We start from the raw sequence: 69,071 nt of genomic DNA, 5'->3' as shown, positions 1-69,071 counted from the left end.
TATCATGTCAATTCAGTCAATGTAGCACCTTGTTTTTAGACTACACACAATATGCCTATTACGCCACAGTATTTGTCTTTTTAATGAAAAAAAACCCCCTCTATTTTTAGAGATTACAAGTGTGTATAAGTTGTTTTGAAATGTTGTCACTTCTTAAAAAAACTGTTGATAAATTCATACATAAATATGTTTGCATTTAAAATGGTTATTGTTTCACTTGTGGGAATTCTGCTGTATGTTCAGTGTACAGTTGCTGTTATCGGTCTCCAGAGAGTTTTCTGAATGGGCTGAAAAGCCCACTCACAGGAAGTGGTGTATTGGCATTCTGCATCGGGATTGGTGGGTATTTGAGGCACACACTCCAGGGGCACCCACTCTTTAGCATAGAGGAATTTTCAGAAACCAGCTATGAAAAGCATTTTTAAAAATCTAATATTTAAATTATGTTATCTCTTGTGCTGTTCAGTCTTTATCTAATGATCACAAGGGAAAAAAAGGCCTTTCAGAAGCAATTAAACCCCCACTACACCATAAATTAACTTTAACAATAATGAATGTCTCAACCATAGAACATAGGAAGTATAACAATGGCCAGCTCTACAACACCCCTTTCCTGAACCTTTGGATCACAATCCCAAGTCCCCACTACTCTTTGTGTTGGTGCATGTTGACATTGAAATGAGCTGGGAGTGAGAAGGGCGTAAATATTTATAAAGGACAGACTGTATTTGATCATAGTCCTCCGACGCTAAGTATGGAAGGAGGGGGGCCTTGCCATACGGACGTTATAGAGCTGGTGGGCAGGGCGATAGCAGCTGAGGGCTCTTATCTTCTCCTCCCATACCAAGACTCCTTACCAGCGAAATGTGGTGGCAAGAGTTACACAGTTGTACACTGGTGCATACGCATAGCCTTAGGTCTGACCCCCTGCTGTAATCGCGATGACCCAATTGAGGCACTTTAACCTTGAACGTTTGCGAAATTCTTGTACAGAAACTTTCCTTGCGCTACTCAATGTATAGCAGATTGCTTGAAAAAGAAATGGATCAAAATAAAGTTGACCTTGAAGAGTTCTGACAAAGGTAAGATGATACATTTTTTTTATCATTTTATAATTTCTGAATATTTTTAAATATATTGTTGGCACACTATCATCATAGGGTTTACTCATGACTCCAGACTCCATCTTTTTAAAAAAAAAAATGAATTGTAGCCTACCATAGAAATGGCTGTAGATTTAATTTGTTACCACATATTCCAAAATAGATATGAGACGTATGTGCTAAAAATAGGCTGCTATCGTCGTAACAGCTCTTGGACTGTAATGGCACATTCCTCTCTGCACGTTTTGATATGACAAGAATACACACCCCATACTCCAGATGCGCAACTGAAATATGCCAGAAGAACTGACAATGATAGACATTCCCCTGAAACCACTAACAGCAACATGTCCCTCAAACCCCCCTCTGTGGAGACCCTATAAGCATATAGGGTCCCCCACACCAGTCATCTGCTTCAGCTAGTCTCTATATGAACACCACGCAGGTCACTGTCTAATGTCGGGAGTGCAAGTAACATGGATGTATGATTGACAGAATCCTAAGATTAAAGAAGCATGGCATTGATGGGGACAGTGATCATGGCGTTTCTTCTGCATAGCACACCAAGTATTCTTAAAGGTAAGGTCCATACACCTATATGTACTGTATGGGATTGTGTATCTTACATACGTGTATGTATATCCCAGTTCCTGGTCGGAGGGGTGTTATTTGCTGTATATGTGATAGCTCTGTTTTATATTTTAGACACAGAAGTGGCAGGTAATGTTTTTGATGTGTGTGCGACATGCCATCCCAACGCCACCTGTGAACTGAAGACAGATGGAAGTGGGGGATATGCCTGTAACTGCATGTATGGCTTTGTCGGCAATGGAAGAACTCATTGTGAAGGTAATGTAGGTTCTTGAATACGTATGTGTATAGCGATTTTGAGTGATTCGCATTTTTGAATGAAACATGGCACTTTGCCAGATCACTGTATTTGTCGATTGGTAGTACAAAACAACTCGTGTTTTTAGAAAAGAAAGGGAGTTGTGAAACATCAGGGTGTGTCTACTTCACTTTTTTTCTCTTTAACCTCAACTGTCGACAAAAGTGTTTCATCTCAGAGCATTAGGATACCAAGAACAGGAAACTGACTTCCCACACCCTCTACCCGCCACTTGTGAAAACATAGTATTGTGAAAAATGAAGCAAGATTGCCAGCACGTGATGAAAGATTTTGTCACAGTTCCCATAATGAAACATCTTGTCATGTTTTATCTTTTAAATTCAGAGCCTCCCTCCTAAAAAATCGCAATAACATTGACTTTACAAATGACAATATTTAGATCTGCTAATATGTACTGTTCTTTATTGCACTTTACTGCTCAGGGGCTTTGTGCTTGAAATGATTCTTAGTGTTTCCATATACTGTACATTTAATAGACAAGGACGAATGCCAGATTGGTGCAAACTTCATCTGTGGGGATCACACAGCCTGTCACAACACCCATGGAAGCTACTATTGCACCTGTCTGTCAGGATACACTCCCACCAACAAGATGCCCGTTTTCATTCCCAACGATGGCACATATTGTCAAGGTACTCTATGGTCAATGGGCTCCTTGCCAGGCTATTAAGTAATCTTTAATAATCATAATGTGTCTGATACACACCAACAAAAGCCCTGCAAATACATGATATACTGTATACTGTTTCTTTTGATCAGATATTGACGAATGTCAGGTTCAAGGTGTCTGTGGTGAGGGTGGTCTGTGTAGAAACACTGACGGAAATTTCGAGTGTGAATGTCAGATCGGGTACCGTGTGAAGGATGGAACTGTTCCGTTTCACCCTAACCGAGAAAAGGCCTTTTGTGAAGGTACTGTAATGTCAGTTTAAATCTGTAAAGTAAAAAAACTAAGTCTTTTCACGATATCGCCTATCTGTTTATAAGGAAGCTACTGATGAATCATGAAGCAGCTACTGTATGTGTTTCAATTGCAGCTGTTGACTGTGGACCTCCACCTTCAGTCCCGCATGCTGTCCGGCTCTCAGTGCCGCACACTCGTTATAGGAGCGTCGTCACCTATGGCTGTCAGACGGGCTTCCTATGGCAAAGAGGGGACAACTCATCCCTTTGCACGTCACAAGGGAGATGGAAAGGCCCGAGTCTTATTTGTGAAGGTACAATAATGTCAGATTGTTTCCTCAAGGTTGTTCTTCTTTGTGCTTATTTATCTTATCTTGTCATATTTGTGAAACAGTCACTGAGTGATACTCAAATGAACCAATGAACCAAAAAACTAAACACTATTTTTCATTGATATCAAGTGATTTTTTCGCAAATATGTACACAATCTCATCAGTGAAGGAGCAGTTGATGGTTAATAACAGGCATAATCGCCTTATTGTCCTGTTGTAGAGGTCGACTGTGGTGAGCCCCCTGCTTTACCGCACTCTAGTTTTATCTGGAAACAGCAGGCTAGAAACACCAGGATGGGAGCTGAGGGGCATTATGAGTGTGAGGTGGGCTTTCGTCATGTTGGACCTGCATGCATAACGGTTTGCACAGCTGGTGGGTTCTGGAGCCACCCCAGCCCACCCCAGTGTGAAGGTATATATCGTATACAGCATCACACTGGCAACAGTCTTGTAAGGGTTCCGCTGCATCGCTGTACTGATTTTGTGATGTTGGTTGAGGTGGAAAATTCTAGCTTCAGAAAGTAAAAATCCAACCATGTATTGGTTCTACCTGTGCACTTAACACAGGTGATCTCACTAATTAGCTGCTCTACCTACAGTAGCTGAAAAGTTATGTTAATTAGAATCAGCTGGTTTAAATGAATGGTTGGACTTTTCCACCTCTGGAAGTTGGATATTTGAGAGATGGTGTAATATTGTTTCACTCATTTGCCCTATTGTCTCGTATCAGCAGTGGCAGTGCTTAATATTTCTTAATGATTTTCTTTCAGAAATAGTGTGTGACAAGCCTCCTGCTGTACCTAATTCACATATCTTGTGGAACAGAAACACCAGTGTTGGTACTAGCGTGTTTTATGAATGTGCGGAGGGATATCACAAAACGGGTACTGGCAACATGTCAGTCTGTACTGAAAACGGATTATGGAGTAAAGTAACATTCACGTGTGAAGGTATATTTTCCCTCTATCTTTTAGAGAGCCCTCTCCCTCTATTTTTTCCCATCTGTGTGGTGGAAATATCAATGTTCGAAATTCTCTTAGAACTAAGAGATGTTAACAGTCTGTAGATGGCTGTGGAAAGAAATGGAAACCCTGAACTAAAAGGCACTGTGAGACTCCCTGGAACGTTTTTGGTTAATCAAAGGTGAACTGACATTTTTGGTCCTGATACTGTATGTTTCTCCGCAGTAATGACCTGTGGAGATCCACCTGTGCTGCCACACACTGGACAGGTGTGGAATGGCACCACAACTGTTGGCAGCAGTGTTCTATATTACTGTAATGGAGCGTTTTATTATGTGACAGGAACTAATGTTTCTGAATGCAATGCTGACGGTAACTGGACAAAAGCAACTGTAACTTGTAAAGGTAACAGTTTTAAGTTGATCTAGTTCATCTCATTTTTCTTTCTCAGACATTTTTGATATGGCCTAAAAGATGCCACTACCAGGCTGCATCAGGCTATAATAGTCTTACTGAATTTCAGAGGCATTAGTCTCTTTTGTTCTTTATCTATCGTGAAAGGAATACATACCAGTCTTTGCATTTGTACATACAGTAATTTCCCCCATATAAGCCGCATTGTGTGTAAGCCGCAGGGCAGTGTTTTATGCAAGTTAAAAGAGACAAAACCATATTAACACCATATTAACTGCCCCCCTGAATTAACCGCATAGCAGAAGAAATTTAGCAAAATCAATGTATAAGCCGCGGCTAATAGTCGGGATATTACGGTATGTACTGTATCATGTCTATTTCCCCCACAGAGATTGACTGTGGTGTTCCTCCTGTCTGGCCACACTCACACATGTTGTGGACTAAAGCCAGCCAGATGGGAGCTAAAGTGTTTTATGAGTGTGATGTAGGATATTATAATGCAGGACCTGGAAATGTCTCAGCTTGTACGGTTGATGGTGTATGGAGCCCACCATACATAGTCTGTCAAGGTATTGATGCAGGAGCTTTGTTTATTTTTCATTCTTTCCTGTTGACATATTCGCTCTGTTACAAACACCTACAGTAATTTCCCGCATATAAGCCGCATTGTGTATAAGCCGCAGGACAGTGTTTTATGCAAGTTTAAAGAAACAAAACCATATTAACACCATATTAACTGCCCCCATGTATTAACCTCATAGCGGAAGAAATTTCGCAAAATCAATGTATAAGCCGCGGCTAATAGTCGGGAAATTACGGGTACTGTAAAATATTTCTCTTTTAAACGTAATATAACTAATAGGCATAATGCATGATGTAGCATTGCTATATTGCCTTTATCTTGAAAGAGATACCATGTGGAAATCCTCCTACAGTACTTACCCTAACTCAAAGATAGTATGGGATCAAAACACCCCATTTGGTGCTAACGTGTTTTATCAGTGTGAAACTGGATACAGAAATGTGGGTCTAGGAAATGTTTTGGTTTGCTCCACAAATGGACTGTGGTTGGAACCATCTTTTAAATGTGAAGGTGACACAGCACAAGCTTGTTTTGAGCATCCTATTGTGCTTTCTTACCAATTTAATCAAATGTATCTAATTGAATTATCAAAAATATATACAGATACCCTCAATTCACCAAGACACTTCCATAACCCCTTTCCTGGTTTCACCAAGCAGAAATCAGTTGCGGCCCACCCCCAGGCATAGCTCACGCTGACATGCAATGGGACAACACAAGCGGATTGGGGAGTGTAGTTCAGTATACATGTAAACATGGCTTTTACCAGGAAGGGTCGCAAAGCTTTTCGACTTGTACCTCTAGTGGAGAGTGGGAAAATGCCGCCATTCAATGCAAAGGTACAAACTAACACATTATATGTATCAGTATTCTTAGGTCTTGACACTGTGATGCATGGCTATTCACAAAAGGAAGCAATAGCATTTTAGGTTAATTGTATTATCTTTTATTTCCCCCCTACAGAGATTAATTGTGGTGTCCCTCCTAAATGGCCACACACTCATGTGCCGTGGACTAAAGACACTCGTATGGGAGCTAAAGTATTTTATGAGTGTGATGTAGGATATTATAATGCAGGACCTGGAAATATCTCCGTTTGTACGGTTGATGCTGTATGGAGCCCACCTAATGTAGTTTGCAAAGGTACTGTACTGGTATATGACCTCAGCTGTGACCTTAAGCACTTTTATTGTTGTTGTTGTTGTTGTTGTTGCTGTTGTTGTTGTTGTTGTTGTTATCATTTTACCATATAGGGTAATATACAGCTGTCTACTTATTGATTGAGTGTCCAAACATCATATGCTTAGTGCATAGTTCCCATAAGATATTAATGTTTAATCGTTGCCAATTTTGTTCATTTCCTCTTCAACAGGTTGTGGTGGTGAAGAGAGTCCCTGTCATTGTGTCAAATAGTATTCGATGATATTCCATTTTGCTGTAAAAACCCTTTCTGTGCCCTGCTGCAGCGCGGTGTGGGCATGTGCCTGAGCTGGCCCATGCAGAGCTGGTGTGGGATAATGAGAGCATGGCCATTCACCGCTGTGCCGATGGATACTACGCCCACGGCGGACTCAACGTATCTACGTGTGGGGCCGACGGGAGCTGGCAGGCTGCAACCCTGCAGTGCAGAGGTGGGATTTCAGCTTCTCGTGCGAGGAATGGACAAACACGGGCATGAATGTGTGGGCCACTAGCAGAGATGTGTTTTTCCATTGCTTGTTGAGAGATAATTTTAAGCATGTTTACCATTAACTGATGTGATTACTAGGGTAAGGGTATTAAAGAATGTATTGTAGTCTTCCTCTTGGCTCAAGATTACAAATCAAGATTACAAATAAAACATCTTTTTACTTACATGAAATTATTCTTTGACAGAAATCAGGTATGGAATCCGTCAGTTGAAAGTTTTTAATGAAAGATGTCTGCGCTGGCTCTCTGATGGCAAAAAGGAGGATTACAGGGTAAGTTTTTGCAATATGTAGGTATATTATCAAAGTGTCTTCAAAATAAACTGTGTGTAAAGGACTGGAGTGTGCCGACAGTTCATTTTGAAGATTCTCAGTTTTTGTTTGTCTTCTTATGTGAGTGCAGTGTAACTCCTCCAAAATATTATCAAAGTGTGAAATGGATCAAGCACAAGGATATATTTCTTTGTCATAAACCAAAATCCTCACATTATCCATTTCTGCATTATAATTTCATATTTTTGCACAGGTTATATTTGTCGGCCATAGAGACTATCAAAAGTCATTTGTTGATAAAAGGAGGACTGCCTTCAGCTCTCCAGATCTTAGGCCTGATGTCTGCTTGAAACTGCTGCCAGCTACAAACTACACCATCAACATCATGGCTGTACTAGCCAATTCCTCCACTGTTATCACAGCCAACACCACAATCCCAGGTAACCTAAACCATAGCCTGAGGAATACCTGATTGTTTATTTGGTGCTCCTGTGGTGTGTTGCTGCAATAAGGCAATAAGATCAAGGGCTGGACATCTAGAGCATGAGTATCTATCCATTACTGATTTACAATTTACTTACATTTACCATGATGTAGGCCTTGTACAGTATACTTGTCCATCTAGTCTCTATGTGATTTTTTACATTTTGCTTTTCCTCTCAAAGCTGCCCCAGTACCAGAGGTCATGTTTAGGGATGTTGAGGGACCACTGCCAACTCTTTGGGTGTATCGGTCCCACCACACTCTGGATCCAATCTGGTAAGAATTCAATCATATCTTCAAATCAATTCAATCAACTCTAAATGTGTAAAATTAGCTTATTTTGATGATAACAAATAGGTGTTGCATCCTTCTTAAAGGGTTGTGTTTCCTTTTGTATTTAACAACACATGAAACTAACAACTGTTTTTTTTTTTTACAGTCTGTACGAGGTGTTTGTGCTACCAGTAGAGGGCACTCTGGTGTTTGACTGCAACTCCCCCAAAAGTCCACATTTCCTCAAAGACCGCAGTTGCCATGGTGAATATGTGGCAGCCCAGATCCGAGTCAGAGATGTTGTAAATGTGCTGAACTTCACTGTGGGGGATGAACAACACTATGGAGAGTTTTACAATGCTCCGCTAGAGAATGGTAGAGATTACTACATCATATTGAGGACTACATGTCGGTGGGGACAGGTAAGAGATAAAGCCTGAAGTAATCCCTTACACTCAGCCTGTGAGTTATGCAATACCAATTATGGACAGAATTTAGACAGTATAACCAACAATACAGTTCACAATCACAAAGTAGGGCTACATGTGTAATTGTTTAAGTACTGTAAATGGGGAATTCACACCATGATTATAATGAATTTGTCTTTGAGTCAGGATGCTCAGGATAGGCCTAGGGTTTCATGTCAATATGTTTAAATGTTTGCTTGGTTTTAATAGCAGTACTCACTTTCTTTTTTGTGACATTTTCAGAGCAGTAAACACTCATGTGTCTTATGGGCAAAGGCAAGGGGTGAGTGGTTTAAAGCGCTACTCCATTTCTGTTTAATACGCTCTATAGGTCTTTATTATTTTACCCCAAAATATTTTAAGCTGCATTTTAAAGGAATAATAATACCACAGTATATACTTAGGTCTATAGTAACCTAAGTTTAAATTGTTGTTGTTTGTTGTTGTTAAACGTCTTTTTCTCAATGGAATTATTTTCAGGGACATCCTACAGGATGAGGATGTCAGCTCTTGTGGCTGGCGGAACCATTGCATTCTTTGGCTTTGCTGTTCTTATAGGATATTTCTTTACTGGGTAAGATGCACAGTAGCCTGGTCATACTAAACCCTTTACGGAGGGCTATGCCAGGCTAGATGCACAGTAGGCTGTATTATTTTACCCAGTTGGTATCACAGTGGATCAAGGCCAAATACAAAGTAATCTTTTTCATTTTTATTATTTTTGTCTTTCAGATATTTAAAAAAATGATTGCCAGTCCCATGAATGAAGACTGTACCTCATGTTTTTAGATGTTCCGGTTGAAATGTTTTTTTATTATTTTTTTAATGCATTTTTAAATAAATAAAGAAACAAACAAATGTTCGTGTTGTCTTCAGTACTGTAAATACGTTGCATTCCTCCAGTTTTGTTTTACTTACATTTTACTGTAGCAGGTTTAAGTCATTTTCATCAGCCTGCATATCTTGTCTTTTATCTGAAGTAGTCTCATCTTGTTTAGAGAAACGGATAGGAAACAACACTGGCAGAGTTCTGATTCGACTTTGGTGATGGGAGACTTCCAGAGACTGCTCATCATCACGAGCGCACTCAGGGAGGCGCTACTTCAGTTCAATGTGATAATGCAGAGGCAGAACTATATTTAAATTAACATAGTTAAATGAACTACAATTTAAATCTAGGATTTGACATTCACTAGGTTGGTACTGTTATGGGTAATTATTTTGTATTCGTAGCTTTGTAACTATACAGACAGGCAGAGGACGAGGACCGGTTGATCTGAGTAACTTTGATAACAACAGCTAGCATGGCTAGCTTGCGCTAGCCAACTAGCTGTGTTCTCTGATAGCTAACACATTAACACTGGGATGACAAACTGCACACAAGCCAACTGGAAGCTATATTTACTTAAAACTAAAGTGGTTCGTTCAGCCATCTTAGAAACGGATCATCCCTTGTGCTAGGTAAGTAAAACAATGAAACGTCAAGTTCAGACGACATGCAAGTTCAGAGTGATTTAGTGTAGAATTATTTACATAAATGCTAGCTGCTAACCCCGCGTTTATCCTTGACAGAAAAGTGAGAATAATTTACCATCAAATGACCTGCCCACAAAACAAGATGTTTTCAGTCGTGAAGTACAAGTCAATAGACTATGTGTTTGAGGTATATGGTAATCCAGTCTTTGATCTCAAATAATTGTTTTTTCAAAACCATAAATACCAAAACCAAAATTCAACTGTACTGCATTCCTTCTCAATTTAAACAGGCTACAGCCAGGCGTAAATTAACATTAAATTGCCTGGTTCTACCAATGCCTTACAACATCAACACTCAAGAAATGTATCTTCACGGTGGTACTCTACCTGATGATGCCTATCGAAATCCATGGATTCGAGGTTAGATTCAGGGGGTTTAACACCAGCTTCTAAAGATTTCTTCTACTACTACAGTACGTGTCACATGTAGTCTAGTCTCCCAGAACTGAATAAATTGGTTGCACTTCTCCATGACAGGAAGAACAATTTCCTCCAGAAGCCTGAACACGAAGGGATCGATAGTGGAAGAACTAAGCTCTAAAACACTACCTATGGATTCTGTGGAAAAGTATGATGACATTTAGATATTTGGCACATTTCTTAAATATAATATGTATTTATTTATACTTCATATATTTTTCTATTTTCCCTATAAATTGATGGTGCAAAATTAGAATGAGTGCTCCTCACACGCTGAGTGAAGCGGAGGCTTTGGACATAGTCCCCAGCTCCAATCCTGCTTCCCAGGCCTGTCCTGAGGCAGAGGAGATCTTTTGGCAGGTCACCCACAAAAAGAGCGAGACTGATGTATCTTTAGTAGATGACTTCACCAAAGCCGCAGGAAGTGACATGAGTGTGGGCCACGAAGGTAGGCATTTATATATTTGTAAGTGTGTTACACTAGTGTAATATCAAACTATTTGAGAAAGGGCGAGTCACAGCTCGAGGAAGCAAATAAATACCAGGGTATTGACAGTTCATATCAATATATCCAAGGTGACTAACAGTTATCTTTTAATAAATAAGGGACAGCCTGTTATAAATGCATCCTTTATGTTGTGTCAAATATACAGTATATATTTTTGACACAACATAATCTAACATTTTGTTTTAGAGCTCCTGCTGGAGGAATTGCTGGCAAGCTCTCCCCTGCCCCAGTTCAAGAAACACATGCCGACTTTACGAGTCAAACTGAGCCGATTGAAAGCTGTGTTGGTGTTGGACCCACTACAAACTCCAATGGGAGGTTCCCTGTCTGAGGATATGATTTTTGGGTATAGAGGAGATGTGTATTTGTATATGTATTTAATTGTAACCAAATGTTTTTTTCCCCCTCTGATGGTGAAAATATGTATCATTTTCAAAGGAGATGTGTGCCCTATGATATCAGTTCATGTGGTGATACAAACAGCTCTCAGATGAGGTCAAGTGATACAGAGGAGTTTAGCAAAGTGTCACCTCGGGATGAAGAGGTAGTGTTATATGAATAAACATATAGCCTACTGTATTTTTTTACTGTAAATATAATATATTTAGTTCCTATCGATGGACATCATCCACTTGGTGTATCTTAACACAATTTCATGACAAAATCATAACAACACCTTAAAAAACATATTCCTTGATTGTCTGGTTTTGCATGTGTTTAACAGTCCTTAATGTTGCTTGAAGTGGAATCCTGCAGCATGCACAAAGAATCCTTCAACACATCTCTAGCTCACCTTTCTAGCATTCTACAAGTAAGAGAAGAACCTGTGGGAGACCAGGTGTCTTCAGTGGATATGCTTAAAAAAGGTGAGCTACCTAGAAATGAAACTGAAATGCATTTATCCACTTCTGTCAGAACTCTGCTAGCATTGATCCTCTCCTTACAGTGACCCCAGCAGATCTACAGGAAATGCATCATTTTAGAACCCTTGACGCTCCTAGTAACAGCTTGGACACTCTCAACCCATTAGACCCAAAGAGCCCAGGTATGTACTCTTCCCGTCTCTTTTCAGCAAGCACCGTAGTTGTTGTCACACATTGTCAGCTGTTGATACAACACACAGCTTTGTTCCATGCTAAATCGTCACCATTTACAGTAGTTGATGTTAAATGTCACAGGCAGTTTTAAAGGAGTTCACAGTGGTGTTACTGTACATTTCATTACCTCACTGCTTCAAGTTTCCGCAGGGAAAATTCATGTGACTATTTATTGAATAAATAAACAACACATGTACACGATGGGATTTCACTATGCTCTAAAACCATACTCTAACTGTAACCATTCACAATGATGCTTCGGTCACACCGGTATTGTATACTGACACTCTCTTGGTGACTATACATCTCTGTCGTCTCCTCTCTCAGTTCCTCTTAGGCTGTACCCAGAGCTGGAGCTCGATGTACCCTTCTTCCCAGTTCCTGGCCCTCAGAGGCCCGAGCTGCGGTTGCCGAACAGTCATCTTCAACCGGAGCCTTTGCCCCCCATCTACAGACAGTAAGTCATCACCATGGATCTCCAGACAGAAAACATTACAACATTGTGACATAAGTCAAATGTGTGAATTCACAAATAATTTTTTCTGATAAATGTGTGTTAAATGAAGAAATACCCTGTCAGTCCTTGTGAAATAGGAAATGCATCATGCACCATACATCTATCTATAAATGCTGTGTGTCACCCTGTCTGTCTGTCTGTTCCACGCATAACTCTCGAACCACTCATCCGACTGCTCTCAAATTTGGTGGGTGTCATCCTAATGGCACGAGTGTGTGCAGAGCCACACATTTCATGTTATATGAACAAAAAATGGCACTTACAGGCTCTGCACTAGTATTAACTATGTCAGTATTGAAACCAGTCAAAGTGTTGTCCCAAAGGCTCACTGTTATTTGCCAACAGTTGTCTACCTCATTAGTTAAAAGACTGTTACAGGAGGAAGGCCACATACAGTACTAATGATATTCTTGTGTGTCAGTTGGCTAGTGTCAGATGAAGAACGAGAGGAGTCAGAGCAGGTTCTGTGGTCCTCAGAGAAACAGCATAACGCCATAGGAGGTTTTCTTCTGGCTGGTACGTACTGACACGAGGACCCAACACAATATGAATATGATATTATGATAATATGACCCATCATGAAATGAAAACTGCATACCCTTTTATTTTCAGAGCCTTCTAGTCTTGAACGTTTTGAGAAGAACCAACCACTGACTGATGCCTTAAAACTCTTGGGCATCTCAGCACCAAAACAGGAGGTTGGACTCACTGGATTGCCTGAACAGCTCCAGTCTCTGGTTAAAGGCTGCGTTGAATTTCCAGAGGATATGACAGCTGAGCCACTCAGTATTGAGAAAAGGGATTTAGTTAAGCCAGAGGACTTCACAGTGCTGTCAGGCTCAGAGATTGATGGTGAGTCTCCTCCAGGACCTCATGGCCTCTGTGCACACTTAGTACGTTGTGGAAAACAGATTTGAGACTGATATTTGTTTTTCAAAGCAAGTGGAAAATATATTGAACGGAAATTCTCAGATGATCAAAACTGTGTGTGATATAAAATATACTGTGTATATGATAAGAGCTGGACTGCATGCTTTAAAGATGTTATATGACTTCATTTCAGATGTTCTGAGAGAAGCCTCCGGAGATGCGGGTTAGTGTTTCTCCTCTGCCTCTCCTTACTTACATGAAGAGATGTACAGTTGTTCTCCCACCTGCTCAAGCCAGGGGCAAGTGGAGGGGTAACGTTTTATTTAATATTCTCTAAAGTAAAGAAGTATACTGTACCTCAGGGAAGAGCAGCGCAAATTAACTACTGTACACATCCTCTTAAAAGATCCCCTCCCAGTTGCAAGTTGTGTATTTCTCATGTTGTAAAGTGTCAGTGTGATGATTATGTGCTTATGCTGAGGTGTTTTTGTTCCTGCTCCCACACTGTACTCTTCACTGGAGCATAGTCTGAGGGTTGCCTTTTTTTCTCCTCCCTCTCCTCATGTTAAGCTGTATTTTTCTTCCACAGTATTTCGTTGTACTTGTGCAATGACAATAAAGGCTACTATTACTAATATGCTGATACTAAAGGTTCTCTCTCTCTTTCTCTACCCATCCTTTGTCTGCATTCTATTAGGTAAATGCCCATTTCCTAATAATTCAGCAAAACCCACCCAGCCTCCCGCCACCTCTGTCCAGGGAGACCTGAAGCGGCAAGCGGTACCCTCTCAGCAGGAGGATGGGGCCGCCGTGAAGAAGCTCATCATGGAGAGGATGGCTTGGCCCGCTGAGATCTCAACGCCTGCCTGGGAGCATGCCCCCTCAATCAAGACACAGGAGAGAGTGGCCAACTTCGCTCCGGCGAGTCACCCTCCAAAGGAGCTTCCCAGCAGAACTTCAGAGCACAAGCCAGTGACGCACTCTGACCTCTTGAGCTCGTTCATGATGCTCAGACAACAGCAGCGTGTGCTGGAGTCTTCGGAGAAGACCAGCTCCACTCTGACAGGTGCAGCAGGAGACAAAAGTAAGATCAAACTCGAAGAGTAGGTCCAAGCTCTACTCTACTACTGTTTTCGTTTGGCCTCCGTCATACTAGACTGAAGTCTTTGTTTGATTCAGTATACAAAGGCCAAAAACAACTACCATTTTCCATTATGCTGCAAGTCCCTTCTGTCTCCACATAAATGGCAGTAAACTGCTTTTTTTTTTTTGCTGTTGAAGATAATGGTTATCGGAGTATATTGTGTTCAGATGTACAGGTAAAGAGGTTCACCAACCAGAGACCCACGGAGCAGAGGCCAGGTGAGGGCAGTCGGCCTCTGGTGACGGGGACGGCGTCCTCCTCAGGCCCTCCAGAGAGAGGCAGCTCCTCCGCCGTCCAGGGAACCCACAGTATCACAGCCTCTACAGGTCAGGCTAGCAGAGCAAGCACTCCTGTTGGTCAGACCGACAGAGCCAGTACTCCCATCGCGTCAGATAGCAGAGATGGCAAGGCTGAGGCTCAGGTACCCGCTGAGAGGGACAATAAAAACTGCAGGGTCATACCTGTTCAGGCCACAGGTAAGTCACTCTGTTAAAATCAAACGTCCCATCCAGCATACAAGTATTATTGTGGGGATTCAATTTAGGAAATGTCTTTTGACACCTTGTATAGGGGATTTTTATTAGTGATGCAACTGCGTATCTGTTTGGTGTGTGTGTGTGCTTGTGTGTGTGTGTTTGTGTGTGCGCGTGCGTGCGTGCGTGCATGTGTGTGTGCTTGTGTGTGTGTGTTCGTGTGTGCGCGTGCGTGCGTGCGTGCATGTGTGTGTGCGTGTGTGTGTGTGTGTGTGTGTAGAGAGCCAGCTGCTGGCCCTGCGGGCGGTGCAGGCGGTGGGAGAGCCGTGCTTCTCCAGGGCGCTGGAGCTGGGCCTGAGTGCCACCGGCGGCTGCAGGGACTTCAGCAGCCTGGACACGGAACGCAGCCTCTTCCTGCTCAAACAGCAGCAGAAGCAGCTCTCCGTCATGCCAGGTCAGCACTTAGGCAGTTATTTAAAGAGACCCTATGCAACTTTCTACAAGAGACGATCGCTCCTTGTTTACATCTGGAAGTCTGAGACGAAGAACCACGCTTGCAATTTATATATTTAAATGTAGCCTATACATGTATAAATATACACGCTAAAGCTGTCGGGGAAGCATAAAACGAGCGAAAACGAAAAACGAAACCGAAACCAGAGATGAAATCGCCAATCCTGCATAGTTCCTCTTTAATATTCAGGTAACTTTTTTAGGAACTTTCCCTTTCAAGTGAGAATGAGAAACCATATGTTGGGCGACATATGTGACAGTGTCCACAGATGTTGCTCGTTGTCAACTGTTTCCCTGCATCTGCAGCGCTTACAGAGGAGCTACACCAGGCGCGTACCTGAAACTTTCCGAATGTACAGTACACGCTACTGCCGCGTCTGGTGTAGCTACTTCCATTGATAATGATTATTAACTGCTGCAGCATACGCGTCGTGAATGGAACGTTTCAGTTACACACCTGGTGTAACTCCCCTGTTAGGCCGTTATTTAGCATATTTAGCATTTAGCATTTACCTCAGTATTTAGCAACTTTCCCTGATGGTATGCTGGGCGACAGCTTCCAGTGTCTACAGCTGTTGCTCAGTGTCAACTGTTTCCTTGCTAAGAGTAGTGTCACTGTCAACGACCAGCTCTCTTTAGAGATGTTCTGTGGTGTTTCCCATCTGTTGTCTGAAGGCCTCTTTAGACTGAATGTGATAATGAGAGCAGTCTAACCTGTGTAGAGGTCACGTGATATATCTCACTATTGGATGGATGGTCCCTACTCCTCTTCAGGTCTGGAGCAGCTGTATGTGGAGGTGGCTTTGCTGCACACCCTCGCCACTGTGAAGGAGCTGGTGCTTCAGTGCGGAGTCGGCAGAGCTTGTGGTAAGTACACATGTGACATTCAATACAATAAGGACAGTTCTACTTTGTGTTTTCATCCTCACTATTTTCTCAAACATATCTATAAGCGACTTGTGTCTGTTTGAAGGTGGTGGACATGTTTTAAAAATGTTCTTAGTGTGTTCAGTTGGAACGATGTTAAATAGGATCTTATGCTCTCTCACTGTCACCTGTTACTCAACATTGCTCAACATCATTACCTGTTCCTGCTGTGCCAGATTACCTGGCTAAGGCCAAAACCGCCCACGAGACAGATGCCTTGGAGCACCTGCACAAAAAGTACCTGATCTGGCAGTTCCACAGCCAGAAGAACTTGGAGCCGGACCCCAAACTCCTGGAGCTCCAGGATGTGATGAGATCATGGCTGCAGTCTGTTGCCACCCAGCAGCCCCTCTCAAAAGTGACCTTCCCTCCCAACCCTCTCATAAATGAACAAACTATTTAATTTCATATAGCATGTAGTAGTTCAAAAGCATTTTCTGTCGCTTATATGATGGGCAGCTATTGACATTATTATTTGTATAATTATGAATTAATAATAATTATATGAATTGATAAAATTACAGAATATTAAACATTTTAAAATAGTTTTCTTTTGTTGTTATGAGCAGGTGCTCTTACTGATTTCTAGCAACTCTGACTCTGTGAGGACGCTGCTAATCGGAAGTCTTAGTGAGATATCAGGTGAGCCAGTCATACCACAGGGACTAAAGGACACACCTGTTGTACACCTGCCAGTGCAAGGCAGTGAGGTGATGGGGATGAGTTGTTATCTCCTACAGGAGAGGGTGTGGTGGATGCAGTTGTGTCTGAAGAAAACTGCTGGCAGGTAGATGGCAAGAAGGTGTTGAACAGGTGAGTCTTCAGCTGCACCATCTTATGAGTCCACCTAACACGGTTACGTTGCGACAATGTTGTTGGCATTTACCATGTACAGTGTTGGATAATGTTGTAGCCATGCACATTTGTGAATCACATGGACGTTGTGGCTACAATAAGTCTTACTGGTCCATTCCCGTCTGAATGTCTTCTCCACAAACATTTCCACATGATGCCAAGTTTTATGCGAGTGAACCCCGACGTCTCTGTGTGTTCCCCTGTCTCCCCCAGCCTGAGGCGCAGCAGCTGGGTGGTGGTGTGCAGCCTGCACCTGGGCCCGGACTTCCCCTGGCACGCCTTCTCCGTGGTGGTGGAGTACGACAGCCTGGGCCACACGCCCTGGCCCTCCATCTGCAGCGAGAGGAGCATCAGCTACGTGACCTTCGCCACTGTCACCCCAGCCTCGGGTCAGGGTCAAAAGCTGATCTCCACCAGATCAGACCAGATTGGTATTGTTGTTGTCGTCAGTGCCTTGTGGATAGGATAGGATAGGTCGTGGTGTGACAAGAAGCAGCATTTGAGCCCTGGGTCGATCTTTGGTTCTGGAGTGTCAGAAGGACTCAAAGGACCTGTGTGAAAAATCAGTGCTAAAATGTCTTTGTGTCTTCCTGTTTTGTGTTTGGCTGATTTTGTCAGTGAATGGAAAGCAGCTATCAATCTAACTCAAATCAATCTAACAATCAGTATTTTTCTGGAGTTTATTCCACAGTATTCCATGATTGCATATTAATAAGCTTAGCTACACTATTGTACAGAGATGTTTGAGATTTTGGTGTGTGTTTTTGTTTATGTTTCATGGGACAGACACGACAGCCCCACCATCTCCATCAACTGATCTGGAGAGAATCCCTTTCACGCTGTTTGTGACTGAGGGTCTGCTGGATCGCTCATCTTTACTGCAGACGCTGGAGTCCGTGTGAGTGTCAGCCCTATTTCTACAGTTCTGTGGTGTCTATTCCACTATACATTTGCATTCAGCTCAGTCTCCCCTATCCAAATACAAAAGCGATAAAGCTGAAGGACACCTAAATGTCAGCCTTGTGCCCGATATCTACATTATTACATGAACCAGTACGCCTAAAACGTTTAATTAGCCAACAGAAACGAAACCCACAGTCCAAGTAGCCACCCCTATTGGTTGTTTTTGTCATTTCCTCAGATTGACCCGTGTGTGTTTTTTGTTTTTTTGATCGCCCCGAATTCCCGCAGGTATAACCTGACCATGATAGAAAGGAGCCAGTCTCCCTCGCTGAAGATGCTCGGGGGAGCTCATCAATATGCTGTGATTACAGTCGACGAGAGCACGGCGGTGCTCCTGCAGGTCATTGAGATTAATGACTTTCTGTTGCCGCTCGGCTCAGGGCGCTCGCCAGAGAGGGGGTGTCACGTTAATGAAGTTTATCGACCCCTCTGCCCGGCGGATTTGCTTTCCTCTTGTAGTTTAGTTTGGGCTCTTCCCTCAGCGTTAAATGAACCTGTGCCTGTTTGACTGTTGATTTAGTTTTGTGTGTTTGTGTGTGTGCGTATGTGTGTGTATGTGTGTCTGTAATGTGTCTTAGTGTAAGACAGTGCAGTATTCTCATATCTTGTCTGTGTATTTGCCTGTGTGTTTGTGTTGTCAATTACTTACTTGTGTGGGTGTGTGTGTGTCTCTCTCTCTCTCTCTCTCTCTCTCTCTCTCTCTCTCTCTCTCTCTCTCTCTCTCTGTGTGTGTGTGTGTGATCAGGAGGTGGACGAGCTGGCGACGGAGCGAGCGAGTGAGCGGGTGGTGATGCGTCTGATCGCTCTCTCCCTGCAATACAGCAGCTGTTGGTTCCTCCTGCATCTCCCCAGCGCTCGCTACTCATGGTGTGACACACACACACACACACACACACGCACACACACACACACACACACACACACACACACACACACACACACATACACACACAGGCACGTTCACCATCTTATCACTGCAAGCTCACACTCATCATCACTTATTTTCACTCCGTACGGATTTCTGCCTGTAAAATAAGCGACACACTGAGCCATTCTCTAATGTGAATTATTACCATTCATAGTATTTCCTGAATGTGTATGGAGTCCCAGTGAGCTTGTTTTATTTTGAGATTTCATTCAGTACTGATGATGTAAATGCTTACGTGTCATGTTCAATGTGCCCTGGCCATTTGGGGATGGAGCTCATGATGTGGGCATGTACAGTACAGTATCTAGGTTTTAGGAGCTGGCTTCTATGTATTCTGCCTGTAGCTTCCGCTGACACAATGCTGTGCTGTCTCCCCCAGTCAGTGGTTGCACTCTTCTTCTGTTTCATTAGCGTCTCTGTGCAAATCTTGACCAACTTGGCGTTAATCTACTCAGCTGTGGTACTCTTTGGATTGAAGTCTGAAGAATTCAGCGTCAAGGTGCTACAACTGAGCTGATAGACACTGTTCTCTAAAATCTGAAAGAAAGAAAATCATGGTTGATTCCATGTGATTCACCTTTTTTTAAAAAAAATGTATAAATAAAAATGTCTACGTTCTCTAAGGTTTTGGTTGTATCAGAGGAGGAGGATATTGCCAGATGGATTTACCAGATAGCCCATCACAGCATGATGTCATCAGAGGGCGACCCTCAGCGTTATCTGGACAGAGAGTGGTTATCGGTGCTGCCCTCACAGGTACACGGGGCTGTCAGCACTGCTCTCCTTATCACCGAGGCCATCTGCTACAAAGCCAGGGTTAAATGGACATTCTTCACACACACACACACACACACACACACACACACACACACACACACACAGGCATTAGAGGCAGAGTTAAACAGCTGTTAGTCCTGGGAGAAGTCGCCAGTTAAAGGTACCAGCAGAGATTCTAAGCAATGTCTAACCTGTAACACGTTCAGCAAATATATCTTCACAATCTGTTCGCTCTCCATTTTGTGAGCATCCATAGATGTCATCCAGAATCGCTGATAGTATTTTTAAAGTATTATTTAGGCTTGGTGACTACAATGTCATTGGTATATCGTCTAAAGCTGACCACACTAGTAAAGCTCACTTCTCTTTTATAGTAAGTTACAGTTCCTTTCATTCACAATTAGTCAAGAATTAAATGCGTCTGTTCAAGAATTGGAACTATGCATTGTATTAAGTCATTAAATAAATGCTCCAGTTCAGAGACCATTGGAGCAATCAATGCAATTACTGTAGGCCTGTATACTGTAGAAGCTAGGTATAACTCGGCCAAGAGAAAGCATAACCGCCTCCTGGATCCAGACGGTGATACGGATCACTCCCTCAAAAGCAATAATGAATTGTGTGGTATGCTGCTGGTTATAGGATGAGGACTCGCCACTGTTTGCCAAATTTGAATGCGCCTCTGTACTGTATAGCCACGAGGCATAATAATGTATTGTGCCGTGTGCTGCTGGTTGCAGGATGAGGACAGTCTGATGCGCTTCCCCAGTGTGAATCCGCTGGTGGCCCAGATCATGCTGAAGAGGGCCCCCTCCCTGCGCTGGCTCCTGGGAGCCTCCCTCACAGAGCTGCAGCAGCTGCTGCCGGAGGTCCCTCACAAAGTTATCAAGGTGCCTACCACATCCGTACCATACTGTATAGACAACTGCACTTACTGTACTGTACATCCTAATGACATGTAAACAAGGATTTCTATCAAGGAATCCATAGTTTTCTTTAGATAGATAGATAGATAGATAGATAGATACTTTATGGAAAATTCAAGGTCCCGGCAGCACCACACACACCACACACAACATGCTAGTCTAGTATGAACACACATAATTGTCCTAGTTTTTGTTTTCAGCTCTTCACAGACACCACAGGTCTGTATCCTCTGGGCTCCCCTGCTCCCCAGCCTAACCCCGTGCCTGACCCCGAGCCCCAGCCCCAGCCCCAGCTCCCTCAGATGGGGCGGACCAGCGCACAGGACCCCTGGGCTTCAGCTGTCCAACCACAGGCGTCCCACTACAGCCACAGTCCCCAGGAAGAAGCCCTCTTCCACAAGACTTCCAGTGCTGGTCAGAGCGATGCCCGCTTCCATAAGAAAGAGGAATGGGGGCGAGCAGGGAATTCTACAGCTGGTCTGAGCGATGCTTTCTTCCAGAAGACCTCCAGTGCTGGTCAGAACAGTGCCCTCTTCCATAAGACTTCCAGTGCTGGTTCCAGTGCTGGTCAGAACGATGTCCTCTTCCACAAGACTTCCAGTGCTGGTCAGAACGATGTCCTCTTCCACAAGACTTCCAGTGCTGCTTCCAGTGCTGGTCAGAGCGATGCCCTCTTCCACAAGACTTCCAGTGCTGGTCAGAGCGATGCCCTCTTCCATAAGAAAGAGGAATGGAGACACACAGGGAATTCTACAGCTGGCCAGAGTCATGCCTTCTCCCACAGCACACAGGATTGGGGGCAAGAAGGGAATTCCTGTACTGGTCAGAATGATGCCATCTTCCACCGGAAAAAAGACTGGGGACACTCAGGAGCAGGTCAGACCAATGCTGCCTTCCACAGGAATGAGGATTGGGAGCAAACAAGGAATCCCACTGCTGGTCAGACTGATGCCTATTTCCACAGGAACGAGGATTGGGGACAAGCAAGGAGTTCATCAGAAGTTCAGACTGGTGCCTATTTCCACAACAAAGAGGATTGGGAGCAAAAAGAAGCCGGTCAGGCCGATGCCTTTTTTCACCGGACACAGGATTGGGGGCAGACAGGGAATTCCACTGCACGACAGAGTGATGTCTTTTCCCACAAGACACAGCATTGGGGGAAAACTGGGAATTCCGATCAGACTGATGCCTTTTTCCAGTGGAAAAATGATTGGGGGCAGACAATGAATGCCAGCGCTGGTCAAAGGGATGATGTCTTTCGCAAGACAGATGATTGGGAGCAACCAGGGTATTCCGATGCAAGTCAGGCTGATCCATTTTTCCAAAGGAAAGGCGATTTTGGGCAAAGAGAAACAGCTAAGACTGAAGGCGTTTTCCGCAGGAGAGACGATTGGGGGATAACAGAGAATTCCTGTGCTGTTCCGAGCAATGATGCCTTCCGTATTGAAGTCGATTGGGGCCAAACAGAGAGCCCTTTCAGTCCCACTCCTGCAGCAACAGCAACACCTCCAATGCCACAGGGCTTCCAGCGTAAGCACTGGCACATGGGGGTCAAAGAGGACAAGTTCATCCCACGCACAAACCAAGCACGCGATTGGACACCGAGGATTTCACCAAAGGACACTGCGTATTATTCGATAAGGGAAACACAAACCACGAGCCCGTTCGAGAGGAGCTTTTCCAGTGGGCCCCAACCTTCGCCGTACTTCCAGAGTCAGATGCCTGCTGCCATACCCTGCGGCCCGGCCCACAGCATCGCCTCCTCCCCGGTGTCGCGGTGGACGGGCCGACTGATCTCCGAGGCCTACCGCTTCACACCGGGCGGCGGCAGCAGCAGGCCAGCGGGCATGAGGGATGAGCAGGACAGGAAGAGGAGAGCGGAGCTATCGCCAGCCTCAGGTGAGACCGCTGGCACCCCCCCCCCCCCCACGGGGGAGTAACAGCTCACAGGTTTTGGGTGTGCCGCCGTTGATAAGAGTCGAGAGAGGTCTTACAGAGGGTGGTAAGCTGACTTGGCGAAACTTACAGGATGACAGTGGAATTTGATAATGTTTATGAACGGGATGGTCTGAGCTTGCAAGCGGGAGCTTTAGTGTGTCATCTGCATACAGAGAAGCAAAAGTGCTTCCTGGTGCAATATGTACAGTAGGTTTAATTATATTGGATTGAAGAGGATTCTGTTCATTCTGTGCATGGGGATTTTGTGCATGTTTCAGGCCTATTATGACAAGTATAAAGGATTAAATAGGATATTATGGATTAAAAAAATGAACACTGGGAAGTGTTATGGTCAGAGTTACATAAATATAATTCTTTAGAGACTTTAGTTTGGGGTGGCAAAAACTTCAAATTGCTACTTGAAAATGTATTGGCTAACTTTCTCATTGATGTTTTTTATCTAATGTTTTGTAAGTTGCTTTGGACAGAAGTGTCTGGCAAATACTGTAACTTTATAAAATAGTGCCCTTGGATGCTAATTTGATTGAAATGATACATTTAGAATTATCAGTGGAATACATGCCAAACAGGACACCCTGTGGTCCTCTCCTAGTGGTGTTTGATCATTTCAGTATTGGTTGGGGTCGTCTGAGTCCTAGAGAGAAACTTTGCCACTGTTTGGCCGCTCTGCAGTTTCGCTTACTGAGACAGTTGCTTCATTTTCTTATTTCAGGATACCCAGACACCAAGAAAGCAAAGCTGTTATATGAGAAGGTTCCTGGCAGAAGTGATGGACAGACAAGACTGAGGTTTTTCTGACTTTATTTTCCATCTGATTTTTATCCTTTATCCTGTTATCTAACATATACTGCACATACAATTTTATTCACAAAGTTGGTGGACCCTCATTGAAACTTTTTTCTCCAGCCACAGTGAAATAGTATTTATTATACAGTAAATTCTAATACAGTGTATTCTAATAGATGTTTATCCGTAATCCCTTAACAGAATAATCTTTAGATAAACATGTAACTTATTGAATTCATTAATAGTTTATGTGTACCTGTTTTTGTTTATTTAATTGTCATGTGGTTGAATATAAGATGTGTGGGTGGATATTTCATATTTTAATTTGTACAGCGCCAAAACCAAAATATTCATGATGTTCATTGTGAGAGTATACTGTATACATGTTTTTGAAATATATTTATGATGTTTATCGGCAGAGTATATGTGTATATGTTTTTGATAAATATTTATTCAAAATAGATACACCTCTTCTGACTTGGTCAAAACGCTTAAAATAAATTATAATATATAATGTTGTGTGGTCAACACAGGCACCTCTGTCCAGATCTCCTTTTTGAACTGCTTTCTGTGGTTACTTTCCCTGCTTGTTTTTTTCACCTTTTTTACTCCAGCAAGTAAAACGGCATGTTGTTCTGTTTACAATTGCCACTGTCAGCGGCATGCGTCAGCCCTGGACAAACAGCGTTTTATTGGGCTGTATCCTCCTGACTGGCTGACCCCTGACCTTTTCTCCTGGGCTGCCGTGTTCCCCTCACACGTCTATACGTCCAGTGTACGTAGGGGCCAAGCAGGTGGCTGCACTGCGCAGTGTGTATGTAAGGAGCAGGGTCAGTACAATAGAAGCACCATTGTGTTTACAAACAATGATGGACTTTCCTTTCTCTCTCTCTCTCTCTCCTTCAGCAAACTGCAAATAGCTCACCGTTTTGTGAGGTAGGGATCGTGTGGTGGCCACACATTTAAATTTGAATGAGAGCTGGGGGGTAACTATTCTGCACAGAAAAATGAGAATTCGTATTCGTATTTAAGAAAGCTGTTAAAATTAGAATTGAATATGAGCAGTTGTGAAAAGCTGCAGACTGATTTATTTTCTAATCCCAGATGATTATGCTTCCACTCCCAGAGGTAATAAGACCAAAGTTATATGTATTTTTTTCAATAATTAACATTTTTGATAGAGAACAATATGGTAATACCCATGGAATTATGCAATTACACAAATCTTGAAGACCTATAGGTCATGGGAAATAAAACGCTGTGGCACTGTTAGAAAGGGAAACTCAAACCTCATGGACTATATTTTCAATGTGTGTTTTTTTTCTTTTTTTCTGTGACCTCTCAATGACTTGGTCTAATTTAGTTTTATTTAGCACCCTATTAATGATACGTTTTTTTTTTCCAAGGTTGACATTATTTCATATTTTTTGTCATTTCCATTGGAGGTGATAACCTCATCCCCCACTCCCATCCCATAACCGCCCCCCCAACCCCTTCCCTTTTCTGCAGTCGGTCTCGCAACGCTGGAAAGGTAATCATTCATTAACACGGCAATCCCCTTATCGCCCTCGCTCAGAGTGCTGGGAAGGCTTATCTTCACGAGCCAGCGCACCACAGCCAGCCCCTCGCTGGAATGAAGCCCGAGACAAAGGGAACCCCGGGGCATTGATTCCTGCCTCCTCCTCCTCCTCCTCCTCCACCACTGCCTCCATCACCACCACTGCTACTGCTGCTGCTACTGCTGCTGCTGCTAACACCCACCCTCCGTCACTCTCTCCACCCTCCGCCTCTGTCTCTGCAGCCTGCCAGCTCCATCAATAAGTCCCCCCCCCTCCACCCCCCATCCCCATGCTCCCACTCTTTAGCGTCGCTAACCGCAGTGCTTTACAGCAGGGCAACCTGGACACAAGCACGTTACGGAGAGAGGGAGAGGGCGGGAGGAGAGAGGGAGGGAGGGAGAAAGAAAGAAAGAGAGGGAGGGAAAGAGAATGAGAGAGAGAGAGAGGGGGAGGGAGGGAGGGAGAGAGAAAAACAAAAAGGCAGGGAGTGAAATATTGAGGCGCTTCTAGACAATTTCGCGAGCCACTAAATCAACATTGGTGTAATGGTCCAGTAATGGCCACTGTGTCCGTCTGGTGGTAATGAAAGGGACAGTGTGTGAGCGTGAACAGCCGGGTCAGGCGTAACCTTTAAGATGTCCTTTTCTTCCACATGATACGGGCGGGTCATAGTCGTCAGCTCACGTCTTTAGACCACCATTGTGCCAGGAGGCCGTAAAAATGGCCAAAGCAGAACAAACTACGCTTTAATGACCATTCTTTAATGACCATTTAAACCTGTGTTAATGGCACCTGTCAAATTTACCCAAAGAATCCCCGGATCTCAATAGAATGCATTTGCAGCTTTACTTTTTGTTAGAACAGCACAACTTTATCTTTTTATATCTTTATACTGGATACGTGATGTCTTGGGTCTCATTCAGACTAGAGGGGAGTAGTGAGAGTGATGAGAGACCATGGAATGTTAATGTAATTCACTGATTACAGATGAAATAACTGTTGGCAACACAAAAGTTCCACAACAAAGTTATAATAAAATGAAAATAATTTCATCTTTTGAGGCAACAAGTGAATAACTGGCAGTTTTGCATATACAGTAATTTCCCGTATATAAGCCGCATCGTGTATAAGCCGCGGGACAGTGTTTTATGCAAGTTAAAAGAAGCAAAACCACATTGATACCATATTAACTGTCTGTGTATTAACCTCATAGCTGAAGAAATTTAGCAAAATCAATGTATAAGCCGCGGCTAACAGACAGGAAATTATGGTATAGTACTTGTATGTACAGTATTTGTATACTTTATTGGCATATATTGGAGTATATATACAGTTTTAATGTTGGGAAAATGAAGCCTCAGTCGTGGTTGCCTATGAGCCCTGCAGGAGTGCGGGTGCTATGGGAGTCCTCCTGGAGCTCTGCTGAAGGGTGCTGTTGAATGCAGAGGAGCCCCTCTCGGCTCTGGAGAGGCACTGGGCCCTTCAGGGAGCTAAGATGGGGATGGAGAGTTACTTCTCAACTACCAGCTTGTTGTGTTGTGGGGTTAGTGTGTAGTGTTTGTGTGTGTGTGTGTGTGTGTGTGTGTGTGTGTGTGTGTGTGTGTGTGTGTGTGTGTCAGGCTGAAAGCGCCGGGCCGAGCGTGCAGCAGCTCTGCAGGTGCAGGGCCCTCAGAGCTGCAGCCGGGGCTCGTGAATGGGGCGCGCGCGAGGCAAGGGGGGGGCCGGGGACCCCACCAATTCAGGGCCGCGGCCCCCGACGAGGTCCCCGGTGCTGTGGGGACCCGCCGGATAATCCCTCCGCGGCCCTAATCGGATTATGTAAATGCTCACTCTCGGCACGGAGAGGCGATTCATGCCAGGCCGCGTCCCTGAAACAACACTTGAAGGGTGGACGAGAACGGCTCACAAAACGCTCAACTGGACCACGGAGGCGACGACGCCGGGTGTGTGTGTGTGTGTGTGTGTGTGCAGTTTGATCTGAGGGTTCCTGGGCTGCTGCTGAGACAGAGTGAGGAGAGGAGTGAAAGAGAGAGCGAGAGGGGGAGAGAGAATGAGGGGGAGGGAGAGAGAAAGAATGAGGAGTGGAGGGGGCGTGTAGGGAGACTTTGCGGAATGGAAGAGAGGGTGTGACTGTGGAGAAGTTGCTGACCCATGCTCCTGGGGATGCGGCCCCTGATTCCCCATGATTCCCTGATTTCCCATACTCCCCTTTAATTTATGGCTGGCCCTTGGAATCGCCCAACAAGATTACCCTGCATGCAACAAAACCGGCATTGTAGAACTGTCAATCTGGATACGAGGGGGGGCTTACTATTTTTTGTGTCCTAACTCATATCGGTCAATGGATATTACCATTGATGGTGATATGTAGCTGTGTTTTTTCATACGCTAACTCTCAGGCCAGATTAATATTTCCAGCAGGTGGGGAGTGGGAGTGTGTTTTGGGGGTGGTGGTGGAGGCATTAAGTGGCGCTCATGATATTTCAATGAGCACTGCAGCAGTTAGTGTGAGGTTTAATATCACAAATGTTTAACGTGAAACACTCCTGTGACATGAATGCCGTGAAGACAAACAACAACAACAACAAAAAAGGATCTTCGCGTCCTATATATGCTGCAGCCCCACCTCCCACCTGGCTGAAGAGCCACTCATACAAGTCTACAAAATTGACATGGCGTTTTGTGAAGCGTCGCTCTCTTAAAAACGTCCCTGACACATTGTTTTAGCCGTGTGTGTTTGTGCCGCGGGCTGTTTGTCATTAACACATCAGCCGGTGTGACACGGAGCGATTCGCCACGGGGTTTTTACACGAGCTTCTCATAGCCCCGGCGCCGAGCCCCCCGGGCAGGGTGCTTAGCAGAACGCCGAAGTGTTTAACAGGATGTCGCCGTTCCACTCGACAGCTGGAAACATCCTCCTGCATTCAGGCTCTTTTACACAAAGAATGTGTGTGTGTGTGTGTGTGTGTGTGTGTGTGTGGATGAGGATGGGGCTTGTGTTTGTGTGTGTGTGTATTGGGAAGAGGGGGGTGTAAGGGGTTTTTGTGTGTGTTTGTGTAGTGTGTGTGTGTTTAGGGGGTATGTTTTGTGTATGTGTGTGTGTGTGTGTGTGTGTGTGTGTGTAGGGGGGTGGGGATGCTGATGGTGGAGTGGCAGCACACGTCACTGGTGAAGGTGCCTATAAATCATAAGGGGGAGACAAGACCCAGTCCTCTCCTCCCCTCCCCTCTCTGCTCCTCTCGTCAACCAAGAGTCCGCTTGCCCCCGCCAACACAGAGCATGAGGAGCTCTGAGTGACTGCACACTCTCTCTCTCTCACACACTCACACACACTCACACACACTCACACACACTCGCACTCTCTCACACACGCTGGGATACGGACTGTCCCTGATACTGGAGCTACTACTGCTGCTACTCTCTGTTGTCCAGTTTCACAGCTGATGACCTGAGGAGAACCGCGCTTCAAATCCACAGCTTCTGCAAGCAACGCCGCCCGCAAGGTGAGGCTGCATGTATACATTTATACAGTCAGATACATTCTACAGTCTTGTTCATTTGTTTATTTTTTGGTGAGATGCATTGGAATTTGTGTCTCATGAGGAATGAGAAAGAATGCTGCCCGTTGCTTTGCTTCTGCAGTGGAAAATATCGATTTTTTTGTTTAGATCAAATCATATGTGCTCCTCATTTCAGGATAAATTATTAGATTTAAATCATCTGAGCAAAAATGTATTAATTGGTTTATTTGACTCCTTAAATACACTAATAATAGAACAAAGTGCTCCTTTGATCTTTGACTGAATTTAACTGACAGTATTTAGTGAAATTTGTTAAGCATCTTTCTTAATATAAATATGCACTAATATAGCATAAGATAGAATTAAGCTAATAATGAAATTAATATGTTTAGTATGTCATGTAATTTTTGTTTTTAGGAGAAATGCATTTGGTTTTGTTGACATTGCGTCAATTTCTTTTGGTGCATTTTTTAAAAAGAAAATGGCCATCAATTTACCAATAAAAGAGCGATGTAGTCACTAAGCACTGTAGTGTGAAAGCCAACCATTGGCTCTTTGATAGTGGTATCTCCTAATTTATTAGCTCACTTGGGTGTTTGCTTGCATACTTAACGCGCTCGTTGTTTTTCCAGATCGCCAGGTCTCCGTCTCGTCCAGCATGACCAGGAAAGTGTTCACCAACACGCGGGAGCGCTGGCGACAGCACAACGTCAACACGGCCTTCGCCGAGCTGCGCAAGCTCATCCCCACGCACCCGCCCGAGAAGAAGCTGAGCAAGAACGAGATCCTGCGCCTGGCCATGCGCTACATCAACTTCCTGGTGCAGCTGCTGGACGTCCAGGGCGGAGGAGGGGGTGGAGGCGGCACGGGGGACGGAGGCGACGGCATCCAGACCACGGGCCAGTCCCCGGCCGCGCTGCTCAGCTTCCTGCGGGGCAACATGGAGAGCCTCCAGGCCGCCCGGCCCTGGACCCTGACCAGCGACACGGACGCCCCCTCGCCCAGCTCCAGCTGTGACAGCTCCGAGGCTTGGTAGGCCTCACTGGAGAGAGAGAGAGAGAGAGAGAGAAAGAGAGGGAGGAGACAGAGACACACACAGAGAGAGAGCGACCGAGACAGAGAGAGAGAAGTCCTCATAAACCCACAAAAGTCCTTCTCTAATGGAGGTCGACTGTCAAGGTGACCCGTCTTTGACTGATAGAGTGAGGAGCAGTTGTGCAGTTGTGCGGTCTTTTGTGCAGAACGTGGGACGATACGCTGTGTGCTTTTCTTTTTTTCACGCACTTGACTTGAAACATCAACTCTACACATTTGTATTTGCTGTATTTTATGGACATTCTCATCCAAAGGGACGTAAGGGACGAGAGGATCGAAAGGGAAGGTGTACACGTTCATCACTCCCTGGAACAGAGCAACCACTACTTTGGTGCAACCCTGATGCATTGGTCGAGTGAGAAAAAGCTGGAAGCATTTTGTTAATGATTGGAGACGTTGAAAACATCAATAAATGATGTACTCAATTAGTATTTTTAAAGTAAAAAGGTGTATAGAAGGCATTGAGAAATAAGAGATTAATTGATTATCTTATAAACTAGAGAGTTTAATCCAGTATTTGAATTATTCAATTCTCATTTTCACTTTACACACTTGTGATGCTTGAGTTTTATGATGGTACTGTTGCAGTTCATTTCATAACTAATTTGACAATCTTACTAAATTATGAATTTATTTGACACAAGGATGTTACATATTTTTTGTACAAGTATTTATGCTCTTTTGTACAAATGTCATGGCCAAAGACTATTATTTGTCCTTTGTTATTGTTGTTGAATTGTATTTTATTGTGGATTTTATTTTATGGATGTGTGCAAATGTGTATTATTTGATTTGTTTTTTTAAATATAATTTATTATTTATTAACTATTAACTATTTATTTGAAACATGATTTTAAAATAAAGAAAGTCCTAAAACATGCAAACAAATCAATGTGCTCTCAGTTTTTGAAAGCATTCTCTGTAGATCTACACAGAGGATACCGAAGGGATGAGATCTAGATGTGGGTTTAGTTTATCTTTTTATTTACGATTTATTAAATGTTCTGTCTTTCTTCCTGTATATTTCTGTAGCTCTTCATCATCACACACACTTTTACTTACATAAACAGGAATCAGTCTGTGTGTGTGTGTGTGTGTGTGAGAGAGAGAGAGAGAGCCCAAGTGTCGGTCAGCGATAGGCCACTGACCATCTGAATGTCCGGCACAGCCTGTCCCGGACTGTGACCATAGCGATGACCTCTGGGGACAGTCTGAGGGGAGGTGAATTGGCCAGAGTGAAAGGACAGCTTAACTTGTGCCCCTGTGTCACAGGGTCGTCCAGCAGTCACCGCGGGGACACTCTTTTCAACTAGACATGGTCATTTCACTCTGAAGTGGGGCTGGACCAAAGGAGTTTGGATGGAGGGAGACCTTTGGCCTGATGCTTTCAGTCTTGTGACCTGTAAATAAACAAATCTTTTATAAAAATCAAAGGCATTTTTTTCATCCTCTCCTTCTGAACTATTGACAGAGTAGCATGGTGAAAGTGTTATTTTTCACCCTCTGACAAAACAGTCAAGAAATAAGCTATGTTGTGTTTCTTTTTTTGCGACACCAACCTTAGGGCAAAAAAAAAGGTGGCTTAGGACACAACACAGCCTTGGTGAAGTGTGAACCAACAGTTAACAGTCCCCAACCTGCCTGTCAAGTCTCAAAACATCAGCTCTCTAGATGTCCTTCCTAGTAAAAACACTGTCATGCACAGAGCAGGTCTCCAAATCCTGCCAACCACTCAACTAGTTTTAAATGCAAAGCTGCCCACAGTCCCCCCCAGTGCCTCCCCCTCCCCCTCCTCAGCTTCTCTCCTGTCTTTAAAAGCTGTGACATTTGCAGGCCAGAGTAAACACGGTGATGGTTTAATCTTTTCCCCCCACAGTTAAATCCTCTAGTGGTGCGAGAAAAACCCGAGCGGCACACCGCAGCTGAACATACGCTCCGGGGACAGCGCTGCTGGGAATTAACAGGTGACCGTTTAGTGACTCGTCACCGAAACACACAGCGGCCATTTGTACTGATACACAGGCGTACACAAGCCTTAAATGCTGTGCAAACACCCCTTTTCCAAAACATTTTTCAATTAAAAAAAAGGCTAGAGGGACAGATTTTGAACTATCTACAATAGTTCACCTTGTCTCACAAAGTCATTTCACATTAACATGGGCAGTTGAAATGGATGGAGAAAGATTGTTTACTTTTGAAACTTTATCCACCATATCTGATGATAACAGCTTGGTGGTAATTACTGTTATCATCTTGTGTTGACAATATCACAACAAATATTTGAAACAGTCTTTACGAGTGCCCGGTTTTGCTTATAATGTCACTTTGAGTCATTTTTGCATGAAAATATTAGAACACTCAAGGTCATATTATCATAAATTAGCTTTCCTAAAAATCAGATCATAATTCATGCTGTTGGTGGAAAAGCATACCCTTTCTGTTATTAATAGGTATACACTATACATTTGTCCCCCACTCCTTTATTGGCAGCTTTGTATAATAATAATAATAATAATAATCATCATAATCATAATGCATAAAGATAACACATCACTTCTTTGATAATTCATATGCAAAATGAGTTTATAATAATCACATTTATCATATTGCCTGTTAATAGATGCCAACATGTTTATGTGTTTTAAGATTATGCTAAACAGAAGTGTTTTTCATCCCTGCTGCTTTGAAGGCTCTTCTTTATAATCCTTTTTCGAAACTTTCTATAAGCTCACACTGTTCGCCGTGATTCCAAGCTGGCATCTTTCTACTGTGTCTGAGAGAGAGAGAGAGAGAGAGAGAGAGAGAGAGAGAGAGAGAGAAAAAACTGCTGTCTCACCATGAAGAACTAGTCTTTAAATGTACACAACATAGCACTCACAGAATTGAAACAGTAGTAGCCATGTTCACATTTGTCAGAAATAAATGTCCTCTCATTTCCATCAAATAGATGTGGAATCAGTTGCAACACACAATGTTTTAACACAGGGCTTTCTGGAGTTTGGTGTTGCATACCTATTAAAAGAGGTGGAATATTTTCACCTTCTATAATAGGTATGCAACATCAAAATCCCAATTTGTATTCAATACCTTTTTTGCCCCAGTATATCTTTCTCATTGACTGTTCTCTGCCAAGTATAAGGGCAATCATCTATTGAGAGCACATTTCCTTATCTGTGTCTAGCACACTGTCTGAATCTGTTATCACAATGGACCAGATCAGTGGCAGAAGCCTTTCTCTCTCATGCTCTCTCTCCCTCTCTCTCTCTCTCCCTCTCTCGCTCACTCCCTCTCTCTCTCTCCCTCTCTCACGCTCTCTCTTTCCCATTCCCTCTGAAAAAAAATTAAAAAAAATCAGCAACTGGGTGCCAACCAATGGGCCCTGAGCTCTTTATCCCCCCTCCCCTCTTCCCCCTTTAAACCAATTCACGCTGTGCATGTTAAAATATTCCCACTGCTCTCGTGATACCCCCAGCCCCTCTTTCTCTCTCTCTCTCTCTCTCTCTCTCTCCCCCTCTCCCCACCCCCCTGCCCCCCCCCCTCCCCCTAGTTCTCACCCCTCTCTCTGCCGCTCAAGTTTTATCTGGCCTGAGCAGAAGAGGCCATCTCTGTCTGGGCTGCAGGTGCGGACTCCTCGGGAGTGGGGTGCACCCCCCCCCCACCCCCCACCCCATTGTTGGCTGGACAGCACCCTCTCCTCTGAAGCACTGGTGTTTTTATGGGGCGCCGTGCTGACAATCACACATTCTAATCAGATTAGGCAAATATATACTTCAAAAAGCAATGCGCTGTGACATCGGAGGGGGCGGGGTGTGGAGTGGGGTGTGGGGTGGAGCACGGGCAGGCAGCCATGAAGTGGACACAAAGACTGAGAGAAAAAAAAACAACAACTGAGACTTTTGAGACCTGAGCAGTGATTCAGACGTGATGCGCATGGTGGAATACTCGTCCCATCCCCTCTCCTTTGGAGTGAGAAAAGGGACAGAAAAGCACGTCACATACTGTACACATACAGGGAAACGTATTATGAAACATGGTCATGGTCATGTGGATTTATGATTTTTTTTGTTGTTGTTGTCTGTTTTGGGGCATTTTAGGCTCACCTAGGAAGAGCCTGTAACTCAAACCTAGATGTTTTTATTCACAGAACCATGCTCAGTTAAAAAAAATAAACTCTATACTGCCATACAGTTCTTCCTTCAGTCAGATTAAGCCTTTGATATGGTCCTGCCCAGTACTTCCAGATCCTAGTCCATGTTTTCCCTACATGTGCTCGGTTTCTTGTTTGTCCACTCCATGGTTAAACCAAGAGCCTTTGCTTCCTGGTTCCTGACAGAGTGACGGATGCCTGAACCTATCCCAAGCACTCCTACCTGCACGACCGGCTGGCTCTCCCTTTAGCAGCCAGTTTTGAAGCCCTGTTGGCATCTCAACTCGTGCTGCTCTGAAGCCATGCTCAGGTGGTTACGCATTCAGCCATGCTAGGTTTATGTTAGTGTTGTTTGTGGATGTCATTAGTTTACCTGTTTTGTGGACGTGTGAATTTGCCTGCCGATGCTCTCCTCTTATGTTTTGGATCTCTGGATCTGCCTCACCTGTGAGTCTCTCAAATCTCTTGTTGCTCTGCTTTCTGAAATCTGACCAATTACATGCTTTCGTTTTGGATCATGCCTGCTATCTTGCACATATGTCGCAATGGATTATTAATTTGTATCTGTTTTGATCTTGTGATTTGCTTATCAACTTGTACTTTGCTAAAACAACTTCATCTCCACAGCTCTTGAATTTGGAGTCCGCCGCAACTCCACCACACCCCTTTGCCTCACCGGCTTTGACAACCCCTGCTCAAAGTTCATGCTACTCACTAAGTAAATAAATGATTCCACTGAACGGATCACGCCCTACAGTTCAACATCATTGTTTTCAACCAGTTGGATTTGTCACCATGAGAGGACAGTGTGTTTTTCTTGTGCTTTTTGCACTATGCATTGTCCCTACAGTAAATGGTGGGAATATCTTGGTCTGGCACACTGAAGGAAGTCACTGGATTAACGTGAAGCCTGTGCTGGACACACTGATTGACAGGGGCCACAATGTCACCATGCTGTTTCACAACGCCTCAATATTCATCGATCCCAAGGAACACGCACAGTACAACTACCACCTTTTTAATGTCTCGATGTCAATGTCTGAAATGAAGGACTGTTTTGAAGACTTCTTGCATTTTTTTATGTATGAAGTTCACAGCGGGAACTATGTGAAGTTGTATTGGAGGCTCTATGAACTCATGGAGCGAAATACGGCTGTTGGCCTTAAATTGTGTGATGGCGTTCTGCGGTCAGAAGCTCTCATGGAGAAACTGAAGAAGGGCAAATATGACCTTGTGTTCGCAGATCCTATTTATCCCTGCAGTGAGCTGGTAGCTGAGATTCTGCACATACCATTCGTGTACTCCCTGCGTTTCTCAATAGCCAACACCATGGAGAGACTCTGTGGAATGCTGCCTGCTCCACCATCATATGTTCCCGGCACTATGGTCAAACTGACCGACAAGATGACCCTCCTTGAAAGAGTCATTAATGTAGTCTTCTATCTGGTGCAGGACACAACACTGGGCCTCACGTGGAGACGTTATGATCAATATTACACTGAAATTTTGGGTAAGAGTCACGATTGACCTCAAAGGTGCTCCAAATGTGAGCACAGAGCTTGTGCCATGTAGTGGTCGAATATAGAACTGCACAAGATAGCACAGAGGGAACACAGCCTTCCCCATCTGACCCCACCCGTACCAATGTTCACCCTCCTCTGCCCCACAGGGAATGCCACCTCTTTCTGTAAGCTAATGGGCAAAGCTGACCTCTGGTTGATGCGGACTTACTGGGACTTTAATTATCCCCACCCCATCCTTCCTAACTTCAAATATGTTGGAGGAATTCACTGTAAACCTGCCAAACCCCTACCAAAGGTGAGTCTCTTTGTAAGCCTGTTTAATGTGTGTGTTAAGTGTGTGTGTGTGTGTTTTTTATGAGTGGTCATTGCATTTTTTTGACAAAGTTTCCATAAATACCATATCATCAGGTTCTCTTATCTATTCCACTTTCATGTAAATGTATAAATTACCTGATATTTTCACTTCACAAGGACATGGAGGAGTTTGTTCAGAGCTCTGGGGGTAATGGCATTGTGGTGTTCACTTTGGGATCAATGATCGCCAACCTCACCAAAGAGAAGAGCAACATCATTGCCTCTGCCTTGGGGCAAATCCCACAGAAGGTTGGTTAGCATCAGTATCCATGACAGGTCTGACTGTTTCTATTTCTAGAAGGTTACGAAATGTGCTAAAGCAACATATACAGTAACATTTTACCTTAAAATCATTATTTTTTTTTTCAGATATAATGATAAACTGACTTATAACTGAGAGAGTGGCATCACTTTTTGACACATGGGTACCCCATTAGCATCACTATGCAATGTGCAGGGCAGTCTTTAATGGAATCCTGCACTGTGAAAGTGATGCTAAAGGGATATCCAGTGCAATGAAAGGGTCAAATACAAATGCTAACAAAATGGGGCTTTAATGCTTTGAAGGAGCATCACTATAGTGCAGTCCACATAGAGTAGATATACTGTACACTCTTTATTAACAGTTTTCTTGGGGTGCTATATACTGTAGAACCATGCAGGCTTTAAAGAACCCTTAGGGGTGACGTATCCTTCAAAATGGTTTAAAGAACCATTTAGGCGTGCCATATATACGAAGCATGCAAATAGAACTGTTTTGGGTTCTTTATAGCCCCTTTTTGTTGTGTAGTGACATGCATAAGGAATGATTGTCTGTTGTTCATTTATGGTGCTGTGCTGGTCCTTACTTAACAGGTGTTGTGGAGGTACAAAGGAGAGAAACCAGAGACTCTGGCTCCAAACACCAGACTCTATGAATGGATCCCACAGAACGACCTGCTGGGTGGGTGTCCTACAGTGCTGGTGTGCTACTTATGTGTCCCATGTGATAGACCAAACACTGAACCGTCATGGCATCAAGTCACCGATACAGCACAGCTTAGGAGCTGATTAAATGTTTAAATGGTACAATACAGCAACATTACTTTATGTATGTTTGTGTTTGGTTGTTTTTGGTAGGGCACCCCAAAACCAGGGCTTTTGTCACCCACGGTGGGACCAATGGGTTGTATGAGGCCATATATCATGGTGTTCCCATGGTGGGCATTCCACTGTTTGGTGACCAACCAGACAACATGGTGCACATGAAAGCCAAAGGAGCCGCTGTCATCATGGACTACAACACCATGCAGACCAGAGACCTTGTGGACGGACTGAAGACTGTCATCAATGATCCATCGTAAGGCTTCAATCATCCTCTCCTTGTTGTAGATCTTCTCTCTCTTTTTGAATAAAATGAATTGAAAATGAATTCAGTGAAATTATTGTTTAGGGGTGCAGTCCACAGTTAATTAAGTTTTTAGACTAACAGCAACTATTAGAGCTGCAACTGACGATTATTTTGTGTTGTAGATTATTCAGTCAATTATTTTCTCTGTTCCACAGGTATAAGGCGAGTGCCATGAAACTGTCCAAAATCCACCATGACAGACCAGAGTCTCCAAGAGATGAGGCCGTGTTTTGGATAGAACATGTGATGCGGCAAAAGGGGGCGGGGCACCTAAGAGTAGAAGCCCATAACCTCACTTGGTACGAGTACCACTGTCTTGATGCATTCGCGATTCTGATTGGAATAGTCCTACTGATTCTCTTTATGGTTTACAAAACTTGCAAGGTTTGTTTCAGGAGGTGCTGTTCAAGGTCAAATAAAAAAAACAAACAAGAGTGAATACATTTGATTTGCATTTGGTTTGCATTTTCTCAGGGTATTTGGGGAGTTTTAAAACCAGAATAGCAGCTGCACTGTTCGTACCTTTTGTTTACTTAACCTTTTATTTACTCAAGCTTTTATTTACTTAAGTTTTCTTGAGCTGTTATTAAGGGCTGTTTTTCTCTTGTCATCTAAATTATTGTTTTTTTTTTTTAAGCCATTCCATCAGCTTCCCTCCCGAAATACCTTTGACATTGATCACTTCCCTTGAAGTTGTCCTCCATTCTCCTCAAAGACAGGCAGCCTAAATTGACATAGAAATAGAGGAAAACCACATGCACATATTTTAATGCCTTTACTAAGACCTTAACACAAGAATTTTCAGATCCAAACATTTATTGATGTATGCTACACGTTTAGCGAGGTCTGATCAAACACAGAATACTTTGTGTTAATCATCTCATCAGCAACTTTAACACCACAATAATGCACATTGCAAACAAGAGCTTGGTCACTTGGTCACACCAATGCTGCAACGGTTACTTCCCTGTGCTTTCTGCAGCAGTCACGATGGGTGCGGCTGTGTTAGAGTGGTGTTGTAGCCTGGCTAATGGCAGACCTCATCTCATTTAGATTTAGATGAGGTCTGGGAACCAGATATTACTTTTCTCGTATTTGAGACGTGGTTTACGAATGCCCAGAGCCATCTATTGGGTGCTATGAATGTCTCTTAAATACGTCTGTATGTAGCTCATAGGCAGTCGTATCAATCGTAATCGCGGCGCATCTATGTCGTCACCATCTTGCTGTCCCCCCCATTCTGTGATTGGTTCCTTCGCTGAAGTGAGAATCGGGTCCATATTATCCAGCGCAAAAGAAATCACGCACAAGGCATCATGGGTATACTCAGGCTAGTGGTGTGGTAGCTTTTGGTCCTGCTGCTATGTCGCGCACGCACGCACGCACGCACACACGCATGAATGGTATTTGCACTGCATATGTTTGCTTTTTAAATTTGTTTTAAATGTATTTTGTATCTCTAATAGTATAATAAAAATATATGTATTATACTTACTTCGAATGATCAAGTTTATGAATCACAACCACTCATTTCACAACCCTTTATGTCCTGAGTTTATATTATTGAGGGATGGAGGGATGAAAGTGCTTTATTAGATATCTTTTCCTGTATTCAGTTGGAGCCCTGTATTGTCCACATGTACCTGGAGGGAGCAGTTTGTGTTCTGAATGATGACATGGTGATCATTTTTTGTCTACAGCCCTCTCAAGACACATTTAGTAGGAAGGATTCCCCCCCACACAACCCCTCAGCCCCATCACTTTACAGCTGTGTCAACCAGGCTATTTATTTGTGGCTAAACTTAACTGATATGCTGCACAACAATTATTTTTTGGAGTGTGATGGAGTAAGTACTGGAGGACCCTTCTTGGTAACACTTTACGGTAAGGGTACATGAATCATCATGAATTCATACATGAATTCATGATTAATTTATGCATTACTTAATGCCTTAATATATCATGAATCATCAGGAATTGACATGAGTTCACTATATATCATTCATGACCTCATGCATGAACAACACATCAACTAAAGCATTAAGTATAGTGGCTACATCATTATAAACTATGGTTTTTTAAGCATGATCATGATGATTTATTTTTCTGTACATGAATCATAATGAATTCATGCATGTAAACCTCCCTGAATTATTAGGAGATTAACTAAGCATTAGTTACTATGACTGTTGGGCTTAATTTGTACAAACTCTCTAAACACACTTTCTTAAACTCTTTCTCTAAACACACGTCATTATTCACCACTTTAGTTGAGGGGCCACAAACATGATGAACTCATGAGTAACTAATACTTAGTTTAATCCCCTGATATTTCAAGAAGGCTTACATGCATGAATTCATGATAAATTATGTAAAGATAAAAAAATCATCATGATCATGCTTAATAAACCATAGTTCATAATGATGTAGTCACCATACTTAATGCTTTAGTTGATGTGTTGTTCATGCATGAGGTCATGAATGATATATGGTGAACTCATGTCAATTCCTGATGATTCATGATATATTAAGGCATTAAGTAATGCATAAATTAATCATGAATTCATGTATGAATTCATGATGATTCATGTACCCTTACCGTAAAGTGTTACCCTAACCTTCAAACTGTAGCTAAAAATATCCGTCCGTGTCCATTAGTTAAAAGATAGCAATTTCAGAGAATTTAATAATATAAATACTTAGATGCTAGATGGTTCATCATTGAAACCAATGTCCAGGTGACATTAAATGACCCCAATGTCAGTTTCTAATCTAGACTTAAAGACTAACCTAAGATTACTGTAGATATAAGATGAATCATTAATGATCAATGAAGCATGCTCATTAGATGAACTCTGTGTTTTTATTCCTTTTAATTATTCTATTTTATGTAGCCTACTTTTAGCCTATTTTTAAGCTTTTGCCCTTTTATGCTTTTATTTGCTGTTCTTTGTGTTTGTTTTTAGCCTACATTGAACTGACCCTGTGTATGAAATGTATACTTACCTTGCTTGTACAATCATCCTCATACATCTCTGTGGAACACCTTTGTTTATGCCTTTATTACATTCATACTTAATATGAAATATGATATCTGGTTCTTATGGGCCCGCTAGTTTATGATGTCTGAAATAACATCCGTAACATCCATAAAATCTGCATTTTCCCTTTAAAATAATCAATATTTAAACAAAGTTTACATGCAAATTACAAAACCTAAATACACTAAGACTTGTCACATACTCAAACACGGTATGCCTTTAAGTCTGACTGACCCCTGTAAATGTTTGAAGAAAATGTAAATGTTTGAACAAAACTGATAGATGCCAAGAGGTCGTCACTGTTGCTCCAAACGTGCTGGATTTATCGCCATGACAAATAGACAATGTGCTATTTTAGTGCTTTTTGCACTGTGCGTTGTACCTGCGGTAAACTGTGGGAATATTTTGGTCTGGCACACTGAAGGAAGTCACTGGATCAACATGAAGCCTGTGCTGGACGCACTGATTGACAGGGGCCACAATGTCACCATGCTGTTTCACAACGTCTCGATGTTCATCGATCCCAAGGAACACGCACAGTACACCTGCCACCTGTTTAATGCATCCATTGAAATGTCTGAAATGGTGGAGCTTTTTGAGGAGTTCTTCCACTTTTCTCTGTATGAGCTCAGCCATTCAGGTTATGTGAGAATCTACAGGAAGCTTCATGAACTCAAGATGAAAAGTGCTGACTTTGGTCTTAGAATGTGTGATGGCATTCTGCGGTCAGAAGCTCTCATGGAGAAACTGAAGAAGGGCAAATATGACCTTCTATTTGCTGATCCTATTTATCCCTGCAGTGAGCTGCTGGCTGAGATTCTGGACATACCCTTCGTGTACTCACTGCGTTTCTCAATAGCCGACTCCATGGAGAGACGCTGTGGACAGCTGCCTGCTCCACCATCATATGTTCCTGGCACTATGGTCAAACTGACCGACAAGATGAGCTTCACTGAAAGGCTCCTCAATTTTGTGTTCTATCTGATACAGGATGCTATGTATAGCCTTATGTGGAGACCTTATGATCAGTATTACACTGAAATTTTGGGTAAGTGTCCTGATCAACTTCAGAGGTTCAATATGTCATGAGGCAGCACATGATGTTCAGTAGGCAACTATAGAAATGCATACGGAACACACACAACATTCTCCAAATGATCCCATCCTTACTACTGTTAACCCTGCTCTGATCCCCACAGGCAAGCCCACCTCTTTCTGTGAGCAAATGGGCAAAGCTGACCTCTGGTTGATCCGGACATACTGGGACTTTAATTATCCCCACCCCATCCTTCCTAACTTCAAATACGTTGGAGGAATTCACTGTAAACCTGCCAAACCCCTCCCAAAGGTGAGTCTGAATTCAGCATCACTGTGGTTAATCTGTTTGATGTGCTCTTTTTAATTATGTTAAATGTATAATAGCCTATATAATGTTTTTATTAAACCATCAAACATTGTATTGTCAAATAGAAATGTTACATAAAGACATTTGTTTATTTCTAAATAATGTGTGATCATAGCTATACTGCACTGTAATAAAGAATTGCTGCAAGATGTAGATGTAGTTATATACAATGTATTAAGGATACAAACATGATGTTTTCACCTCACAAGGACATGGAAGAGTTTGTTCAGAGCTCTGGGGGAAATGGCATTGTGGTGTTCACCTTGGGATCAATGATCGCCAACCTCACCAAAGAGAAGAGCAATATCATTGCCTCGGCCTTGGGGCAAATTCCACAGAAGGTTGTATAGTCTTATCAACAATGTGAATAATTTGTTTACACTCTTTCTAGAACACTATTAGGCATACAAAAGTTGTTGCAATATGCAGTAACAATGTAAAAGTTAAGCCTGGACACAGAATAAAGTCAATATTGTGATAGGATTGTGCTGAATATGCCTTTAATTTGTTGTGCTGTATTCTTGGTCCTTGTGGCCTTTACTTAACAGGTGTTGTGGAGGTACAAAGGGGAGAAACCAGAGACTCTTGCTCCAAACACCAGACTGTATGAATGGATCCCACAGAACGACCTGCTGGGTGGGTGTCATTTTTATGGGAGACAGACAGTGATTATTTGATACTGATGTGTAATGTTGCACATCTGATAGATTCAAAAACACTTTGCAATCATGGGAAGTCCCTGGAAAAGTATGCTGATGATGCATTGTTAAGCATATGTAATTGTTGATGAAACAATTATCCTACTATGTACATTTTCACATCACCAGGACACCCCAAAACCAGAGCTTTTGTCACCCACGGTGGGACCAATGGGTTGTATGAGGCCATATATCATGGTGTTCCCATGGTGGGCATTCCACTGTTTGGTGACCAACCAGACAACATGGTGCACATGAAAGCCAAAGGAGCCGCTGTCATCATGGACTACAACACCATGCAGACCAGACACCTTGTGGACGGACTGAAGACTGTCATCAATGATCCATCGTAAGGCTTCATTCATCCTCAGTTCTATTTTGATATGTGAAGACACAAATTTGGTTAAAAATGTAGTAATTAAATTGTGGTGCAGTCGCTTATCAAATAAATGCTTACCTAAAATGATGACATTAGGCCTGCAACTGATGATCATTTTCATTGTATAGTAATCTGTTGATTGTTTTGCTTGATTAAAATGTAGATGTTTATTCTGAAAATATCGATCAGTGTTTTCCAAAGCCTGAGATGACATAGATGTAATGTTCTGTTTTATCCACATTCCAAATATGTTCATTTGATATGAGGAATAGGGAGACACTGTTTATGTAATAGTTAATGTATTGATCCATTAATTATTTTAGTTCTAATATGAACTATGGATGGATGGTAGTCAGTCCTGTTTTCTGTATAGTATTGTGTTATAGTTCGGCCAAATGGGCGGGTGCAAGAAAACAAGGACAATGCCCTGAAACAAAGAACCAAACTGTGTAAACAGCACTTTATTATTGTTCTGGCTATATCCACAGTAGGCTCCAGAACAACAACATTCAGCATTTTATTTTTTGTCAACAAAATGATTTACTGCATATGTGTTCCACAGGTATAAGGCGAGTGCCATGAAACTGTCCAAAATCCACCATGACAGACCAGAGTCTCCAAGAGATGAGGCCGTGTTTTGGATAGAACATGTGATGCGCAACAAGGGGGCCAAGCATCTAAGAGTAGAAGCCCATAACCTCACTTGGTACCAGTACCACTCTCTTGATGTGTTTGTGTTTCTGACTGGGATTGTTCTACTGGTCCTCTTCACAGTTTTCAAAACTTGCAAGTTTTGCTTTAAATTGTGTTGTTTGAGATCAAGTCGAAAAAACAAACAAGAGTGAGTGATATTTGTGCTGAATTTGTACATGTCTTTTGTATATGACAGTTCTGTTCTTCTTGTTTAACAATTTTAATTGTTGCTTGTTGTTTGTGATGACTTAATTCTGATCTGTGTATAAGGAATAGAGATTGTACATCATTCACAATTCAGGATTGTTCTTTGTCTCATGGCAAATGTATGGTTTTCCATGTCTGGTATTTCAGACATGGAAATGGACATGTATGGTTATCCACGTCGGGTATAGTTGAATAAGCATTAAAATTGAACATAAACGTGAGAACATAAACTACTCATTTCACAACCCCTTATGTCCTGATTTAATGATGTTGATGGATGGAGGGATGGAAGTGCTTCCCCTATTAGATATCTTTTCCTGTGTTCAGTTGGAGCCCTGTATTGTCTACCTGGAGGGAGCAGTTTGCATTCTGAATGGATGAGATGGTGATTATTTCTGTGTAACTAGCTGCACAGCCCTCTCAAGGAACATTTAGTAGGTAGGATGCCCCCCCTCAGCCCCATCACTTTCTACTCACTCACTGTTTGTGGTTAAACTTATCTGATATGCTGCACAATTATTTTTCGGAGTGTATATTTGCACCCCTAATAAATATAGCCTTGGCTACACCGTTGAGCTATTCGCACCCTGTGACGTAATAACAAAAACACGTTGCTTGTGTGCACAAAAAAAAACATGGCAGACACTCGTTTTTTTCGTCAGCAGAAGGAGAAGAAAGTTCAAATTAAGCTTCAGGTGGAAAAGTTGTGTTTTATTTTCATAAGCTTTGTTCAGTGAACACACATACTGTACAACTGTACCGAGCCCGATGGCCTCTAGAGGGACCTGTGCTCACTGCCCAGCACCGTGGAACTCAATTGGAATTGGCCATAGCATACAAAATTGGCAGGTCCGCCATTAGTACCCTGTGCTTTTCACAGCTGAGAGCAAAATGTTTGTCTATTCATCTGTGTATTTCAGATAGTTTGTTATTAAAAACCATTAAGGAAAATTCGTTGTTGAAAAATGGCCATGGAAATCAGTTAACATGTAAACTGCAGATCCTGGATCATGACGGGACTCAAACCCGGGTCCCCTGAGTGAAAGACGAACACTGTAGCGTTGCGCCACTTGTCACTGCGCAATTACTATTAAAATATCTCAATTATAACCTTTACCGCCTTCAACAGATTTCTGACTTTTTTCTCGAAAATTTTGACTTTTTTTCTCAAAACTTTTGACTTTATTTCTCGAAAATTTCGACTTTTAAAATGTTCGACTTTTTTTCTTGGAAATTTTCGACTTTTTTTCTCAAAACTTCTGACTTTATTTCTCGAAAATTTTGACTTTTTAAATTTTGGACTTTTTTTCTTGAAAATTTTGACTTTTTTCTCAGAGATTTAGAATAAATATTTTACTCCGTGGCCCTATTGCTCTTCCGTATCCAAGAGATTGCTTTTACTTCGTTCTTTATATGAAATATGATGTCTGGTTCTAATGGGCCCGCCGGCTTATGATGTCTGAGATAACATCCGTTTATCTGCATATTTTCCCTTTAAAATGAAAACAAAACAAATAAAAATGAAAGGGTTAGTTTGGAATTTTGGACATAGGACCCAATTTCCAGGTCAGCCAGTGTGATATTTATCAGTGGAGACCGTTTTCAGCCTATTATTCTTTAACAATCTTAAAAAAGACCCTATGCAACATTTTCATAGTCATAAAATCGATTAAAGAGAAACTATGCAGGATTGGCGATTTCATCTTAAGTTTCGGTTTCGTTTTTCATTTTCGCTCGTTTTATGCTTGCATATTTCTCTGCAGAGCTTCCACGACAGCTTTAGCGTGTATATTTATACATATATTATATATATATGTATAAATAGCGTGTATATTTATACATATATTTCAATCTGGATGAAGGATCAGCACCTTCAGCTTAATCTTTCCAAAACTGAGCTCTTGGTGTTTCCAGCAAAAACAGCTATTCCCCAACAGATCAATATCCAGCTTGATTCATCCTCACTGACTCCAACCAGATCGGCACGTAACTTGGGTGTCATAATTGATGACCAACTTACTTTCTCTGAGCATGTTGCCTCAATTGCAAAGTCATGTCGGTATACCCTGTACAACATTAGGAAGATCAGACCTTATCTGACACAAGATTCCACTCAGCTTCTTGTACAGGCAATGGTTATCTCCAAGCTGGACTACTGTAATTCTCTGTTAGCTGGCCTACCTGCTTGTGTTTTAAGACCACTACAGATGATTCAGAATGCTGCAGCACGACTGGTCTTCAATCAGCCAAAGAGGACACATGTAACCCCTCTCCTAGTTACTCTCCACTGGCTCCCTATAGTAGCCAGAATTAAATTTAAATCTCTCACTCTGGCCTATAGGACACTGACTGGATCTGCTCCCAGCTACTTCAGTTCTTTAATCACGATGTACATTCCCAACCGCCCATTGCGATCTTCTGAGGAGCGTCTGTTATGTCGACCAACCATACATGCTAGGTCAAATTGTAGATCCTATTCTTCAGTGGTTCCGTGTTGGTGGAATGAGTTGCCCAGTGCTCTCCGTTCCAGCAACAGCTTTGGATCTTTTAAGAGGGGTCTTAAGGCATATTTATTTAATATGCACTTAGTCCTTTGAGTTTGTGATGTGTTATGGTTTGTATAATAGTATTGTTTTGTTATAATTTGTCTATTGATAGAATTTGAAATTTATTTTGCTATTGTCCTTAAATTTAGCCATACCATGCTTTAGTTATTATTATTATTATATATAATTAACTGAGTGACTTATTTGATTGCTATTCTCATTTCACTGTTTTATTTCTCATTAGGTTAGTGCTTAAAATTATTGTTTTACTGATAATATTACTATTCTCCCTAGTTTGTAATTGTTCACTGTTAATTTAATTTGTATTGTTATTTATTTGTATGTCGCTTTGGACAAAGGCGTCTGCTAAATAACCATAGCCATAGCCATAGCCATAGCCATATATAGGCTATATATAAATATCTCAGCCTTCCAGATGTAAACAGGGAACGATCGCCTCCTGAACAAGTTGCAAGGTTGCAATAGCGGATAGGGACACTAGGGGCGGGAGGAAATATTACTGTTTTCTATAAAACTGGTCAGTCACGCAAAACAACGATTTCTAAGCGATTTTATGGCTATGAAAATTTTGCATAGGGTCTCTTTAAGAATCGACGTTTTGCTTGACTTCGAGATCGCTCCTCGTTTACGTCTGGGAGTCTGAAACGCGTATAAGGAACAAGAAGAACCACACTTGTTATTTCTAATGATATAACAAATAGCCTATAGATGTCTAAATGTACACGCTAAAGCTGTAGGGGAAGCTCTGCAGAGAAATAGGCCTATTCAAGCATAAAACGAGCGAAAACGAAAAGCGAAACCGAAACCGGAGGTGAAATCGCCAATCCTGCAGTTCTCTTTAAATGCAAAATGCGAAAATGAAATGCAATACTTGGCACATAACCAAACACTGTGTGCCTTTAAGTCAGGCTGACCCAGCACACTGTTCTAATTAGTAAATGTTTGAACAAAACGGATAGCTACCAAGAGATACAGTCACTGTTGTTCCAAACCTGCTGGACTTGCCACCATGAAAGGCAGACAATGTGCTATTTTAGTGCTTTTTGCACTGTGCGTTGTACCAACGGTAAACTGTGGAAATATCCTGGTCTGGTTCACTGAAGGAAGTCACTGGATCAACATGAAGCCTGTGCTGGATGAATTGATTGAGAGAGGCCACAGAGTCACCATGCTGTTTCACAATGCCTCAATGTTCATCGATCCCAAGGAACACACACAGTACAACTACCACCTGTTTAATGTGTCCATCGACATGTCTGAAATGGTGGAGTTTTTTGAGGAGCTCTTCCACTTTTCTCTGTATGAGTTCAGCCATTCAGGTTATGTGAGAATCTACTGGAAGCTTCATGAACTCATGACGAAAAGCACTGATTTTGGTGTTAGAATGTGTGATGGCATTCTGCGTTCAGAAGCTCTCATGAAGAAACTGAAGAAGGGCAAATATGATCTTGTGTTCGTTGATCCTATTTCTCCCTGCAGTGAGCTGGTAGCTGAGATTCTGGACATACCCTTTGTGTACTCACTGCGTTTCTCAATGGCCAACACCATGGAGAGACGCTGTGGACAGCTGCCTGCTCCACCATCATATGTTCCCGGCACTATGGTCAAACTGACCGACCATATGAACTTCACTGAAAGGCTCATCAATTTTGTGTTCTATCTGGTACAGGATGCTATGTATAGCCTTATTTGGAGACGCTTTGATCAGTATTACACTGAGATTTTGGGTAAGAGTCCTGTTCAATTTCAGAGGTTCAATATGTTGCAGCACATGATGTTCAGTAGGCAACTATAGAAATGCATACGGAACACACACAGCATTCTCCAACTGATCCCATCCTCACTACTGTTAACCCTGCTCTGATCCCCACAGGGAAGCAAACCTCTTTCTGTGAGCTAATGGGCAAAGCTGACCTCTGGTTGATTCGGACATACTGGGACTTTGACTATCCCCGCCCCATCCTTCCCAACTTCAAATATGTTGGAGGAATTCACTGCAAACCTGCCAAACCCTTACCAAAGGTGAGTTTGAATTCACCATCCCTGTGTAAATCTGTCTGATGTGCTCTTTTTTATTATGTGGTGATCGTATGATTCTGTTTCCAGTCGTGACAAGGAAATGTAATGTATAGTGTTTTCATAAAACCATCAAACATTGTATTACTAAATAGAAATGTCACATAAACTTCACTTTTTTCTAAATAATGTGTAGCTACTGCACTTCAATAAAGAATTGCTGCTAGATGTAGATGCAGTTTATACAATGCATCAAGGTAACGAACATAATTTTTTCATCCCACAAGGACATGGAGGAGTTTGTTCAGAGCTCTGGGGATGATGGCATTGTGGTGTTCACCTTGGGATCAATGATCGCAAACCTCACCAAAGAGAAGAGCAATATCATTGCCTCCGCCTTGGGGCAAATCCCACAGAAGGTTGTATAGTCTTATCAACAATGTGAATCATTTGTTTACACTCTTTCTAGAACACTAAGGGGCATGCAAAAGTTGTTTCAATCCACAGTAACAATGCAGAAGTTAAGCCTGGACACAGAATAAAGTCAATATTGTGATAGGATTGTGTTGAATATGCCATTAATTTGTTGTGATATACTTGGTCCTTGTGACCTTACTTAACAGGTGTTGTGGAGGTACAAAGGGGAGAAACCAGAGACTCTTGCTCCAAACACCAGACTGTATGAATGGATCCCACAGAACGACCTACTGGGTGGGTGTTATTTTTATGGGAGACAGACAGTGATTATTTGATACTGATGTGTAATGTTGCACATCTGATAGATTCCAAAACACTTTGCGATCATGAGAAAGTCCCTGGAAAAGTATGCTGATGATATTTTGTTATTGCAATGTAATTGTTGATGAAACAATAATCCTACTATTCAATGATATCAAATTATCACACATTTAAAATGTTCACCAGGACACCCCAAAACCAGGGCTTTTGTCACCCACGGTGGGACCAATGGATTGTATGAGGCCATATATCATGGTGTTCCCATGGTGGGTATTCCACTGTTTGCTGACCAACCAGACAACATGGTGCACATGAAAGCCAAAGGAGCTGCTGTCATCATGGACTTCAACACCATGCAGACCAGAGACCTTGTGGACGGACTGAAGACTGTCATCAATGCTCCATCGTAAGGCTTCATTCACCCTCTCCTTGTTTAAGATCTTCTCTCTCTAAATACATGAAATATTTTGATATGGTGAACTGATGGTTTAAAATAGTTTAATTAAATTGTAATGCAGTCACTTATCAATTAAATACTTACCTAACATTAGGGCTGCAACTGATGATTGTTTTCATTGTACTGTAATCTGTCGATTGTTTTTGTTTGATTAATAATTTAGATGTTTGTTCTAAAAGTATTGTAAAAAAAGTGTTGACACTTATAGTTAATGTATTAATCCATTAATGGTTTTAGTTCTAATATAAATCATGGATGATAGTCAGTCCTGTTGTCGTTATAGTATGTTATAGTTCAGACAAATGGGAGGGTGCAAGAAAACAAGGACAATGCCCTGAAACAAAGAACCAAACTGTGTAAACAGCACTTTATTATGGTACTGTCTAGTATGTAGTCTTCAGAGCGACAACATTCAGCATTTTATTTTTTAACAACAAAATTATTTGCTGCATATGTGTTCCACAGGTATAAAGCCAGTGCCATGAAACTGTCCAAAATCCACCATGACAGACCAGAGTCTCCAAGAGATGAGGCCGTGTTTTGGATAGAACATGTGATGCGCAACAAGGGGGCCAAGCACCTAAGAGTAGAAGCCCATAACCTCACTTGGTACCAGTACCACTCTCTTGATGTGTTTGTGTTTCTGACTGGGATAGTTCTACTGGTCCTCTTCACAGTTTTCAAAACTTGCAAGTTTTGCTTTAGAATGTGCTGTTTGAAATCAAGTCGAAAAAACAAACAAGAGTGACTGATATTTGCACTGAATCTGTCTTTTGTGTGCAGCAGATCTAAAACCTAATCTTGTTCCCTTCTTCAGACATGTTTAATAATGTTAATTGTTGCTTGTTTGTGATGACCAATTTCTGATCTGTGTAATGCAAACAGATTGAGCTTTAGACACAATTCAAGATTATTTTCTTTGTCTCATCGCAATGTTTTTGTATTTCATGTCTGCATTATAGGCCATACATGTCAATATTGTCCTTAAAAAAAATAAAAGTTCAAAATACCAAGCAAATTGATATCCTAAGTTACTTGTTAGATCCAGCATACAGTATATCCATATATCCAGACGGTGATCCGGATCACTCCCAAAATTGAATGGCTTCTTCCTTGGGTCATTTCAGATCTTTCCTGAAAATTCCATTGAAATCCATCTATAACTTTTTGAGTTATCTTCCGAACAAACAAACAAACAGACAGACAGACAAACAAACAAACAAACAAACAAACCCCGATGAAAACATAACCTCCTTGGTGGAGGTAAATACCATGTATAAAGTATACAACCAGTGTCGCAGAATTTTATTTGCCCTCCCCCCATCACAGAGTCAACTGTGCTTGACTATGATTGTTATAAATGTCACACTATAATGTAACATTATACATTTTATTAATATAGTTGTTATTTACACCAAACAAGTGTCACTTTAACCTTAAAGCAACACTAAAGAGTTTTTGCACCTTAAGATAATGTTTCCAAAATTATTTCATCAACTTGAACAGTGGTTCATCAACTTGAAACAAGGTGAACGGAACTTCATCATTCGCTTCATAGTCCTTTATCGGCAATAACCGCCCTATGTAAGTTTGCCAGATCAGGTAGCGATTCTGTAGTAGGATGGAATGAGACATAAGAAACTACAAATTTGACTTGCTTCGATGTCGCTATACATCATACTAAAATCAACATACTCTACCTTGTCTGTGGACATTGTTATTTGCTGGATAAACAAATAGCATTCATGCAACAGAGGAAAAGTGCTTTAGTGTTGCTTTAAAGGATAAAAGTTGTGTTATTATTTTTCCAAAACAATAACAATAAAACAATAAAACTAATTTTTAGACCAATTTATTGTAGCATCAGCAGGCCTGCAGTAGTCGTAAGTCGGTTTCAGTGGCTTGAAAAAACAAACAAACAAAAAAAACAGCTCTCAGATATAGCGGAACTCCATTTACCCTTTGAAATTAATAAAACTTGATTGTGGAATAAAACTCATTGATCCTTTGGCATGCCATGCTTCCACATGTATCTAATGTGGTTTTCTACATTTAGCCTACAGTACATTTATTAATTTCACAGACAACTTTATCCAGCGTGACTAGCAGCAATAGAATAGCAGTTCACTACAGCAATATAACATCGCAACGGGCTGAACATCTAGAAAGCTTTTGTTATGCTGTCAAGCGTTTGTATTTTGGCTATGGTATACACGCACAACCTGCATTGTAGTGTATTAGTCTCTCTGTCCAAGTAGCTCCATTTGTCACTGGTATTTTGCTGATAAGTTGCCTGAAAGCAACTGACTTGGCAGTTCTGCCTGGCCTCCCAGCGACTGTACTGAAGTCCTGTATATGTAAAATCTAGCCTTGGTTGTTTTTATTGAGTGGCGAGTTGCAACTCGCAAGCTTTGCTAAAGGTTTAACAGGTATGCAAGATATTCCCTTTGTAATGCTAACCTCTGTTCACACAAGTATATCTAAACTCATCATGCTCAAAGTTCAAACTATTACTGTAGGTAAATGATTACGGGGGAACATATCATAGCCAACAGTCAGTTACCAACATCATGCTGGATTTGCCGTCATGAAAGCTGGACAATGTATTATTTTAGTGCTTTTTGCACTGTGCGTCGTACCTACGGTAAACTGTGGGAATATCTTGGTCTGGCACACTGAAGGAAGTCACTGGATCAACATGAAACCTGTGCTGGACACATTGATTGAGAGAGGCCACAGAGTCACCATGCTGTTTCAGAATTGCTCGATGTTCATCGACCCCAAGGAGCATGCACAGTACAACTACTATCTGTTTAATGTATCCATCCCCATGTCTGAAATGATGGAGTTTTTTGATGAATGGATGCACTTTTCTTTGTATGAGCTTGACCATTTCAGTTATGTGAGGATTTACTGGAGACTTCACCAAATTCTAAGCAAAGACACTGAACTTGGCCTCAGAATTTGTGATGGCATCCTGCGATCAGACACCCTTATGGAGAAACTGAAGCAGGACAAATACGACCTTCTATTTGCAGATCCTATCTATCCCTGCAGCGAGCTACTGGCTGAGATTCTGGACATCCCCTTTGTGTACTCACTGCGTTTCTCGGTGGCCGACTCCATGGAGAGACTCTGTGGACAGCTGCCTGCTCCACCATCATATGTTCCCGGCACTATGGTCAAACTGACTGACCAGATGAGCTTCACTGAAAGACTCATCAATGTAGCGTTCTATCTTGCACAGGATGCTATATATTACAGTGTATGGAGGAAGTATGATGAGTATTACAGTGAGATTTTGGGTAGGAGGCATATGTTTTTTAATATTATTATTATTTTTGTATAGTTAATGAAAATGATTATTTGTTTTGATATAGTGAAGGTGCCCCCAAAAGCTATGCTATACTATTCAGATGTATGTCAATTCTGGTCTTACTTAGAACTGTGCTGATTGATGTCCTTTTTCATACCAGTATAATCATTATAATCCGTAAAATACACCCTAGATTATTATTAGACGGGAGTTTCCCTTTTAGGGTAGTTCAGGCATAGTGTAGTATGTCTCTACACATGTTACAACGTGCATCTCTTGCTTGGACTGTTTGTGTTAAATAAAATGCACTGTTATAGCATTTTCAGAAAAGGAGTGTTCCCTGCTGATCCCATCCTTACTACTGTTAACCTGATCCCCACAGGCAAGCCCACCTCTTTCTGTGAGCTAATGGGCAAAGCTGACCTCTGGTTGATGCGGACATATTGGGACTTTAACTATCCCCACCCCATCCTTCCTAACTTCAAATATGTTGGAGGAATTCACTGCAAACCTGCTAAACCCCTACCAAAGGTGAGTCAGAAATCGGTGTGTAGCTCTGTTTGAATTGTTTTTTTTGCATTAGTTTCTCTTCATCAACATATCAGGATGATGTCATTTGAATTATATTCTCAAGTGATATTTTACACAACACAAATGTCTTCAGTTTTGCATGTAAGACATGTATTTTTTTCCATCTCACAAGGACATGGAAGAGTTTGTTCAGAGCTCTGGGGGTAATGGCATTGTGGTGTTCACTTTGGGATCAATGATCGCCAACCTCACCAAAGAGAAGAGCAACATCATTGCCTCTGCCTTGGGGCAAATCCCTCAAAAGGTTGGGTTAGCATCAGTATCCATGACATGTGTGACCATTTCAACCAGCCTTACAATTTGGCTGTCAGTGCCCTGAGAATCATAAAACATTACCTGTTCAATATATGTGGCTTTTTGAGGGTTGTCTTCACCCGTTACTGTACCTTCAGCTCTAAAACAAATGCACATGTAGTACATGCACCAGTGTCTGCTCTGGAGGAAGGGCTCAAGTCATAAGCAATATTTACAATGGCAGGGTAGAATACAGATACTTAGAGGGGGCCCTAGAACCAGAAACGGCATTGGATGCCTTCAACCAATGAACATGAATCTTGTTCTTCTGAATGGAATAATTTTGATATGAATATGTACAAATTATCATCAACCTATTACAACACGTGTTTGTAGAAATGGAACAAGACAAGAGTTTAAATTGAAATCATTCCTGTAATTAATTTTAACTCATACATACTCACAAGGTGTTGTGGAGGTACAAAGGGGAGAGGCCAGAGACTCTTGCTCCAAACACCAGACTGAATGAATGGATTCCACAGAACGACCTGCTGGGTGGGTGTAATTGTATTGCAGACAGACAGTGCTTATATGATACTGATGTGTCCTCCTGTTGCTCATCTGACATCAAAAACACTTAATTGTTATGGAAGGGTCCTATAAAAACGTAAATATTGCTTACATTCATCCATAAGTCAGTTTTGGTGAAATCATTTGTTACTAGTCAATGACATCAAATGAGCAAAATTCACTGCCTGTTTTCACATCACCAGGGCACCCCAAAACCAGGGCTTTCGTCACCCATGGTGGGACCAATGGGTTGTATGAGGCCATATATCATGGTGTTCCCATGGTGGGCATTCCACTGTTTGGTGACCAACCAGACAACATGGTGCACATGAAAGCCAAAGGAGCCGCTGTCATCATGGACTACAACACTATGCAGACCAAAGACCTTGTGGACGGACTGAAGAGTGTCATCAATGATCCATCGTAAGCTTTGATTCCTTTTTAATTTGATAAATAAAATGTGCATTTCTTTCTGTTTTGGTATTATCTGATCAGTATATAACATACAGTAGATTTGCATCTGCAAAACAAACAGTGAAAAAGAGTGGTGTAATTCTGGCTGTACTTTAATGCCCACAGGTATAAGGCGAGTGCCATGAATCTGTCCAAAATTCACCATGACAGACCAGAGTCTCCAAGAGATGAGGCCGTGTTTTGGATAGAACATGTGATGCGCAACAAGGGGGCCAAGCACCTAAGAGTAGAAGCCCATAACCTCACTTGGTACCAGTACCACTCTCTTGATGTGTTTGCGTTTCTGACTGGGATAGTTCTACTGGTCCTCTTCACAGTTTTCAAAGCTTGCAAGTTTTGCTTTAGAATGTGCTGTTTGAAATCAAGCCGAAAAAACAAACAAGAGTGAGTGATAGTTGCGCTGAATTTGTATATCTCTTTTGTATGTCTAAAACCTAATCTTATTCCTTTCTTCAGACTTTCAACCATTTTTACCCTTCTGCATGTTCAAGAATTTTAATTGTTGCTTGTTTGTGATGACCAAATTCTTGTCTGTGTAATGCATACAGATTGTGCTTTACTCTTTAAAATGATTATCTTTGTCTCGTGGCAAATTTATGAAGGATACACCATATGAGGTTAAGGTTGGGCAAACTGAGGCTTCCCTTGTACAGACAGGTCGAGTGGTCCCTATTCTATTCCCCTTCCCCTGATGCGGTGTGTTCCGGGTGGGATACCAGGAACCACAGGTGTCACTGATGCACCGGCCGCTGTGAAAGGTTCAATGTTTGTGTGTGTGGACAGAATGCATATTCCTATCTTCCCCCTAATCGGCACGGTTAATGTTATTTAGCTTGTGTTGTTACAGCTGTGAGGATTGCGGAGAGAGGATACTTGGCGGGTGAGTCTACATCCACACACCTTACAGTAGGCATGATCTTTTTGGGGACCGCAGCATTATCGCAACACCTACACAGAGATTCTTCTCAGCCATAATTCCATCCTACGGCTTAAAAGTGGTACTTGATGAGGTTAGAACTATTGTACACACTATTGACATAATAGCTAATGACACTGCAGGTGCTCTTTCAGTTATTAACCAGGAACTGTATGTGGTGAGGCAAGTGGCTCTCCAGAACCGTCTTTGCTTGGGCATGGTCTTGGCTAGCAAGGGTGGGCGCTTGTCTGTTTATTGGGTAGAAATGTTGTACATAAGTGCCCGACACAACCGGTAATGTCACAGATTACATCAGAGAGTAGCCGGGGTGGGCTGTTGTTTGCTAAGATTGTCCAATTCATGATGCCCCTGCTCCTTCCTGTCATATTTACATGTATTTACTTGTCTGTCCAACTGGTGTTGTGCGTCATCAAGAGTTTCACCACCACTACCACTCCCACTGCTAGATTGGCCCCTGTTAGAGTTTGAGTCCTTCCCCATGGTCATCACAATCCCCTAGTCGAAGCCCCGGTGTGGGGGTGATTCTATTTCTTTTGTCTCTTAGAGGGTGAGATAATCATCAGTAACAAAATCAGTTTTTTACGTTTTTCTTTCAAAGAGCCTGCATTCTTTTTCTTTTGTTCAGAATGCTTGAGGAGTAATGCTGTGTTTGTTTGTTATCTGGTTTTTTTTTTTATTTTATATTTTTTAAAATTGTATTTTTATTGTTACACATCAGACTCCTGTTTATTATTGTGTGTGTCTACCCCGTGGGAGTAAAGTCATAGGCCATACATTTCTATATTGTCCAAAAAAATAAATAAAAGTTCAAAATACCACGCAAATTGATATCCTAAGTGTCATGATTCAAAAAGCTTTATTGTCTAATATCATGTTGTCATGTTAGAATTTTTAAGGAACAGAAGCTGTGTGTAATGTGTCAGTAGCATGCGTTTTGTACAGTATATATATTGCATTGGGAATTAAGGATTTGATGTACAATGACTTTCTAGCCAGAGGCACTCTGAATGTGATTCCTGACGATAAGCTCAATGATTTGGTGGAGGGGGTAGCAGGCATCCTGGATGATGAAGTTGGAAGTTCCACTGCTTGTATATAAAGATTAGATGGCTGGTTTGAGCAATGCATATGATCTTAACAGCCAGCTTTCTCTTGTATTTGTTTGGTAGCGAGCTGTACGAAGACGACAGCGATGACAGACTCTGTACAGTGACTGGTATATGCTCTGGATAGGATGTCCTGTCTCACTTAAAATATTTTTAAGCCTTCTGATGAGACACATGCGCTGTTGAGCCTTTTTGTAAATTTTGTCAACTTGCAGGGTGAAGGTGAGACGGTGGTAAATCAAAGTACAATACCAAGGTGCATGAAACGTGCTGCAACCTGCTCCACTACTTGCCCTTCCAGTCTCAGTGGTGTGGATAGTGGATGAGGAGTATCAAGCAGTCGACCCCTATGGCAACACAGTTCCTTGGTCTTGGTGATGTTGAGCTCCAATGAGATTCTCTTGAACCAAAGTGCCGTTGTGTTGACTACTTGTCTTGTAAGTGCACAGGGAGTCATCATCAGTGATGCTGGCCACCAAGCACCAAATACTGGCTTGTAAAATTTAACAAAATATACAAAATATATATGGTGTGAACGATGTTTTTTCATTAAAATAGGCCTACAATTAGTTATTTCAAAATTTCAAAATAGAAACCCACAAAATAATCATGATAATGATAATAATAATCAGAAACTACAAGGCATATTATTCAAACTGTATAACTGAGAGACATACTATTTTCTGATTGGCTGGCAAAGGGCTATTAATTCTATACAATGGGGCTCCAATGATGTAGGCCTAGATCTATTAAAAAAAAAAATAATAATAATAATTATTAGAAATTAATCAGCGTCCAATCAATGTAAACAATGATTGAACTGGCAACAAGCAGGCTTCGCAACAGTGGAATCAGCTGTAACAAAGCAAACACCCACCATAATTTTCCGTATTCGATAGATAGATAGATAGATAGATAGATAGATACTTTATTGATCCCCAAGGGGAAATTCAGTGAAAGTAGTACGACAAATTGAACAGGACCACCTCTTTTTAATTGGAGCTGCATTTCCCTTTTGTGCTATAAATGCATGCCTATTATACGTAATTATGGGACAAGCAGAATAACATCCAAAGGTGTCCCTATACGGAATTAACTAACTTGGTGGTGAAAACTCCACTCTGTTTTGTTTCGGGAAGGTCTTTGCCTCCGTCTCCTCCATTATTTCTGCATATCAGGACACTTCAGCGAATGTTATCCCTTACGAAAATCCTCTTGTCAAAGGTCATGTCCTAATATTCTCCCTCAGTATCTTATCTGTAGGCCTGTTGCTTTCAAATGTTAGTCATATAGCCCTTGACACACATTGTAATTCAAGCTCCTTTTCTTTTCATCAATCAGATATGCTCTTAGGGGATGATAAAACAGAAAAGACAGATCTACAGTACATACTGTAATGCTTTTAAGTTGTCTAAGGAAACATAAAACAGGTACAACCCATGTATTTTCCACTTTTTTCCAACTTCAGACATGTCCAGAGGGGATCGTAAAAGAGAAAGGTTAGATCTAACACTTTGAAGTTGGTCACAATGTGGCATACAGTATAACTGCAAGAAAAAGGAAAAATGGGTTTACATTTCTGAAGGGTAATGAGCCTTTTAAAATTTTTTTTTACAAATTGCTATCTAGGTCAATGTTAAAGCTGAATAAAGGAAATTACTCAAGCTACATCACCGGGCACCCAGCCACCCTATTCTTATTGAGTAACCCCTAGGCAAGAAACAGCTAAAAGAAGGTCAAAATCAGATTCTGGCCTTTGGCTCCCAGAACAGAGGTGGACATTCCAGAAAGTAAAAGCCCTGGGACATATTCTTTACCTATACACTTAACACAGGAGATATCATTCATTATCTGATCTACCTGCTAATTAGTATGAGCTGATTTACTAAATTGTTGGATCAAATACAATACTTAGCAGGACCTTTACTTTCTGAACCCGGGATGTCCGCCTCTGTCCCAGGCTATGATAAGCATACTGTAGCTTCACGGTTATAGGTAGAAGGCTATAACTGAGTGATGAAATTTTGGCTTACATGTATTTGAGAAAAAAAGGACAGATCTGTCATTTCTTTGAATACATCTTGTATCTTTTGATACAATCCTTCAAAGAATTTTGTTACAAACTACATTTTATTTTTTCTAGTCCTGCAAATACAAAAGATAAAATATGATACATTAATTACATACGTATTTAAAATACATAGGCTATAACTAAAATGCTACCCATCATGCCCTGTTCACAGCCATGCTCAAAGTTCAAGCTGCTGGGTAAATGATTGCAGGTAACAGATCACAGCCAACAGTCAGTTACAAATCATGCTGGATTTGCCGTCATGAAAGCTGGACAATGTATTATTTTAGTGCTTTTTGCACTGTGTGTTGTACCTATGGTAAACTGTGGGAATATCTTGGTCTGGCACACTGAAGGAAGTCACTGGATCAACATGAAACCTGTGCTGGACACACTGATTGAGAGAGGCCACAGAGTCACAATGCTGTTTCAGAATTGCTCGATGTTCATCGATCCCAAGGAGCACGCGCAGTACAACTACTATCTCTTTAATGTATCCATCGACATGTCTGTAATGATGGAGTCTTTTGATGAATGGATACACTTTTCTTTGTATGAGCTTGACCATTTCAGTTATGCGAGGATTCACTGGAGACTTTACAAACTCCTAAGCAAAGATGCCGAACTTAGCCTTAAAATTTGTGATGGCATCCTGCGATCAGACACCCTTATGGAGAAACTGAAGCAGGACAAATACGACCTCCTGTTCGCAGATCCTATCTATCCCTGCAGCGAGCTGCTGGCTGAGATTCTGGACATACCCTTTGTGTACTCACTGCGTTTCTCGGTGGCCGACTTAATGGAGAGACTCTGTGGACAGCTGCCTGCTCCACCATCATATGTTCCCGGCACTATGGTCAAACTGACTGACCAGATGAGCTTCACTGAAAGACTGATCAATGTTGTGTTCTATCTGGTAGAGGATGCTATGTCTTACAGTCTATGGAGGAAGTATGATGAGTATTACAGCGAGATTTTGGGTAAGAGGCATATATGTTTTTTTTTAGCTAGTTGTTGGCTTAAAAATGGTTATTTGTTTTTATATAGGGAAGGTGCCCCCAAAGGCTATGGCTACAGTATATGCTATTAAAATGTAAATGTGTAAATTCTCTCACGTAAAACTGTACTGATTGATGTCATTTTCATCCCAAACGACAATTTAAACTCATTATCATCCACAAAATACACCCTAGATTATTGTTTTACCAGAGTTTCCCTCATGCATGGTGTGTACAGTATGTCTCCACACATGTCTGTGTTACAGCATGCATCTCTTGCGAGGACTGTTTGTGTTACAGTAAATAACATGCGCTGTTATAGCATTTTCAGAATAGGAGTGTTTCCTGCTGATCCCATCCTTACTACTGTTAACCTGATCCCCACAGGGAAGCCCACCTCTTTCTGTGAGCTAATGGGCAAAGCTGACCTCTGGTTGATCCGGACATATTGGGACTTTAACTATCCCCACCCCATCCTTCCTAATTTCAAATACGTTGGAGGAATTCACTGTAAACCTGCCAAACCCCTGCCAAAGGTGAGTCTGAATTCAGTGTGCCTGTACAACTCTGTTTGAATTGTTCTTTTTGCTGTAGTTTCTCTTCATCAACATGTCAGGATTATTTCATTTGAATCATATTCTCAAGTCATATTTTACACAAAAGTTGTCAGTGTTTTGCATGTAAATAGTCAGATATGTATTATTTTCATCTCACAAGGATATGGAGGAGTTTGTTCAGAGCTCTGGGGGAAATGGCATTGTGGTGTTCACTTTGGGATCAATGATCGCCAACCTCACCAAAGAGAAGAGCAACATCATTGCCTCTGCCTTGGGGCAAATCCCACAGAAGGTTGGTTAGCATCAAATGTCTGACCATTTCAACCAGCCTTAGCCTACAATTTGTCTGTCAGTGCCCTGAGAATCATAAAACATTAATAATGTGGCTTTTTGAGGGTTGTCTTCACCTGTTACTACTGTAGGCCTTCAGCTCTAAAACAAATGCACATGTAGTACATGCACCAGTGTCTGGGGGAAGGGCTCAAGTCATGAGCAACATTTACAATGGCAGGGTAAAATACAGATACTCTAAAAAATGATGATGATTTTCATCAGTCTGTTACAACGTATGTAAAAATTGAACAAGACAAGAGTTTAAATTTAAACTAGATGTACCGCAAAGCGATACACAATATGACCGCCGCTCAGTCTTGCACATTCTCTTTGCAAATATCAATCACGTTTTTGTTTCCATCGCCTACTCCATCCCCTATTGCAACTTTTATGTATGTAAATGAGTGTGTGCATGTGTGCACTTGCTTTTGTGTATGAGTGCTTCTCTGTGTGTGTGTGTGTGTGTGTGTGTGTGTGTGTGTCTGCTTGTGTGTGTGTTTTATGTGTCTCTATGTGTATATGTTCACTGTGTTCTCTGCCATCACTGTCACTCCAATATCAGATCACACACACACACACACACACACACACACACACGCACGCAGGCACACACTCACACATGCGCGTGCGTGCACACACACACACACACACACACACACACACACACACACACATACGCAGGCACACACTCACACACACACACACACACACACACACACACACACACACACACATACACACACACACACACACACACACACACACACACACACACACACACACACACACACACAGACACACACACACACACACACACACACACAGATACACCCACAGAGAGAGAGAGAGAGAAAGAGAGAACACACATAGAATACACACAGATAACACAGAACACACACAGACACAGAGAGAGAGAGAGAGAAAGAAAGAGAACACACACAGAATGCACACAGAACATGCACATACACACATATACACACATGCAAACACACACACGGGCACACAGAAAAGCGTGTTCCTGCATGTTTGTTTGTGTGTGTGTGTGTGTGTGTGTGTGTGTGTGTGTGTGTGTGTATGACCGTAGCATCCAGCACCCAGAGCAACCATTCTCTTTTAAAACATATACTGTATACTGTATTTGGAAACTAGTTGATTAAAGGTTTCTAATGGTGTCACTTATATGTTTCTAGGACAAAAACAATAATACCACCATCTACAGGCCGATGGGTATACAGTCCTGAATGGACACATAAATCCATTTATTTTATAGCCCCCCATGGATGAAATTCCACAAAACTTGGCATACTCCCAGAGGGTGTCAGGTTAATCATACACATGAAATGTGGTGCAGTTCATAACATCTCATCTGAAGATAGGGGCAATTAAAGCAATATTACATTGCATTTTCAATTTTTACTGTGGGGGTGCAAATCACAAATGACAGGTTATAAGCTAAGTTGATGCAAGCTCTTGAGACCAACATATCAAAAACATTTTGTCATCCTCGGCGCCACCGTTCAGGTAGTTATGTAGGAAAAACTGTCATTTTTGGGCTTCGGGCGGGGGCAGCGCGGGGATGGAGTGACCCCCGGGGACGAAACAAAATTTTTCCACAGAAGTCTACTGTGGCTACATGCCCACCAAGTTTCATGTGCTCCGGTGTTACGGTGTCCCGGGAATCGTTGACGAAAAATTCAGGATCGATGACGCTAACTATGCTAGCGGCGGTCATAATGAATCCTGTCACTAATTTCCACTCATATACTCACAAGGTGTTGTGGAGGTACAAAGGGGAGAAACCAGAGACTCTTGCTCCAAACACCAGACTGTATGAATGGATCCCACAGAACGACCTGCTGGGTGGGTGTCATTTTTATGGGAGACAGACAGTGATTATTTGATACAGTTGTGTTCTGTTTTTGACATGTTGATTACATTTACCCATGTCAGTCTTGGTTAAAGCATTTGTTAACCACTGTTCCAACAATGACATCCAACAAATAAAATACACTGCCTGTTTTTGCATCACCAGGACACCCCAAAACCAGGGCTTTTGTCACCCATGGTGGGACCAATGGGTTGTATGAGGCCATATATCATGGTGTTCCCATGGTGGGCATTCCACTGTTTGGTGACCAACCAGACAACATGGTGCACATGAAAGCCAAAGGAGCCGCTGTCATCATGGACTACAACACCATGCAGACCAGACACCTTGTGGACGGACTGAAGAGTGTCATCAATGATCCATCGTAAGCTTTGATCTCTTTTTTATCTTAACATCTGGCCAGTATAGAGATCATACAGTAGATTTGCATGTTAGATATTGGTATATACTGTAGGTGCATAGAGTAAATATGTCTATTTTGGTGTTTGTTGGTGAATTGCTGTTTTTCAGTGAATAGTGGTGTAATTCTGGCTGAACTTTTATTGTCCACAGGTATAAAGCCAGTGCCATGAAACTGTCCAAAATCCACCATGACAGACCAGAGTCTCCAAGAGATGAGGCCGTGTTTTGGATAGAACATGTGATGCGCAACAAGGGGGCCAAGCACCTAAGAGTAGAAGCCCATAACCTCACTTGGTACCAGTACCACTCTCTTGATGTGTTTGCGTTTCTGACTGGGATAGTTCTACTGGTCCTCTTCACAGTTTTCAAAACTTGCAAGTTTTGCTTTAAAATGTGCTGTCTGAGATCAAGTCGAAAAAACAAACTAGAGTGAGTGATATCTGTACTGATTTTTACATTTCCTTTTGATATATTCTAAAACCTGACATTGTTTTATTGTTTTAGTCTTCATGGCAAGCATTGGTGGGCAGCTACTGATCTGTGTATTTTCCTTTTGCAAAATGTGTCTTTGACACAAAGGGTACCACCTTAAATACATATGCAGTGCAATAACAGACCTAAAGTGCATGTATATTTCAAAAAAGTGCTGGCCTAATTTTTTTTTATGAAATATGCCTTCATTCAAGTACATGAAACACAGCCACTTATTTCACACACCCTGATGTCCTGAGTGAAGACACTTTTGAAACTATTTTTGGAATCATTTTCTGTGTTTAATTGTAACCCAGTGATGTCTACCTGATGGTAGAGGGTCATAATGTGAATAGCAGTATAAGTAGCATAATATCCTCAAACACCATCTAGAGGGAGGGATGCAATCTCATAGAAGTAATTGCTGTGTGCACCATACTGATCAGTCAGTTGGATCAAACAACAAGTGTTTTTTCAATGTTCAGAATGAGATGATGTTCATCACAACCTTGACCTCCAGCCTGCAATGTCATTGCTTGTATCTATATGTCTGTGTCCTCAGAAAAGCTTGACAATAAAAGGTCTTGGATGTGAAATATACATCGCCAAGGTGGTACACCAGTGGAGAATTATCCCTATCAAAAATTTTGGATCAAAAAACTTATACTTAAGTTATATTCATAACCTTTGACCACCAAATTCGAAGAAGTAGGCTACATCTTTACCTGTTTGCAAGTGTTCATGAAAGTTAGGAAAACTCAAGACAAACCGAAAACTTTGCAAACATTTGTGAATGTTCGCCTTTGCGAATTTGAACACACCTGAGGTCACACTTCACAGTGACCTATACTGCTGACCATACTGTAACACAAAAGCAAATATCAGTACATTCAAAAACATCCCTATTGATGCTTGCTTGTCTGCTCAACTACTGTAAGCGCTTACAGCTCCAACATCAGCATCAAGTGAGTCTTGTTAAGATCCAAACTACAGGCAGCATTCAATATACAGTATTGTATACTTACATACTGTATTACTTAATCAGCCTAACCTATGCTTACACAAGCCCATACCTTACTACCCCAGCCCTGCTCAAAGTTCACGCTCATAAGTAAATTATTACACAAAACAGCCAAGAGGTAGGCTACACATATCACTGTATCCGGAGAACTGGCATCAGATGCCATCATGAAAGCTGGACAACCTGTGTTTCTCATGCTTTTTGCATCGCACAGAAGGTAAACTGTGGGAATATCTTGGTCTGGCACACTGAAGGAAGTCACTGGATCAACATGAAGCCTGTCCTAGACACACTGATTGAGAGAGGCCACAGAGTCACCATGCTGTTTCAGAATGCCACCATGTTCATTGATCCCAAGGAACACGTGCAGTACAACTACCACCTGTTTAACGTCTCCATTCCCATGTCTGAAATAGAGGAGGTTTTTGACGACTGGATGCGCTTTTCTCTGTATGAGCTTGACCATTTCAGTTATGTGAGGATTTACTGGAGGCTCTACAAAATCCTGCATAAAGATGCCGAAATTGGCATTAGAATTTGCGATGGCATTCTGCGGTCAGGTGCCCTCTTGGAGAAACTGAAGCAGGATAAATTTGACCTCCTGTTCGCAGATCCCCTTTATCCCTGCAGCGAGCTGCTGGCTGAGATTCTGGACATACCCTTTGTGTACTCACTGCGTTTCTCGGTGGCCGACTCCATGGAGAGACTCTGTGGACAGTTGCCTGCTCCACCATCGTATGTTCCCGGCACTGCGGTAAAACTGACCGACCAGATGAGCTTCACTGAAAGACTCATCAATTTTGTTTTCTATCTGGTGCAGGACGCTGTGTACCACAGGGTATGGACCATGTATGACCAGTATTACAGCGAGATTTTGGGTGAGGTTTTAAAATCGATTGCTCACGATTGCTCACTTCAAGTTGTGTCCACAGAGCTCGCCCAGCACAGAGTTTGCCCACAGCACTTGTCTAACAGTCTGAAAAACGGCTACACAAGATATTGCCGACATTGTCCGTAGCGCATCCATTAGGGCATGATTACAGTATGCCTTCCCTATAGAGTACTTAATCCACTTGTCTGTACCACAGCATGTGTCTCCTATTATTCCTCCTATTTTTCCAGATATATGTATGACTGATTCCACCCTGCTCTGATCCCCACAGGGAAGCCCACCTCTTTCTGTGAGCAAATGGGCAAAGCTGACCTCTGGTTGATTCGGACATACTGGGACTTTGACTATCCCCGCCCCATCCTTCCCAACTTCAAATATGTTGGAGGAATTCACTGCAAACCTGCCAAACCCCTACCAAAGGTGAGTCTAAATTCAATATGTATGGTCTGTTTGAATGGCTAATTTTGCTGATTAAACTTTTTCTCATTGAGACACACCAGGGATAGGGAATCATGCTGTATATCACATTCTGCTAAAGTCAAATGATATTATATCCTCACTAGGTCATATTTTATGGACATTTTGAAATAATGAGTTTGCTGCTGTGCCATGACAAATCTTGTGTATAAATTTTTTAATGTCAATTAATTAGTCAATCCATTACTAAAGTTGTCTGTATTCTGAAGTAGTCAGACATGTAAATGTTTTCATCCAACAAGGACATGGAGGAGTTTGTTCAGAGCTCTGGGGATGATGGGATAGTGGTTTTCACTTTGGGATCAATGGTTGCAACCCTCACCAAAGAGAAGACGAACATCATTGCCTCGGCCTTGGGGCAAATTCCACAGAAGGTTGTGTAGCATCAGTATCCATGACAGGTCAAATTATTCCAAATTCCCTGAAGTATGACCCTTTTGTTTGAAGTTAAGTAAGTAATGTTAAGTCATCTACATTTCTGTTTCTGTAGAGATCAATCCTAATACTAACTCAAACCCATACACACAATGTTGAAGCAGCAAATCAATGAATAACCTACATGAGCACACTCCCCACTAATGGCTGTGTGTGTCCTTACCTAAGGTGTTGTGGAGGTACCATGGAGAGAGACCAGAGACTCTTGCTCCAAACACCAGACTGTATGAATGGATCCCACAGAATGACCTGCTGGGTGGGTGTCATTGTTATGGGTTGGACAGTTATTATTATTTCATATTGATGTCTCCTGTTGCTTGTCTGATAAATTACACACTAAATACTTTGCATTCATGAGAAGTCGCCTGGAAAAGTAAATGCTGATGACATATTGTATTGTCATCCAATATCGGTAAATGATGAAACCATCATAACAGCTACTTTTTAACGGCATCAAAATACAATAAAATTGCAATGTCCTTCTTCACCAGGGCACCCCAAAACCAGGGCTTTTGTCACCCACGGTGGGACCAATGGGTTGTATGAGGCCATATATCATGGTGTTCCCATGGTGGGCATTCCACTGTTTGCTGACCAGCCAGACAACATGGTGCACATGAAAGCCAAAGGAGCCGCTGTCATCATGGACTACAACACCATGCAGACCAAAGACCTTGCAGATGGATTGAGGACGGTCATCAATGATCCATCGTAAGCTTTGATTTCTTTTTCTTGATATCTTAATGATATGGTCGCATAAACATACAGTAGATTTACATGTTAGATATTGGTAAGTGTATGGAGTAAAGGTAAGTCCTATTTTGATGTTTGTGAATTATATGTTTAAAACAAAGAAAAATAATGTTTTAACTTCATGGTTGACTTTGTTCATCTGTTCCACAGGTATAAGGCGAGTGCCGTGAAACTGTCTAAAATCCACCATGACAGACCAGAGTCTCCAAGAGATGAGGCCGTGTTTTGGATAGAACATGTGATGCGCAACAAGGGGGCCAAGCACCTACGAGTAGAAGCCCATAACCTCACTTGGTACCAGTACCACTCTCTTGATGTGTTTGCGTTTCTGACTGGGATAGTTCTACTGGTCCTCTTCACAGTTTTCAAAACATGCAAGTTTTGCTTTAGAATGTGCTGTTTGAGATCATGTCAAAAAAGCAAACAAGAGTGAACTATTTTATTTTCATTGTCTTTTTTTAATTGACTTTTTTCAGTATCTGGGAACTTTAAAATACACTCTCTGAGTGCTGAAGCACTGTACCCTTTATTTAATTGAATAAGTCAGCTTTTGTTGAAGGCTGCTTTTCTGATGCTTTGAAATCCTTTTTGTAATTTGTTGATTTTGGCTTATATTGGTGACTGACATTGACTGATGATCTGTATCGTAGGCCATGCATTCAGGGTTTTATGAAGATTGTGCAGGTCATGACCACCTCACTAAATGTCAAGTTGTTCTTGTCTTTCTAAAAGTAATCTATCAGTGTACCAGCTCACTCCCCCACATACCTCAGTCAGTGCCTCTGACACAGGACGTGATCCCCATAGCAAGCATAGTCAGCCCAATTCTGCCTCGGTGCTGGCACTGTTGGTGGAAGTCTGGATCAGATGAAGAACAGTTCACCTTGAATGGGACATGCAGTAGTTGAGCTCTGTTTACTTGTCACAATTGTGGTTCGATGGGCTACTGTCAGTGCTCAATGGAAATAGTATTTTATTTGTATTTTGTTTTTGAAATAAACTCTTGTAATAGCCCTATCATTCTCTCAAGTCCCATTTCCCTTTTCACCATTTATTTATAACAATTAATTGGGTTTGAAAGTCAGAGTTTCAGTTCTCAGCAGCATGTCACCCATATTGGGTCCTTATCATGATTGTCGTCTCTATGTGTCAAGGCAATAGGCCACATTTCATCAAGAATGGCAAACGAATGAATTAATATAATGATGATGTTGAAATGCTATTGAAAAAGAACAATAAAACGAAAATGGTAATGGTCTAAGTATGAGACATATCCATTAAGAACTACTGGTGTGCACCAGACATTTTCGTACATTCCAGAAACTCAAAGACAACATGAGCACATGGGCATAAATAGATAAATAAATAAATTAATAAATAAATAAACACTATGGAGAAAATGCACTCAAAACATCCCATGTCTGTAAAATAATTGTGCAGTAGCCTTGGGGAGAGAGAGAGAGAGAGAGAGAGAGAGAGAGAGAGAGAGAGAGAGAGAGAGAGAGAGAGAGAGAGAGATTTTAAGAGGCCTCTGTAAATAGCCCATACGGCTTATTCCACACCACCTGGTGGCGGTATTGAATTAACGTCTATAATGTACTTTCAGATATGAAGTAGAAGAGCGAGGTTACAAGAAGGAAAATCGTAAACAGAAGTTATCGTATGTTGGACTTGTCAGAGAATGTCTGCTAAAGTGTAACATAACGGTAGCCTATTCCCATTGAAATGGACATTGATGATGAAGATGATGACTGGAATGTCAGTGCAGAATCTTCAGATATGTTCGTCATGGGTAAGACTGTAGTAGCCTATTCGGATAGTTGAATCATCAAAAGTCTTTGACAGTGTTGACTTACCCTAAGCCTCTGTTGGTCATGAGGCCGTTCATGGGCGTTGCCTAACATTTGCCATGCTTTACTTTCCTGCAGGGTTGTCCAGTGATCCTGTCGGCGAAGCCCCCTCCTCCTCCAGAGTTATCTTGCATTTTGACTTGGACTGTTTTTACGCACAGGTGGAAATGATCAGAAACCCTGCATTACGCAACAAACCTTTAGGTAATCAAATAATAAATGCCCTCTTACTTATTTTTTATTAATTGACTTATTTGGTGTGTGTGTGTGTGTGTGTGTGTGTGTGTGTGTGTGTGTGTGTGTGTGTGTGTGTGT

The 69,071-nt window shown here is 41.9% G+C and overlaps 9 protein-coding genes across 14 annotated transcripts in view; all 9 read left to right on the top strand.

Annotated features, from left to right (window-relative positions):
• si:ch211-12e13.12 (uncharacterized) overlaps positions 1–89 on the top strand; it is a 3,145-nt gene extending 3,056 nt beyond the window's left edge. Inside the window, exon 4 of the mRNA XM_062542837.1 lies at positions 1–89. This exon is cut by the window's left edge and continues 1,050 nt beyond it. The gene's annotated coding sequence lies outside the window, so the exon portion shown is untranslated.
• Positions 90–857: 768 nt separating this feature from the next.
• susd1 (sushi domain containing 1) lies at positions 858–9,253 on the top strand. Of its 6 annotated transcripts, none has more exons than XM_062542832.1 (20): positions 858–1,082; positions 1,599–1,682; positions 1,809–1,952; positions 2,490–2,645; positions 2,773–2,925; positions 3,051–3,230; positions 3,469–3,660; positions 4,019–4,198; positions 4,436–4,615; positions 5,014–5,193; positions 5,867–6,046; positions 6,171–6,350; positions 6,674–6,838; positions 7,083–7,168; positions 7,422–7,608; positions 7,834–7,927; positions 8,091–8,346; positions 8,635–8,674; positions 8,872–8,965; positions 9,124–9,253. In XM_062542832.1, the coding sequence occupies exons 2-20, from the start codon at positions 1,619–1,621 to the stop codon at positions 9,137–9,139; spliced, it is 2,727 nt and encodes a 908-aa protein (XP_062398816.1). In that variant the 5' UTR covers positions 858–1,082; positions 1,599–1,618; the 3' UTR covers positions 9,140–9,253. The 6 variants fall into 6 exon arrangements, with proteins under 6 accessions (XP_062398816.1, XP_062398814.1, XP_062398815.1 ...); XM_062542830.1 differs by having other exon boundaries at positions 5,864–6,046; XM_062542831.1 differs by having other exon boundaries at positions 1,549–1,682; positions 5,864–6,046.
• A 1,349-nt stretch (positions 9,254–10,602) lies between these two features.
• LOC134089433 (protein shortage in chiasmata 1 ortholog) lies at positions 10,603–25,241 on the top strand. Its single transcript, XM_062543876.1, has 25 exons — positions 10,603–10,795; positions 11,042–11,201; positions 11,294–11,399; positions 11,580–11,721; positions 11,802–11,900; positions 12,280–12,409; positions 12,891–12,985; positions 13,082–13,321; positions 14,064–14,423; positions 14,651–14,959; positions 15,237–15,410; positions 16,244–16,336; positions 16,573–16,754; positions 16,966–17,038; positions 17,137–17,209; positions 17,465–17,640; positions 18,038–18,149; positions 18,443–18,554; positions 18,960–19,081; positions 19,554–19,641; positions 19,767–19,898; positions 20,660–20,809; positions 21,046–22,744; positions 23,517–23,592; positions 25,167–25,241. The coding sequence occupies exons 1-25, from the start codon at positions 10,603–10,605 to the stop codon at positions 25,225–25,227; spliced, it is 5,157 nt and encodes a 1,718-aa protein (XP_062399860.1). The 3' UTR covers positions 25,228–25,241.
• Positions 25,242–28,358: 3,117 nt separating this feature from the next.
• Positions 28,359–30,532, top strand: tal2 (T-cell acute lymphocytic leukemia 2). Its single transcript, XM_062542829.1, has 2 exons — positions 28,359–28,652; positions 29,303–30,532. Exon 2 carries the CDS (start codon positions 29,329–29,331, stop codon positions 29,704–29,706), a length of 378 nt encoding a protein of 125 aa, XP_062398813.1. The 5' UTR covers positions 28,359–28,652; positions 29,303–29,328; the 3' UTR covers positions 29,707–30,532.
• A 3,641-nt stretch (positions 30,533–34,173) lies between these two features.
• On the top strand, positions 34,174–38,650 carry LOC134088726 (UDP-glucuronosyltransferase 2A1-like). Its single transcript, XM_062542825.1, has 7 exons — positions 34,174–34,359; positions 34,540–35,422; positions 35,582–35,730; positions 35,907–36,038; positions 36,645–36,732; positions 36,909–37,128; positions 37,335–38,650. The coding sequence occupies exons 2-7, from the start codon at positions 34,639–34,641 to the stop codon at positions 37,615–37,617; spliced, it is 1,656 nt and encodes a 551-aa protein (XP_062398809.1). The 5' UTR covers positions 34,174–34,359; positions 34,540–34,638; the 3' UTR covers positions 37,618–38,650.
• Positions 38,651–40,502: 1,852 nt separating this feature from the next.
• On the top strand, positions 40,503–44,442 carry LOC134088727 (UDP-glucuronosyltransferase 2C1-like). The gene is made up of 6 exons (XM_062542826.1): positions 40,503–41,268; positions 41,420–41,568; positions 41,835–41,966; positions 42,174–42,261; positions 42,453–42,672; positions 43,265–44,442. The coding sequence occupies exons 1-6, from the start codon at positions 40,503–40,505 to the stop codon at positions 43,545–43,547; spliced, it is 1,638 nt and encodes a 545-aa protein (XP_062398810.1). The 3' UTR covers positions 43,548–44,442.
• Positions 44,443–46,785: 2,343 nt separating this feature from the next.
• Positions 46,786–66,089, top strand: LOC134089432 (uncharacterized). Its single transcript, XM_062543875.1, has 21 exons — positions 46,786–47,896; positions 48,043–48,191; positions 48,473–48,604; positions 48,809–48,896; positions 49,110–49,329; positions 49,846–50,126; positions 52,368–52,606; positions 53,400–53,531; positions 53,989–54,076; positions 54,295–54,514; positions 54,671–54,814; positions 56,824–56,830; positions 58,885–59,659; positions 60,065–60,213; positions 60,395–60,526; positions 62,340–62,427; positions 62,600–62,819; positions 63,008–63,286; positions 65,170–65,227; positions 65,513–65,661; positions 65,961–66,089. The coding sequence occupies exons 1-20, from the start codon at positions 47,179–47,181 to the stop codon at positions 65,561–65,563; spliced, it is 4,170 nt and encodes a 1,389-aa protein (XP_062399859.1). The 5' UTR covers positions 46,786–47,178; the 3' UTR covers positions 65,564–65,661; positions 65,961–66,089.
• On the top strand, positions 51,697–56,340 carry LOC134088728 (UDP-glucuronosyltransferase 2C1-like). Its single transcript, XM_062542827.1, has 6 exons — positions 51,697–52,685; positions 53,079–53,227; positions 53,400–53,531; positions 53,989–54,076; positions 54,295–54,514; positions 54,671–56,340. Exons 1-6 carry the CDS (start codon positions 51,968–51,970, stop codon positions 54,951–54,953), a joined length of 1,590 nt encoding a protein of 529 aa, XP_062398811.1. The 5' UTR covers positions 51,697–51,967; the 3' UTR covers positions 54,954–56,340.
• Positions 66,090–68,538: 2,449 nt separating the features above from the next.
• Positions 68,539–69,071, top strand: part of poli (polymerase (DNA directed) iota) — a 4,705-nt gene continuing 4,172 nt past the window's right edge. The window contains exons 1-2 of the mRNA XM_062542824.1: positions 68,539–68,698; positions 68,835–68,960. Of these exons, the coding sequence (XP_062398808.1) occupies positions 68,632–68,698; positions 68,835–68,960 (193 nt within the window). The 5' untranslated portion in view covers positions 68,539–68,631. The remainder of the gene's footprint in view (positions 68,699–68,834; positions 68,961–69,071) is intronic.

Source organism: Sardina pilchardus, chromosome 8 (genome assembly GCF_963854185.1).
Source record: "Sardina pilchardus chromosome 8, fSarPil1.1, whole genome shotgun sequence".
In the NCBI taxonomy this organism is placed as follows: domain Eukaryota; kingdom Metazoa; phylum Chordata; class Actinopteri; order Clupeiformes; family Clupeidae; genus Sardina; species Sardina pilchardus.
The sequence above is the reverse complement of the archived record's forward strand: the minus strand, read 5'-3'. Positions and strand labels throughout refer to the sequence as shown.

Coding starts and splice junctions, on each gene's coding strand:
- susd1 (XM_062542830.1), top strand. CDS start 1,619: ATGGCATTGATGGGGACAGTGATCATGGCGTTTCTTCTGCATAGCACA. Junction 2,646..2,772: donor CGATGGCACATATTGTCAAG/GTACTCTATGGT, acceptor TCTTTTGATCAG/ATATTGACGAATGTCAGGTT. Junction 7,169..7,421: donor GCAAAAAGGAGGATTACAGG/GTAAGTTTTTGC, acceptor ATTTTTGCACAG/GTTATATTTGTCGGCCATAG.
- LOC134089433 (XM_062543876.1), top strand. CDS start 10,603: ATGAGTGCTCCTCACACGCTGAGTGAAGCGGAGGCTTTGGACATAGTC. Junction 11,202..11,293: donor TCTGAGGATATGATTTTTGG/GTATAGAGGAGA, acceptor TCATTTTCAAAG/GAGATGTGTGCCCTATGATA. Junction 12,410..12,890: donor TTGCCCCCCATCTACAGACA/GTAAGTCATCAC, acceptor CTTGTGTGTCAG/TTGGCTAGTGTCAGATGAAG.
- tal2 (XM_062542829.1), top strand. CDS start 29,329: ATGACCAGGAAAGTGTTCACCAACACGCGGGAGCGCTGGCGACAGCAC.
- LOC134088726 (XM_062542825.1), top strand. CDS start 34,639: ATGATTCCACTGAACGGATCACGCCCTACAGTTCAACATCATTGTTTT. Junction 35,423..35,581: donor ATATTACACTGAAATTTTGG/GTAAGAGTCACG, acceptor TCTGCCCCACAG/GGAATGCCACCTCTTTCTGT. Junction 36,039..36,644: donor TGGGGCAAATCCCACAGAAG/GTTGGTTAGCAT, acceptor CTTACTTAACAG/GTGTTGTGGAGGTACAAAGG.
- LOC134088727 (XM_062542826.1), top strand. CDS start 40,503: ATGCCAAGAGGTCGTCACTGTTGCTCCAAACGTGCTGGATTTATCGCC. Junction 41,569..41,834: donor CTGCCAAACCCCTCCCAAAG/GTGAGTCTGAAT, acceptor TCACCTCACAAG/GACATGGAAGAGTTTGTTCA. Junction 42,262..42,452: donor CCCACAGAACGACCTGCTGG/GTGGGTGTCATT, acceptor TCACATCACCAG/GACACCCCAAAACCAGAGCT.
- LOC134089432 (XM_062543875.1), top strand. CDS start 47,179: ATGAAAGGCAGACAATGTGCTATTTTAGTGCTTTTTGCACTGTGCGTT. Junction 59,660..60,064: donor GTATTACAGCGAGATTTTGG/GTAAGAGGCATA, acceptor TGATCCCCACAG/GGAAGCCCACCTCTTTCTGT. Junction 63,287..65,169: donor AGTCGAAAAAACAAACTAGA/GTGAGTGATATC, acceptor TATCTGGTGCAG/GACGCTGTGTACCACAGGGT.
- LOC134088728 (XM_062542827.1), top strand. CDS start 51,968: ATGAAAGCTGGACAATGTATTATTTTAGTGCTTTTTGCACTGTGCGTC. Junction 52,686..53,078: donor GTATTACAGTGAGATTTTGG/GTAGGAGGCATA, acceptor TGATCCCCACAG/GCAAGCCCACCTCTTTCTGT. Junction 53,532..53,988: donor TGGGGCAAATCCCTCAAAAG/GTTGGGTTAGCA, acceptor CATACTCACAAG/GTGTTGTGGAGGTACAAAGG.